This window comes from Lithobates pipiens, unplaced genomic scaffold, assembly GCF_037356315.1.
Source record: "Lithobates pipiens isolate NorthernLeopardFrog02 unplaced genomic scaffold, aLitPip1_a1.2 Scaffold_25, whole genome shotgun sequence".
Taxonomy (NCBI): Eukaryota; Metazoa; Chordata; class Amphibia; order Anura; family Ranidae; genus Lithobates; species Lithobates pipiens.
In genome coordinates, this window is record NW_027507787.1 from 197698833 (window position 1) to 197756152 (window position 57320).

General features: G+C 40.0%; 2 protein-coding genes across 4 annotated transcripts; both read left to right on the forward strand.

Moving 5' to 3' along the window:
- The first annotated feature begins 778 nt into the window (after window positions 1–778).
- LOC143930800 (uncharacterized) lies at window positions 779–30354 on the forward strand. 3 transcript variants are annotated; one of them, XM_077455402.1, is made up of 4 exons: window positions 779–930; window positions 4047–4235; window positions 7131–7276; window positions 30056–30354. In XM_077455402.1, exons 1-4 carry the CDS (start codon window positions 858–860, stop codon window positions 30125–30127), a joined length of 480 nt encoding a protein of 159 aa, XP_077311528.1. In that variant the 5' UTR covers window positions 779–857; the 3' UTR covers window positions 30128–30354. The 3 variants fall into 3 exon arrangements, with proteins under 3 accessions (XP_077311528.1, XP_077311530.1, XP_077311529.1); XM_077455404.1 differs by lacking the exon at window positions 30056–30354 and adding an exon at window positions 7373–7576 and having other exon boundaries at window positions 780–930; XM_077455403.1 differs by lacking the exon at window positions 30056–30354 and adding an exon at window positions 7358–7575 and having other exon boundaries at window positions 780–930.
- Window positions 30355–42398: 12044 nt separating this feature from the next.
- LOC143930801 (uncharacterized) lies at window positions 42399–51745 on the forward strand. Its single transcript, XM_077455405.1, has 4 exons — window positions 42399–42564; window positions 48384–48572; window positions 51106–51251; window positions 51352–51745. The coding sequence occupies exons 1-4, from the start codon at window positions 42492–42494 to the stop codon at window positions 51364–51366; spliced, it is 423 nt and encodes a 140-aa protein (XP_077311531.1). The 5' UTR covers window positions 42399–42491; the 3' UTR covers window positions 51367–51745.
- The last annotated feature ends 5575 nt before the right edge of the window (window positions 51746–57320 follow it).

Consider the following 57320-nt stretch of genomic DNA (forward strand, 5'->3'; position numbering starts at 1 on the left):
CTGGAGTGAGTTTGCTGCACTAAAAGTAAAGGGGCCGAATAATTTTGCACGCACCACTTTTCAGTTTTTTATTTGCTAAAAAAGTTTAAAATATCCAATAGATTTCGTTCCACTTCACAATTGTGTCCCACTTGTTGGTGATTCTTCACAAAAAAATGTAAATTTTATATCTTTATGTTTGAAGCCTGAAATGTGGCAAAAGGTTGAAAAGTTCAAGGGGACTGAATACTTTCGCAAGGCACTGTATAGCTATATATATATATTTAGAAACGCAATTAAAGGGATTTTAAAATTGCATCATCCATCTTCTCTTTTTCACACCAGAAATACAAAGGTCAAGGAAACAAGCAATTTGACACGGCTGATGTGTAATTCTGTATATATTTACATGGATGACTTTTGGAATCTATCAGGTGAACAATATTTTCTATTGGAAATGTAGTGTTTTCCCCTGGGCAGGGCCTGCACTGAGTGGTTTTGCATTATTGTCTGCATAAAAGAACACAGAGGACACAAAGGATACAAGTAGGTTTTAAACAACAGTGTGATATTTCCTGCATCACCTGTGACCGGCCATATCAAATAGCCTAACAAATGATCTGTACCAAAAATAGACGATCTACAATATATTTTGTTTTTAATGTCATCAATATCAGGTTTTCTGTTTCTAAATATATTGTATTTTAAAAGACAAATGAGTAACTAAATATAGATATTATAATGGGCAATGTGTACTGCACTTTCTTTGTGTATAGCTTAGTAACAGTATATAAACTGTTGGGATCTCAATGTAAGTTGTTCTTCCACTGTAGTAGCTGCAGTATTGCAATAAAATTGAACACTTGAAGTTTGATTCCATGATGCTGAAGGTTCTCCTTTTTTCCATATTATTGGCTGTTGTGCTAGCCCATGAAAGCAGCGAGTCCAATGGTAAGAAATTTATATTTTTTGTTTATTGTTCAATGTCATTCATATTATTTCTGCATTATTTTAGTTGAATTTACACAACTATGGGGCTTATCATGTTTTCTGTAGATGTTTTATTTTTCCTTCTTGAAAATTTAAAAATATATATAAACATCCCGCAGAGTGCATAACACAGGTAATGATATGATTTTGGATTGTATTATTTAACTTGAACTGATATATTTTATGTACTTTGACCAGTAGATAGTTCAAAGAGAGCAAAGTGTCTTTATTTTTTGTTCTCTAGAGCAGTGATCTCCAAACTGTGGCCCGGGGGCCAGATGTGGCCCTCTGCATGCTTTTATCTGGCCCTTGGGTTTTATTCACTGACACCAATGAAGGACACAATTCCTCCCAATAACACCAATGATGGTGTACAAATCCTACCAATGACATCAACGATGGGAGCAGTTCCTCCTAATGACACCGACAATGGGGCACAATTTCTACCAATGACATCGACAATGGGTCACATTTCCTCAAAATAAGATTAACAATGGGGATCAATGACACCAATGATGGAGCACAATTTCTCCAAATGACACCAATGATGGGGGATTGTTTACTCCCACTGATACTGAGACATTTTGTACTCCCGATGGTCACAGTTTGGCCCCCTAAAGTCTGAAGGTCAGTAAACTGGTCCTTTGTTTAGAAGGTGTGGAGACCCCTGCTCTAGAGTATAGTAGAGAAAAACCTTATTGATCATGCTGTTACTTCTCATAATTTGTAACGCTTATGACAAGGGGTAAATGTGGTCATAATCAATAGCAAGCAGGTCCCTGATATGTAAAAATGCATCTTACATCTCCTTAGATAATTTTTTTCAACAAAAAATACATTATGAAATGAAAGTTTTTAATATATGTTGTTTATAACAAAAAAATGTAATTACTGCGCTATCTATGTGAAAATATATTCCTGTGAAATATAAAATAAACCCGCTGCAACCTCTTGTGAGACACACACAACAACATAAAATTCAAAAAATTAGGTTGCGCTGATTAAAAATGATCAAAGTGAAAATGTCATATAAGTGAAAAAAAACAAGAATGAACCATCCTGTGGACAAGAGGTGATACAAAAATGGTGTGCTTGAAAAACACTTTTGAGTCCTTTAGAACATGAAAGAGCCAAGAAAGTTTATATGTTGGAACTGGTGCATCAATATGTCCTTCCCCGATGGTACGCAAGCATAACACCACTAAAAGTGCTCAATATGGAATAGGAGAGTGCCTCCACTTCTGTACACACTGCCACTTACCGGAAATAAATGATCTCCTATTATGGGAGATCAAATGTGCATATGCCTTATTCCCCCGCTTCGGGTCTCTATGCAATGTGCCAATGCTCCCAATGTCATCACTATGTAACCAATCTCAAATATAGATTTATTCTGTGGGTTCTGCTTCTGTGCTGGAAACGTGGACACTGGTATATGGATTCCACTTCCTGTAGTTAATCCTGATATTTATTGTGGCACCTTGGAGGGTCTACTTGCTAAAATCTCATTATTAATACAAGTCCTGTAATTTGAGGTAGGCTTCGGGGCAATTGACACAGAGGACATGACTTCCAACCAGAAGACCAACTCCAACAATAGACCTCAATGGGATAGATAATGGACAGAGAGCCACACAGATAGTTGCCCCAATAGAACAGATTTATGAAAAGGAAGAAGAAGTAGGCACATAGTGTAATCCTATTTAAATAAGAAGTCATTTATTCAATAAAAAAGGAGGAAATACACTCACATTTTAGTAGATAAAAAAGCACTTTGAAATAAAACAATGACTTCAGCAGAGCATTCAAATGCGTTTCATCTTAAGAGACATCATTGTATGTTGTTTATAAACTACTTGGTATAAACTAGTTTTGCCTTTATAAATGTATTTAAATGTATAAAGTTAGTTTTGAAGCCAACATCACCAAGTGGCAATTGCAATGCTCTTAATCTCCACTTTTAAAACCCTTCTAAGCCCTTGTACACACGGTCGGAGAATCCGTCGGAATGTGTCCTATCGGACCGTTTTGTCGGATAATCCGACTGTGTGTGGTATGCATCGGACTGTTTTCCGTCGGAATATCCGTCGGACCAAATTTTCCAACTTGGTGGAAATATTTTCCGACAAACTGGTCCGATCGGACTTTGTCCGATTGTGTGTAGAGAATTCCGATCGGACAAAGTGCCACGCATGCTCAGATCAAATTCCTACACCAAAGCTATTGGCTACTAGCCTGAACGTAGTCTCGTTGTAACGAAATAACGTCATCCCGTTCTGAACGATTGGATTTTCCGACAACTTTGTCCGACTGTGTGTATGCAACAGTTTCGGACAAGATCCGTTGGACAAAATCTGACAGAGTCCGTCGGATTTGGTTGTCGGAATCTCCGGCCGTGTGTACAAGGGCTAATAACCCTTCTAATAATGTAGTCCTATCTCTTAGTGAATATTTGATTTTTTTTTACATTTCACTTCTAATTTTTTCTCGTTCAGAATAAAAACCATAATTTACATCAGCCTGAAAACATCACCAACACATAGTGGGGTTGAATTTCAAAAACTGGAGAGTGCAAAATCAGGTACTGCTGTGCATAGCAGCCAATCAGCTTCTAACTTCAGATTGTTCAATTAAGCTTTGACAATAAAAAAAATGGAAGCTGATTTGTTTCTATGAGGAGCGGCACCAGATTTTGCACTCTATAGTTTTAGTAGATCAACGCTACTGGGTGTTAATGGTAATGGAGGCTTTACAACCTGACACTGAGCTGAAAATGTAGGATTAACGAGGAAATACCAATGAATAACATGTAGGGCTGCTATATTAAAATAGGCTAGGAGTGAAGACTCAGATTCAAATGCCCATTCCCAAATGTCTTTTTTAAACAGAAGTAAAATCAGCAAATTGCAAAATCAGATTGTATAATTTTTTTTCTCAAATCTGCTCTCAAAAATGATACAGCTGTAATTTCAATGGTTATTTTAATTATCACAGATATGTTTCATTTCCTGCAGCAATATAGAGTATCCTCCAGGTGACATTAAAGCAGCTAATTTATGAATATATTTTCCCTGCAGAACATTTTCATGAAAAGCACGCTCACTGCCCAACTGTTACCACTAACTCCTCTGTCATTGCCTGTGCAATGCCTTGCTTAAATGGCACTAACTGCACAACTATGAACTGCTCATCAGATGCCAACTGCATCGGAATTCAGAAGTGTTGCCAGACGAACTGTGGAATGGAATGTGTTGATCCGGAGTACCGTAAGTAACAGATAATCAGACACAGTGTTTGTAAACACTGTTTGGATGTAATATAAGAAGATACAACGTGATACTGTTACTTTTGTATTAACTCTTTCAATCCTCTACAGAGTTAAGAGATTAACCCTTTATTTCCCATAGTTTACCCTAATCCATACTAATAAACTCCTCCTTCCCTTCCTACTTAAACAATTATTTTCCTGAATTTTTTTAGTTTTTTTATTTCTATTTTTCTAATCAATACTGTTTAAGCAGTTTTCGTTTTTACCTGTTTTGTAATTTAAAAAAAAATGTAACCTGCAAATAACTTTGCAAGGATTTGTATCAGAATCATAGGAGTGTGCACAGGGTGTGTCAGGTGTGTCAGGGCACACCCTAATCGCACTGTGCTGCAGATTCCCCCTGCTGCTTGGCTGCAGAGAAAGGGACTGGGGAATCTGTGTCCTCAGTATTTTTCTCTGTCTCAAAAGTGAGGCATCAGGAGTCCTCTAATATTTCACCAAAACTCCCCAATGGGGCTCCTAAAAAATTGTAAAAAAAATAAAATAAAATAAATGATTGCAAAAAAATTATTAAAATACAAAAATTGTAAAAAAGTTATATTAAAACAATTATAAAAATAAACGATTGACATCAATCTCTGCCCTACTAACACAGTCCACTGCTCTACTGCCTTATACTGTACAGTGGATATAAAAATGGTTTACACACCCCTGTTAAAATGTCAGGTTTTTGTGATGTAAAAAAATGAGACAAAGATTAATCATTTCAAAACTTCTTCCACCTTTAATGTGACCTATAAACTGTAAAACTCAGTTAAACAACAAACTGAAATATTTTATTTGGAGGGAAGTAAAAAAGGAAAACTAAAATAATATGGTTGCATAAGTGTGCACATCCTTAAACTAATGCTTTGTTGAAGCACTTTTTGATTTTATTACAGCACTCAGTCTTTTTGGGTATGAGTCTATCAGCATGGCACATCTTGACTTGGCAATATTTCCCCTTTGCAAAAACACTCCAAATCTGTCAGATTGCAAGGGCATCTCCTGTCTACAGCCCCCTTCAGATCACCCCACAGATTTTCAATTGGATTCAGGTCTGGGCTCTGGCTGGGCCTTTCCAAAACATTAATCTTCTTCTGGTGAAGCCATTCCTTTGTTTATTTGGATGTATGCTTTGGGTCATTGTCATGCTGAAAGATGAAGTTCCTCTTTATGTTCAGCTTTCTAGCAGAAGCCTGAAGGTTTTGTGCCAATATTGACTGGTATTTGGAACAGGTTATAATTCCCTCTACCCTTACTAAAGTCCTTGTTTTAGGTGAAGAAAAATAGCCCCAAAGCATGATGCTACCACCACCATGCTTCACGTTGGTATGGTGTTCTTTTGGTGATGTGCAGTGTTGTTTTTGCGCCAAATATATCTTTTGGAATTATTGCCAAAAAGTTCAACCTTGGTTTCATCAAACCATAACACATTTTCCCACATGCTTTTGGGAGACTTCAGATATGTTTTTGCTAAATTTTGCGGGGCTTGGATGTTTTCTTCATAAGAAAAGGCTTCCGTCTTGCCACTCTACCCCATAGCCCAGTCTTGTGAAAAATACAGGAGATTGTTGTCACATGTACCACACAGCCAGTACTTGTCAGATATTTCTGCAGCTCCTTTAATGTTGCTGTAGGCCTCTTGGAAGCTTTCCTGACCAGTTTTCTTCTCGTCTTTTCATCAATTTTGGAGGGACGTCCAGTTCTTGATAATGTCACTGTTGTGCCATATTTTCTCCACTTGATGATGACTGATTTCACTGTTTTCCTTGGTATATCTAATACTTTAGAAATTCTTTTGTACCCTTCTCCTGACTGATGCCTTTTAACAATGAGATATCTCTGATGCTTTGGAAGCCCTCTGAGGACCATTGCTTTTGCTGTAGGATTTGACTAAGAAAATGTCAGGAAGACCTACTAGAACAGCTGAACTTTATTTGGGTTTAATCAGAGGCACTTTAAATGATGACAGGTATATACTGACTCCTATTTAACATGAGTTGAAATGTGATTGCTTAATTCTGAACACCGCTACATCCCCAGTTATAAGAGGGTGTGCAAACTTATGCAGCCACATTATTTTGTTTTTTTACTTTTACTTCTCCCCTAAAAGATTTCAGTTTTTTTTCAATGGAGTTGTACAGTTTATAGGTCACATTAAAGATGCAAAAAGTTCAGAAATTATTTATAGTTTTGTCGTCTACAAAAACAATACTTCTTTTTAAACTAAAAGTGAAAGTAGAAAAAAGTGTATATTCTTTTTTTTTGTTTTGTTACCCTTTTGTCATAGATTGCAGAAAAATGCAATACAACCATTTGCCCTAAAAAAAATAAAATAAAAAAAAGTCTATTGTCTATTACTTTGTTATTTTAAGGGCCAATGTTTGTCACTTCAGGGACACACAGAAAACAATTGTTTCCTATGTGTCCCATTCACACTGCAACACATCCTAGGGCTGAGATAAAATGCAGACATGCTGCATTTTATCACAGCACATCGACCCGAATCGCACTGCAATATAGGGCATCCCAACATTGCAGTGAATGAAGTGTATATTTTGTACACTTCAAATAAAGCTAGTAAATAACAAAAAAAAAAAAAATGGAAGCAGTGTGATGCGATGAATCGTGCATCACACTGCCCCCTAGTGCAGCTGAGACGCTCTAGCTGGTCTGTGATTTCAAGGAGGTATAATGTGAATTGTCTCTGAGTAATGACATAGTTATTGCTGAATCAACTGACCCATAGCAGGAATGTACACATTGCTCTAGTCTATAGGGAGTGTATAGGTGTAAGTGTATTGGTGTGATAGCGGAATCAGTACTATTTGTATTTTTTTGTTTATGCCAGAGATAATGTGTGATGACAATGATGGCTGTCCAGGGAGCCTGACCTGCTGTGAGAAAAGTTGTGTGGCAGTGTGTGCGGCTTCCAAGCCTGCCATTCCAGAGAAAACAAAAACGAAGGAACCGGAAATGAGAAAAGAAAGAAATGAAGTAAGTCTGCATTTATTCACATATATTCCGTTGTATACATTTTTCATTGCTTCTTATTTGATAGCTAATTTAAATATTTAGTTTTTTTCTTTTCAGGACATGGACGATTAAAAAAATAAAATAAAATCAGTGATGGATTAAGGAGGATCATTTCAGTTTTTTAGTTCATGAAGTTAATTCCTACTATAAAGTTCTTTTATAATAGATAACAATGTAAGTAATAACTGATGTGAATGTACAATATACACTATATTACCAAAAGTATTGGGACTCCTGCCTTAACACGCACGTGCACTTTAATGGCCTTCCAGTCTTAGTCAGTAGGGTTCAATATTGAGTTGGTCCTCCCTTTCATGCTATAACAGCTTCAACTCTTCTGGGAAGGCTGTCCACAAGGTTTAGGAGTCTGCCTATGGGAATGTTTGACTATTCGTCCAGAAGAGCATTTGTGAGGTCAGGCACTGACGTGGATGAGAAGACCTGGCTCGCAGTCTCTGCTCTGTGCAGGCCAGTCAAGTTCCACTCAAGTTCCTCCACTCCAAACTTGCTCATCCATGTCTTTATGGACTGTGTTTGTGTACTGGTGTGCAGTCATGTTGGAACAGGAAGGGCTATCTCCAAACTGTTCCCACAAAGTTGGGAGCATGCTTTAAGTGTCCCCTTCACTGGAACTAAAGGACCAAGTCCAACCCCTGAAAAACAACCCCACACCATAATCCCCCTCCACCAAATGATTTGGACCAGTGCACAAAGCAAGGTCCATAAAGACATGGATGAGCGAGTTTGGGGTGGAGGAATTTGACTGGCCTGCACAGAGTCCTGACCGCAACCCGATTGAACACCTTTGGGATGAATTAGAGTGGAAACTGCGAGCCAGACTTTCTCATCCACACCAGTGCTTTACCTCACAAATGTGCTTCTGGAAGAATGGTCAAACATTCCCATAGACACCTAAACCTCGTGGACAGCCTTCCCAGAAGAGTTGAAGCTGTTATAGCTGCAAAGGGTGGACCAACTCTATATTGAACCCTGTGGACTAAGACTGGGATGCTATTAAAGTTCATGTGCGTGTAAAGGCAGGTGTCCCAATACTTTTGGTAATATAGTGTATATGTGTAAAGTGCCACGTAAATTGACAGTGCTATATAAGTACCTGTAATAAATAAATAAAATAATAAAGTAGCTGCTATCCATGCTGCCGTATCAAAGAATGTTCAAAGCTGTTTGAAAAAAATTAACAGTACATTATTATTAAAATCAGTTGATTATAGGTGATATTATTATCATGTCAAATGTGTACACCTCCCTCCTGTGTCTTAATGAATAAATAATTCTATTACCTACCAAGAGCAAAAAAACAACGACTGAGTTTCCTTTATATTTCAATCTTTTTATTCAAGTTTTAGAATAAAAAAACTAGCAGTTCCTCCAATGGGAGGAAAAGTATCATCTTAAAGGTGACTTGAATAGATAAAAGTAGCGGTGAGTATAGATATATAAAAAAAACAAAGGCATAGTGCATGCTCACTTGCCATCAGAACCATTAGAATACAATGAACAAGTGTCCAAATGTGGTAGTTGTAAACTTTTCACAAACCCCATGTGTGCAGTAGTTAAGAGAGTTTTGCTCTAGACTAAAGCTGGCCATACACCTATAGATTATCTGCAGATTTTCTATGGTTAGATGGAAAAAGTGGGAGATTCCTCCATCCACCCAGTTTAGTGAACATGGAGAAATCTGTTGCACTTTTTCCATCTAACCATAGAAAATCTGCAGATAATCTATAGGCGTATGGCCAGTTTTATAGCCTAACCATCAAAGGAAAGAATGTTTGAGCCCTATGATAAGCTAATGGCTCGTATATATTGTTAAAGTGTCATTAAATGCAAATCATTATAAACTGTCAGTACATGCTATATTGCAGGGATATGCAGTTTGCGGACCTCCAGCTATTGCAGAACTACAAGTCCCATGAGGCATAGCTCTGACAGCCACAAGCATGACACCCAGAGGCAGAGGCATGATGGGACTTGTAGTTTTTCAACAGCTGGAGGTCCGCTAATTGCATATCCCTGCTATATTGCATTGTGTTCATACTCTGCCACTAGAGCATCTGTTTTCTGTAGATTGCAAAATACCTGATTAATTCTTCTGTTCACTGTCCCTCCCTATTTGTCTGCGCCCAAACTGCAGCCTGAGATTGTGTAGGCCAGCCATTGTAACATCTACTGAGCATGCTCCAGTTCAGTTCCCTTATAAGATGTTCATTTTATCCTTTTTCCTATCTGTGCAGCCCATGTGACTATAGAGTTACACATATACAAAGTAGCAAATGACAGTCCCCTCCCTACCACCTCCATGACTTCATATTGCTTAACACTATGGGGGGGGGGTGAGATATAAGATGTTGATTGATGAAAGCTACACCTCCCTCTAATAGTCTCAGAACAAGCACACCATAGACACAGGCTGGAGGGGCGTGACAGCCTGGGATGGTCAGAAACTCCTCCAGATATCATTATAGTGTGAACACAGTGAAAGCTATTGTCAGTCAACAAAAAAATATTAAAAGTCAGCAGCTACAAATACTGCAGCTGCTGACTTTTAATAAATGGACACTCACCTGTCCCAGGGTCCAGCAATGTCAGCAGCAGATGATGAGCAATCGCTCGTCTCTCAGCTGCCCCCGCCGCCATCCTCTGTCAGGGAATCGGGAAGTGAAGCATTGCGGCTTCATTGCCCGCTTTCCCACTGCGCATGCGCGAGTAGCGCTGTGCGTCTCCACTGGTCCCCGCTGTGGCCTGGGAACTGTGTGTTTCCCTGAACACAATGGGGGGGGGAAGAGGGACATCTGCGGCTAGCTGCGGCTAGCTTGTCCCGGAAGTAGGTGCAGATACCTGGATTATACAGGTATCTGCACCCCCCTCCCCCCTGAAAGGTACCAATTCTGGCACCGAAGGGGGGGAGGGTTCCGATGAGCGGACCTTCCACTTTAGGGTGGAGGTCCGCTTTAAACTCCGTCTACACCATGTTATTGCAAAAAGGAAAAAAAAAATGCTTTGAAATATAGATTGATAAAAAGCTTTGGAAATCTTTTTTGCTATTAATTATTTATTTTAATTCGCTATTCTGAAAGCTGATGTCATGTGAATGGCACAGCACCAATCTTCCTTCTTCAGGAGGAGTTACACATAATTCATCTACAACGATACAATTTACAATCACTACAATGCAAATAATGTATACCAAAGCATAATAAATGAGGAAGGGGGTATCCTGGTTTCTTACCCAGAAAGAAGAGGGAAATAGGGACAGCGAGGATAAGGAGTGCCCGGAGGTACTCCCCAACGGGCGGGCACTAAGCAGAAGCTCGTAACCAGGTACTAGAAATTAATATAATAAAGTGGTATACAGAGATAATTAAGGTATTAAGCCTCCACTGCACCAGAGAAAGAAGGGAAAGAGGGACTAGAAAGGGAAAAGATGGGGAGGGAAGGGGAATGGGAGAAGGGGGGAGGGAAGGGAGAGGCGAGGAAAGAAGTAAGGGGGGGAATGGGGAGGTCAAGGGGAAAAAGGGGGGTTAAGGGGGGGCAGGGGGAACGAGGGGGAAAGGGAAAGAGAGGAAAGGGGAGGAAAAAAAGGAGAAGGGGAGATAGAAAGGGGGGGGGGAGAAACTTTCACAAACAGATATTAAACTAACCTGAAACTAATCTTGGTAAAGAAAAACTCTGACCTGGGAGGAATAATGGAGGAAGTTGTTGTAATCAGCCCACCTCACTAAACTTAATGATGAATGGCGGGGGGGGGGGGGGGGGGTAATAGCTTGCTGAGATGATGGTGCAGAGATCAGCACTGAATGGTGGAATAAGCTGTCAAGGCAATAGTGGCCAGAAAAAAAAATCCTAAGGGGGTAAAAATCCATAGAAACAATCAGAAAAAAGAGAAAGCCACTAGAGCCACAGAATCATGGGTCAAAAAAGGCAGACATGCAAACAAATACACAGTGTTAAGGGCTAGTAAACCATCACAGCCACACTGACACACAAGTGTGACAATCAGTCTGGCATGAACAGAATTGAAAACAGGTAAAATTGCATGTATACAGTGCTAGGTCAACCTAGTAGGCTGAGTGTTCCTGCACAGGGAAAAGGGGCCGTCGCAGGAGAGGCCACCCAGTGTGTCCTTAAAGTGACTGTAAAGTCTTGTAAAGTTTTAAAATAAATAAGAAACATGTTATACTTACCTCCTCTGTGCAGTTGGTTTTGCACAGAGCAACCTGGATCCTCCTCTTCTTGGGTCCCTCTTTGCTGTTCCTGGCCTCTCCCTCCTATTGAGTGCCCCCACAGTCAGACACTTCCTATGGGGGCACTGGAGCCGAGTCACAGATCTGTGTGTCCATTCAGGCATGGAGCCCTGACCCAGCCCTGTCCCCTCTCTCCCCTGATTGGCTGACTGACTTTGATTGACAGCCACAGGAGCCAATGGCACCGGTGCTGTGTCTCAGCCAATCAGGAGGAGTGTCCCGGAGGGCTTAGACATTCGTGGACATCGCTAGAGATAGATGTGGCTCAGGTAATGCATATTAAGATAAAAAAAAAACTTCTACCTTTACATCTCCTTTAAGTACCCACAACCTGGTGAGTACAGCACCGGCCAGCGCCAGCATGTGACGTCATCACAAGTTCCCCTACACTGCACATGCATGAGCCATCGCCCATGCATGTGGCCATACAAGAAAGTGGCTGAAGACTTTGGACACCATCAAAGCAGGGAGGGGGTGGATGTGACCAAGCAACAGTAAGACAACCCATCAACCTTAGGGGAACACATGACCGTCATAGGGGAGTACAAACCCCTCCTCTCTGATACCCAATCGCCTGTCAATCACAGTATAAACAACCAAAAAGCATATGAGAAAAACAATATAGAATATAGAACAATCCTGGTGGCATAAACAATAGTTTATATATGGTATTGAAGCTACTCAAACAGGCAATGAGACCATATTCATAGTATACAAACAACCCAAATGATTTTTGGTTAAGGACAGTAGTTACAGCTGATTAAGGAGTGGGGAGGAAAGAAAGCGGAGGGGAGAAGAAGGGGAGTGGGGAGGGATGGAAGGGAAAATAGAGGAAAGGGAGGGAAGGGCGATAGGGGAAAGGGAAGAGAGGCGAAAAGGAGAGGGGGAAAAGTTGGGAAAATGGAGGGGAGAGAAAAAAATGGAAGTGTTGGAAGGATAGGGAGTCGGGACCAATGGAACTACACAGGTAACTGGCGTCAAGGCTAGTCGATGTTACTTCATTAATCCCATTGTGTCATATCACAAGAAAGACTTGTATGTCAGGACCTCATTGAGACCAGGGGGAATATTGGCATTGAGTCATTCAATCCACATGGTTTCCCATTGAAGGATCAAACGATTCTAATCATCGCCACATGGATCCTCTGGGACAACCTCCAGCACCATAAATTTGACAACATCAGCCTGGAATCTATGGTATAGACCGATATAATGACCCACTGATGTAAGTTTGCCATTAGAAGAATAGTAAATATGGTCTCCAATTCATTGCCAGAGTTATCTGATAGTTTTGCCAATATGAAATGCATTGCAAATGCAGGTCATAAGGTAAATGTGGGAGATACAAAATGTTCACCATTTGGGAGCAGAAAGGCCGTCCTGAATCCACAGACAATGAGAGTATTGTCCACATTTAAAGGTATCCCGGGGGCCAGAAGGTCTCCGTCAATCCACTCTGTAGTGACTACTAGTCAGACGGTCTCTCAGTGATGCTGCTTGACAGAACATGTTCAAGTTCAGGGGTGCTTCTAACATGTTTCCTTAAAATATTATGGTCTGTAAGTAACTTCCAATGATCGGCTAGTATTGACCGTACCCGTAGAAAATGTTGTATTGATTATCACTGTGTCATTAGATTTAGGTTTAGGTAAGTCGTAAATTAGGGAGGTTCTTGAGCGAAGTATAGCTTTGTTTTAAGCTTTTCTCTGGTCTGTGAATATCCTCTGACCAAAAGCCCTCGCGGAGAGTATTGGCCTTTAACCAGAAATCTTCCTCCTGCGTGCAGTTCCGGTGTAACTGGGCGTAGGGGATACTGCGTTTATGCAGTTGAGGATGTGCACTAGATGCATGCAACAACGTATTGCCTGCTGAAGGTTTGCAGTATGGGTCTGTCTTGATATGACCCTCAGAATCAATTATGATAGATAAATCCAAAAACTGAATACTGTGTCGATCAAAATTGAATGTAAAGGATTCCCTATCGCTGCCATTTCAAATCACTAATGGTACAAGACAGGGATGCCCCTTATCCCCTCTAATTTTCAACCTTATTATGGAACCCCTGGCTGAAAGCATTAGGACAAATCAGAAAATCCTTGGAATTTCCATTGCTGACCAAGAACATAAAATCAGCCTTTTTGTGGATTACGTCATTCTCATGGTTACAGACCCCTTAATCTCTTTACCAGAAATTCAGAAAACTTTAAATTGGTTTAGTAATGTTTCATATTATAAAATAAACAATAATAAGTCATATATTCTTAATTTGGGTATAGACAAGCATACCAGCGAACATCTAAAAACACAATTTCCTTATTCTTGGGCCAAAAATACAATATAATATTTAGGGTCTAACTCTTCTAAATAATTATTTCAACACAACTATATACCACTCCGCACTAAATTACAGGGAAACCTCGCCAAATTAGCATCATATGAATTCTCCTGGGTGGGTAAATTGGCAGCCTTTAAAATGCTTCACCCTCAAATTTTATATTTCTTTCGGACTCTCCAGATTCCAATACCGTCTTCATACTTCAAATCACTCCAAACTATCCTTTCTAAATTTATTTGGCAGGGTAAAAAATACAAATGTGGTCATGGGAACCTAATAAAACGTCGACAAGCAGGTGGTACAGGTTATGTAGATTTTCAAGATTATTATTTGGCCTCGGTACTCACTCAATCCAAAGAATGGTTTATGTCTTCTCAATCTACAATATGGGGGAAGATGGAATCTGCAAAAATCCCAGGGGGTAATTTATCTTTATGGATACCTTCCATAGCACAAACCACAGCCCAAATTCCTTTGGAAACATTACATAATCTTGGATACAGAAAGGTATAAAATATCTGAGTGACCTAATTGATAATGGGGAAATTAAACATTTCCCCCGCTTCAAAAAGAATTTCACTTGCCAAATTCAGACATATTCCTTTACATTTGAACTAAGAATTACCAAACTTCCTTCATGGTAATACAATGTTCCAACAGAGGCTTGGTCCTTCCTCAAAATTCCCACTCATCCTCAAAAAGGGATTTCACTCTTTTATACTCTTCTTCAACAAAAAAACATATTTGTTAAATCCGCTCCAATGCTTAGATGGGAAGAAGATTTAGGACACACCTATACGGTGGATCAATGGGAAAAAGCTTGTAATACCACGTATAAAGCCACATATTGTTCCACACTTTGGGAACCATCCATTAAAATATCACAACGCTGGTACCTTACTCCTGAAAAAAATTCTAAATTTAGTGAAAACTCAGATAATAAATGTTGGAGATTATGTGGACAGAAAGACGATATGTTTCATATATTGTGGACTGGGAACAAATTTTTTAGTTACTCTCTGTATTCGACAACGAAAACATACCTTTAAATCCTTCTCTAGCTTTACCGTCCCTTGATATTGATTGTAATCCTACTCCTGTTAGAAATGTCTTAACACATGTCCTATTATCAGCTAGAATTAGTATTACAAGGAAATGGAAAAAATCTGATCCTCCTACACTATTGGAAGTAGTAGAATCGACCCAAACACATTTTACCTATGAATTAACATTAGCCCTCCGACAAACTAGTAAAGAACATATCTATAAAATATGGAAACCTTGGTTAAAATGGACTAACTCCCAAGATATTGTCCAGGTTTTCTGTTCCTAACTTATGTTGAATATATCTTTTTTCTTTGAAGTTTCAGAGAGATACATTCCTCTCGGACACAGTATAGCTCCCATAGGGGTGTCCGGGACAATAATTTCCTTTATTACCTCCAATACCTCCAATTCACTTGAATTACCATTATTTGTATCAATGAAAAGATACTTCTTGTATTGTTACTCTTCTGTTATCTTTTAAATAGATATTTCATTAGTTTAAAGGCAAATTCATTTCATATCTCCTTTAATAGTTAATAGCATTTAATAGTTCCTTGTTAGAATAAACTATAATTATGACAGGATGAAAGTGTTCAGGGGCCAGGTGGTTTTATCCTGTTTCATCAGGAATGATCCAACCGTCCTGCTCATGGGCGATACTAGAGTACAAGGCCTCTATATCTATAGCCAACAGTAGGCGCGTCTGGAGGGACTTGGATACCCTCTATATGTTTGAGAAGGTCAGTGGTGTCACGTATATATGTCGGGAGCCTCAGGGCATGATGCATCAGAAATGCATCCATGCACCTGCCAGTATTCTCCATCAGTGAACCCATACCCAATATAATCGGTTTGCCTGGTGGTGTATGCATATTCTTATGTGTCTTGGTGAGAGTAGAAAATGTAGATGTGTGAAGGTTTTTGACATTCAAAAAAGCCAGGATAGCTTTATCAATTAAACCCTCCCAAAAGGCATGGGTATATAAAGCACGACATTCTAGAGTACACTCTTGCACTAATTTCAGGGTTATTGGTCTGTACCATGTATGGTTCTCCAGTACTTTCAGACATATTTGTTGGTACTGTTGACGTGCCATCAAAACAATATTACCCCCCTTATCAGAGGGTTTGGTGACAAGGTCTGGATGCTGTTGTAGATTAGTAAGGGCACAAATCTGGCCATGGGATAGACTGGAAGATAATTTTGGCCAGTCTAGTAGTTTTGAAGCCTTAATAGAGTGGTAAAAAAAGGCCCAAATAGCTGGACATGTCATCAAATCAGGAAACATGCGTGACTTCAATTTGAAAGGTTTAATGTGATCCATTGTTGCTGTTGGGGGGGGAGGAGGAGGAGAAAGATGAAAGATGGTCCAGTGGATTTCCAATGTCAGAGGAAAGAGTATCCTCTGTAGCCCCCTCCTCTTAGAGCAACATTAGGTCCCGTAGTGTTCTAAACTTCTGCATAGTAAAGTGTTTGGTGCGTTCCATTAACTCTTTTTCCAAATTGATTTGTTGTCGTACTTTGTCATAGATAAATCTAAAAGTCAGGTTAGGGGCAAAGAGATACAAAGCTTTAAAAGGGTTCCTTTGAGCGAAAGCCCAGATCCAAGTGTAGTACAAATTCCTTGTCCTGAGAAAGTGTAGTAGGAGTGAGATGCAAAATATTAAGTGGGAGTGTTAGGAGGAAATGGTTTCACAACAAATGTGGCCAGGTTGCTCTGTTTTTTGGGGTCGGAGGTGGTTGGTTCTAAAAAACTGGTGTTGCCAGTGACAGTTTTAGGCATAAGTACAGTGGACTCTATAATCTTAGGAATAACACTTAGGGATGAGCCAAACACTTCCGGTTCGGTTCGCAGCAGAACATGCGAAAAGGCAAAAAATTTGAAGTCCATTCATCTTCTTCTCCTCCTGTGGGTGTCTAAAGGTTTTTTGGTGTATGTCCACCGGGGGGGTTCTCATCGCCAGTCAGTGATCGTTTACATGAAACATTGGACGGGTGTGGGGTGAGTGCCCATTATGGTACCTGTATGGAGGAAGTAGAAGATAAGGATGAGTCAGATTCAATCAAGTCATTATTGATATTGGATTGTCCATGAGGTGTTTGTTCATGGGGAGGACCCCTTCTGGAGACATTTCTATTGGTCCATTTATAAGCATAGCCCTTAGAGAATGCCATTTTATTATAGTAATAATATCTCTATTGAGTAACTCCAGCCGTTCTTTAAGATCCTTCCACTTAGTAATAAACACAGGTTAATCTGTGAGATGTTTGTACTGCTAGTCAAGGTGATTAATTTCACCATCCAGAACACCATATCTAAATGATATAGATTAGTAAGTTGTGTCATGAGTTTAGCCAGGACAAGGTCATCTGGTGCCCAGGGCAAAGTTGGAAAACTTTGCCCCCCCCCCGGTGTAAAGACAGAGTCTGTGTCATTGCAAAACAAGAAAATGCTTAGAACAATACAAATATTAACTTAGGTCTAATTCGATCATTTATTATGCAACAACCCACAGCATTTGCATCAATTTCTGCAACAATCATCCCCAGCAATGTTGTTAGCTTATGTAATAACCCCCAGCATTGATGGGATTGTCTGCGATCCCCATTATGAACTGCCTGGAGTGGTTAACTCTCTGGGGGGAGGTTAATTAACCACTTGAGCTCCATTCATGGGCAATCAATTTTTTGCTATACAGAAATGCGCTACTTTTACTGGTAATTGTACGCTCATGCAACACTGCACCCAAAATAAATTTATATTTTTTTTTCACAAAATTACGTATACCTGTAAAGCTTTCATTTAGGGGTATTTGCACACCACTGTTTTTTTTTTTTTTCGTTTTTATTATATAAATGAAAAAAGACCGAAAATTTTGAAAAAATATTTTTTTTTACTTTCTGCTATATAACATAATACAAAATACAATACAATACAAAATTAAATATATGTCAATGGTTATGGACAGGTTCTAGAGACAGAACATTGCGTCCAAATCCCTGGTGTATAATAGAACAAATAATAAAGAGAGGGAACGATTCTAGCCCTCAATGAATAATGGGATTTTCACGGATGCAAATTTCTGTCATGAGGTAAGCACACCCACAAAGGGATAATCAAAAAATATGATTTATTACAAAATGTACATGATTAAAATAGTAACAGTATTTAGTCATATCAACAATGACAGAAATTGATACTTGGTTACAAAAAGCTTGAACAGATGCTTGTGTACATCAGATAGCCGACACATTTCGCAGACTAGATTGCTGCTTCTTTGGGGCTTGTTCCCCATGCATTTGCATTGTCCAACTTATAGAAAGGTATATCATTAGTATCACATATAACAATTTTAACAATCATTTCCAGTGACAAACAGGTCATGTCAGAGCCACCAAAATGATCTTGTGGACATCGGACCACATATGTAATGTAAGAATTTATATATATATATATATATATATATATATATATATATATATACCCCATGAGTTCAACTTCGGCTCAGTTATGAATCAAAAGGCGTCATATGTTTGTAAAGCTCTAGGTGAGGCAGTATGCCCCATCAGATTAACAATAGACCTCACTAAATAACATGCGCTCAAGGGGATCTTCAAACAGACAGTCCACCCAAGGCCCTATAGGGTCACTATTAATATATGTGATCTAAATGTAAAAGCAAAACAAAAGGAGTAGATATAAAACTGATTCTCAAACAATTATAAAGTGATATCAACAGAGTAGAATACCATCTGACAGGGAGGTGAAGGGCAGGGCTGATCTCAGGCTTGTGCAGGAGCGCACTCAGCACATGTTGCAGCCAGTAGCTCTGTAGTGTGGGTAATGTGTACAAACAGGTAGTATACAGGTCCAGCCTGCTTTTAGCAGCACAATGCCAGAACTTTTCATGTACCACCCTTCCTCCAGTAAATGGTGCTGCCCAGGGCATCATCCCCTTCTGCCCCCCGCCCCCCTTGTACCAGCCTTGTGCCTATGTAAGCAAGGCAGATTCCCATTCTCACAGGAAAGTACATAGAGAAGCAGGAACATGGATCTCTGTGTTCTTCCTGTCAGTCTATTGCCCAAACAGTTAGAAAACACTCTCAGGGACAACACTTAAACCTTTGATCGACCCTAATGTCAACCCCTTTCCTGTCAGTGTCATTTATACAGGCCTGCCATTTGGCTGTGCCAGGTCACACCCTTTTCAATTGTTCTACTAATTGGGTGGAAGACACCCACTTTAGTGACCTGTCACGCCTAATATTTTCTAATAGTATCTTTATATACTTATACACTTTAGTTTTTTTGCCTTAGCTTTTATGTCCAGTAGTTTAACCACTTGAGATCCGCGCTATTGCCAAATGACTGCATTAGCGCGGACCTACATTTCCAGGACTACGTCTATTGACGTCGTCCCGGTTACGAGCGGCCTGCGCGCCCCCTGAGGGGCGCGCGCGGCGCGCTCTGTGATCGGCGAGTCCATGAGACTCGCCTGATCACCGATCCGTGTAAGGGGTCGATCCCGACCCCTTATCACGTGATCAGCTGTCAGCCAATGACAGCTGATCATGTGACAGAACGGAGCCGGTAATCGGCTATTATTCCTCCTCGCGCTGACAGCGCGAGGAGAGAAAAAAAAAGCCGATCACCGGCGGCCGTGATCGGGACATCAGTCCCGATCACGGCCAGCAATACAGCTGACCACCTGCCCCCTGCCAGTGCCCACCTGCCCACCGCAGTGCCATCCTGAATGAAAGTAAGTGCCCCCCATCAGTGCCACCCAGCAGTGCCCATAGTGCCCCCAGCGCCACCCACAGTGCCACCCACAATGCCACCCACAGTGCCATCCAGCAGTGCCACCAACAGTGCCACCCACAGTGCCCACAATCTGCCGCAAAGGTGCTGCACCCCAGTGCCGCCCATCAGTGCCCAGCAGTGCCGCCCATCAGTGCCCAGCAGTGCCACCTATCAGAGCCACCTATCAGTGCCACCTATCAGTGCCCATCAGTCCCATCTATCAGTGGTACCTATCAGTGCCCATCCGTGCCACTTATCCGTGCCACCCATCCATGCCATCTTATCTGTGCCCATCTTTGCCCATCAGTGCCGCCTTATCTGTGCCGATCGGTGCCGCCTTATCTGTGCCTATTAGTGCCGCCTTAACTATGCCTATCAGTGCCCACCAGTGCAGCCTATCAGTGCCCACCAATGCAGCCTATCAGTGCCCACCAATGCAGCCCATCAGTGCCCACCAATGCAGCCCATCAGTGCCCACCAATGCAGCCATCAGTGCCGCCTAATCAGCGCACTTCAATGAAGGAGAAAAATGACCCGTTTGCAAAATTGTATAACAAACTATTAAAACATGATTTTTTATTTTTATTTTTTTGCATCTTTTTTTGTTTGTTTAGCAAAAAATAAAACTCCGAGCTGTAACTAAATACCACCAAAAGAAAGCTCTATTTGTGGGAAAAAAATGATAAAAATTTCATTTGGGTACAGTGTTGTATGACCGCGCAATTGTCATTCAAAGTGCATCAGCGCTGAAAGCTGAAAATTGGTCTGGGACTGAGGGGGGTTTAAGTGCCCAGTAAGCAAGTGGTTAATTGAGTTTGTTTCTGGTGCCTTCTTTCAATATACATCCTTATTTCTAGTTCAAGCCAGCCCAGGGTTGATGGGGAGCAGATTATATATTGCTTCCGGGGTTGCAATGTGCGACAGTTCTTTCCTCCTCCTCATGCGTTGGTGGGGGCGGGGATTGACCTCCTGCACATCAGCCTCATGCACGGACGCCCTACTCGCTTTACATTCTTTTCCATCTCATGCTGCAGATGAGGTGGGCATGGGTCCACTGCTGGCAGCTATGCCGCATGTAGATGGAATTCGCTTCCACATCTTCCTCGTGCTGCATTGGCTTGTTCAGCATGACGTTGTCAGGACTTGAACTGGGAGTATATATATCAGCCTGAGCTAGCCAGTGGTTCACTCTGCATGATCCTACCACTCGGAAGGATACTTAGACATGAGTTTGTCTATGCACCATATATAACAGGTAATTAATGGGGTTAATTCATGACCACCTTCACACTTATTTTGGGCGGGTTGCACCATTTGTAGGAAAGTTTCCAATTTGTTTAGCTACCACCCCATATGTAGTCCCTTCGAGGGAACATTTAGATGACCTTTCACATTCACACACTACCATTCATTTGTTTACTGTTTTCTTATACATTCCCTGTAGGACACCATGTACATTAAGTGCACACATATCATACTTGGACTGTGCTGTGGCCATCCGTCCTTCCTTTGGCTGCTTTCCTTGGAGGGTTTGCCCACCTCAACCCTGGGGGGGGGGGCACACCCTACCTGAGATCCCCACAAGTTCCCATGCAGAGGTTGGGCCCATCCTTGGGGCAGAGTTGTAAGTCACCTGTCATAATTTTTTGGGAAAATAACCTTTCTCCCCCTTTTAGAGAGCAACTATTCATTATTTATATTTCTTTACAGTATACTGTCCTACTGCACTCCTGATGAGTAGGCCATAGGTATAGCACTGTCAGGTACGCTTGAGGAACTGGTCACGGCGGTTTTGTCTGATCCCCCACAGGAGATCGTAATTTAGGTGGCGATATTATCGTTGGGATATTTGATCAATGTGTCAACCCTATGCCACTACTTCTACCATTTAGTGATGTTTTTGGAATTCTACTCTTGGTTAAGAGGGGTCTAATGGCAGTGTGCACATGCGACTTACCCTCCGGCACTAACACTTCTACAGTACTTTTTGCTCGCTTACCAGCAAGCTGACAAATATTTACAGACCGCTATTTTTAAACCTGCTCCTGAAAAAGCGCTATTTGAGCGCAGAACATGTCGAGCTACCTTGCTAGATAAAAATCTGGACCCTCACGCCTGATACCACTCCTGGGATTTGACCCAATTTACTCTGAATACATTTCCTATACAGAACACCAAAATCAATGGCTTTGTATTATTTATTGTAGTACTATATGGTTTATTATAAGCCTTATTGGAGAATGTTAGTTATCAGGCAGTACGGGCCATATTAACCACTTCCCAGCCGGCCAATGCATATATACGGCCAGGTGGGAGCCGTCTACTCCTGATAGGACGTTCAGGAACGTCCTTCAGAAGTAGCGGGATCGCGCACGCGCGTGCCCGCGCAGCGGTGCGATCCCGATGTGCTCGTGTCACCCGGACGTGCTCGTGTCACCCAGACACGGCACATCTCAGATCGGCAGGGGGGCTCTGTGATTGGCCCTCCTGATCACATGACAGCCGTATCCAATCACGGCCGTCATGTGATGTAAACAAACAGCCGGTTGCTAGGCAATTGGCTCTCCTCTCCTCACACGGAAGTCATCGCTGAGGAGAGGAGAGCAGAACGCTGCAGTCGGCTGATGATCAGTGAGTATGAGCTGTTTTTTACAGCTTTTTACTCACTGATCATCAGTCTAGTGTCAACACACAACACACCACACAGTACAAACACAGTCCCCACATATGTCCCCAAAACACACATGTCCCCAAAACATACATGTCCCCAAAACATACATGTCCCCAAATAATAAAAACACATGTCCCTAATAATAAAAACATGTCCCCCACATATGTCCCACTAAAATCACATGTCCCAATGATTATCTGCACACATATGTACGTGATCACCTGCACACATATGTACATGATCATTTGCGTACATATGTCCCTGATCACACAAACCAATTATTATACACTTAACGGAATTTTTTTTACCAAAAACATGTAGCAGAATACATGTTGGCTTAAATTTATGACAAAATTTGATTTTATTGGATTTCTTTTCAAATAGAAAAAAGAAAATATTGTTTTTTTCCAAATTTCCGCTTTTTTTGCGCTTATATCGCAAAAAATAAAAATCTGAGTCGTGAATAAATAACACCAAAATAAAGCTCTACTTGAAATAAAAATCTGAGTCGTGAATAAATAACACCAAAATAAAGCTCTACTTGTGCGAACAAAATGATAACAATTTCATTTGGGTACAGCGTAGCATGACCGCGCAATTGTCATTGAAAGCGCTAGAGCGATGAAAGCTGAAAATTGGGCTGGGAAGGAAGGGGGTGAAAGTGCCCTGTATTGTAGTGGTTAATATTATTATTTTTTATGAAAACGATCTTTGTACTATATACACGTTATTGTCTAATCTTTGTCAATTTGTGGAAATCAAATAAAAAGTTCTTATTATCTTTTAGACCGAGTACTCATGTGCCTTGTAAAGTCCATACAATATCAGTTCCTTTTTTCTGATGAGTGGCTGTAACGCCATGAAATGCGCTGAGTGCTATATGATACCAAGATATATCTGGTTCCATTATGTATATATTTTTTATGTGTCCATTTTATTGTATATGTCTATCATATCAACTCATTACTTGCATTTCATTCTAAGCAGTATAATTTAAGTGTAAGTTATGTGACTACCAATTTATTTGATACAATACCTATTTAAGAGGTTGGTATGAATTTTAGATTATAATAAATAAATAAACTCATTTATATATACATATATGTACTTATTCCATATTTCTTTGATATGGCAGGCCTCATTTAAAGTCCCAATTTCTCTAATTTCCTGTAACCTATAGCAGGGATGGAGGCCTGCCATTTGGCTGTGCCAGGTCAAACCCTTTTCAATTGTCATTTATACAGTAACAGTGCATTTTATTTACCACTGATCACTGTGTATTTGTGTCACCGGTCCCCAAAAAGTGTGACTTGGTGTCACATTTGTCTGCTGCAATGTCGCAGTCCAGCTAAAATTCACTAATCGCTGCCATTACCAGTAAAAACAAAAAAAAATAAAAAAATTAAAATCTATCCTATAGTTTGTAGACGCTATAACTTTTGCACAAACCAATCAATTTATGCTTATTGGGATTTTTTTACCAAAAATATGTAGAATACACATTGGCCTAAATTGATGAAGAAATTGGATTTTTAAATTTTTTTTGGGATATGTATTATAGCAGAATGTATAAAATATTGTTATTTTTTTCACAATTGTCGTGAAAGGAAATAGTAGGTATTTTGGATGGCTACCCTTCTTGTAGTTACACCAACAGGGCCCTCAGATATCTGGAGACACCAAATGAAAGAGAAGCAGGTTGTGCATTTGTAAATTGTCTGCCATTTTTTAGGTACGCTACAGATTAAATATGGTTCAACATACTGAAATGAATATTTTGATGATAGGCAACTCCTATCCTCATATTGATTAGTGGTTCCAAATTAATAACTACTGCAGTAGGGAACAGACACAAAAGATACGCTCAGCATCTTTCCAAATAACCGTTCTCCTTTATTATGACGCATTTGAAGGTTTTTATACACATGATTATAGGTATCACATTAATATTACAATTGTACGTTTATGGTAACAAGGGGCGTTACATAGGCCGGCTAATTCTAATCAGGACTTGAAAGAATGCAAAACATGTACTGAAAACATTGTTAGTGCCGTGTGCACAGTGAGGGCATTGTGCAATACATATAAAATAGAATACAATTATATACAGAACCTACAAATTTCCATTACAGTCTCCTCTCTTTTGATCAATATTTTGATCACTAACCATACCTGCTATCACCTTTAACCTGGAATCTCCACACGCTTAGGTGGAGGTAGTCCTGGCCAAAGAGGCAAAAACTCCATTGTGGAGAAAATAATAGCTGAGCAGCTTTTTTCATTACAAAATGACTTTTCACTGTGAAAAACAAATGATTGATAAGACATATTTACAGAGTACTGGCTGTACACTCCTGTGGCCAGAATGGCCTTCTAGCTTAATTGTTGGTATGCTGACCTATCAGCACATGTAAACACAGACAATTCTACATAAAATGGAAGAGGTACAAAAGACAAATATGACTTCAACATGGCTAAACTACTTTTCAAATATATATATCCCTTACAATTAAAGTAATTAAATCAAAAAGTACCCTAGACTGTGATCGCAAGAGGGAAACAAATCAAACACAGAGATTTCTTTCCTTTAGTCATTTTTGCAGTGTTTGGTGTGGATCCAGGTGACTTTTCTTTCAAGTTTTGCAAAACTGTACATGAAATAGATGCTGTATTAAGTCTCCAAACATTTCCTTATATATAAATGTCTCTTAACAATCCACAAGTCAACTGGCTTTAGTTTTAGATCCTTCCAAACTTTTAGGATCTGGAATTGGGGAGAAAACACATAAATGAGTTTGTCAAAAATCTTAAAAAAATCAGCAACATTCTCTGTGAGATCCGAATGGAGGACTTCAGCTGCTGAGAAAAAATATAAGCAAGCGCGTAACACACTCCCAAACCAAATCCCATAGGGAGAGAGTCCAACATCCACTTAGGGGCTTGATAAAATATAATAAAACATTCAGGCAAAAGTTTACTAGTTTCTTACTCTACTTTGTCCGCTACATTGTAGACAGTAGGGGGTGTAAAAATAAAACCTCAAAACTTCTAATAAGGACTCTCCTATAAAAATGATTTCCTCTGTTACTCTCTGTAGATTCTGCACTCTGTACTTACAAACTACTTCTGATAACACTTTTTTTTACTGTGGCCTTTGCAGTAGCACTTGCCACTGGACATCCATAAAACATGTCCATACAAACAAAATACATACTCGTAAGATCCTGACTTGGGCATCTGGATATATCTTTTTGCTATCTCTGGAAGGGATGTTCAGCTTTTGGTAACACCTTTGGTAACAGGTAAAACAAGAAGTGGTATGTTATAAAAACAACTGTGGAGAACCCTGGCTCTATCCCACGCTCATTTACTAAGGCAGCCATAACTACTTGTGACTGATGACACGGTCCATGTGTCAAGCTGAAGGGAAAAGAGTGTCTGGCAGACATAAATTATCACCTTTTCCAAAGTCTTGTTTCGTAAGAAGTTGCCCTCTGTGGACCACTTGTGCTTCTCGTTCTGGAGTCCTTAAAGTTGAATTATTAATCCCAGCTATACTGGGCCAGAACTAGGGTGGAATCTGTGAGTTGCACAGACCCAGCAAGTGTCCGGGGCTGTAAATGCAGCATCCTTAGAGTCGCCTGGTCTGCTTCCATATGTGAGTCTTACTGTTAGTATGGCTACCTCAGCAAGAACCTGGAAGGCTGAAAACAGCCGATCAAATTAACTTGGCATGCTTGATTGGTTTACCCGCCGAAGTAAAAACAAATTTCTGGCCCTTCAAATGGAACCAAAAGCTCTCTATATCTCGACTATCTATATAAATATATAAAGCTCACAGGCTTTTCTAAAACATGGAGCTCTGCTTCTTGAGCTGGTGAAAAGGGATCCAATGACTCTGAATACAGGGAATCCTTCTGGGTGATAAACGTCATCCTCGGTATAAAACCAGGAATAACACTACAAAAAAGTAAATACTCGGGTCTCCAGGGAGTGTGTCCTGCACTGGGCTCACAGCAGCTGATTCACACGCCATCAATTTAACACATATGCTTTTTCTTTGTCTCCAGCCTCCTCCAATAGAGGCAATAAGGTGGCTGGATTCAAATGTACACATTTTTCATTGTTAAATTTATACATAAACAAACAAAACAAATTCATATTATGAACCTTTCATTAGACAAACATTTAGTTAGATATATATTTGCTGTGCAGAATGTCGGACCATTAAAAATTAAATATTTGACCAAAATAATGTCTATAACTTTGTCTAATAGCAACTTTCCATAAAGCTACAGCTCTGATATATCAGAGTGAACCCTTGATTACTGGGTCCAGCTTGCATAAATATAACAATGGCTTTTTCCTATCATGCTGTTTGTGTAAGAACTCCAGTTTCATGTTTCAAAAAGACAACTTTTTCCTGGCAATATTATTATAAATGATAAGAATACCCTGCAGTCATGCAGAGATGTCCATAAATCCAAAATATTCTTCTACTTATACCTATTGCACTCACAAGGAAAAGGGGCACACTATTTCACAATCCCCACATTCTGCTTTGGATTTCAAAAATAAAAATACATAAAAACAAAAGGACCAACAATATGTAAGACGGACCAGAAAGCACTCGGCCATCAAAAACGATAAACCAACTGGCTGCAGGCAGCAGCTATCCTAACAGGGTGTGTGGACTTGATGTGATGGGTCTGTTATATTTACATGTTATTATTACTCTCACATCATGGACCGCACATTAAGTTATTATCAGACTTTAAGATTTCATTTCTGTAGAAAAACGTCCTTATGTATCCCACCCTTTGCTTTGTTAAACATTATTGCAGCTGTATTTAAATTAACAACCTCATCTTAATCTTTTTTTTCTTTCCACTCAATAAATGTAAAATTACAAAATTGTTATCTTAATCTAAACTAATTCAATTTTTACCAATTTCCCCATTAACCTTGATTTCATTTCCAACCAAAGGTTGTCTAAACCAGTTTCAATATATCTATATTTAGTAATAAAATTGTTAAACTCATATTAGAAATGAATACTCATATGATAATTTCAATATCATACACTAATATATATGCACAGATAAATGTCCTTAAAGGGGGACATATTACTTAATTTTACTCAATTTCTCTCTTTTTTTTTTTAAATGCATAATGCATTAATGTTTCCACTATCACAGGATATTAAATTTGTGTAAGACACGGTTAATTTGTAACCTTCATTTTACCATGTTTGGAAAACAGATTCAAAAATAATTGTGATCACGTTGTTTATCATTAGATTCGTTAACCGGGCACATTTTGTTATAAATGTTTTGTCTAAAAAACTGAAATTGGCATGGTGTCCTTCCTTATCACCAACCTCTCATGCCAGCTACATTCTTCCAGGAGAGCACAAAAGAGGGGGGTCACATCTGCGTACATGACACAAGCGATAGAACTAAAGGTTCCAGCATTCACAAACATACTCAAATATATCTCTAAAATCGCTTACATTATTCCCATTTGTACACAACACATGCCTATCATTCTCTCTCTTTCTTTTAACGCTTTTTAATACTTTCTTACTTAAATTTCTGCTCTCTTTATTTTGTTCTGATATCCTTTGCATCCAATGTATTGTAATTCCATACTTCACATACTGTACCTTCTATGATCAGACGGGCAGCTATAGTGCTCATCCCATCTTCCTTCTCTGACAACATATAAAGGATTCTGTTTTAACTCTCATTATTGTTTCTTGACTTTACTAGTTGTAGTGCCTGACCCCAAATTCATCCCACAACTTAACATAAAAAAGTCCCTTTCTGTCTCGTGTTAATGTCACTCTTGATCCATCCTGCTCACATAGATAGCTGTTTCTCTAGCTGTATACTCTGCATGATTCTTCGTCCCTGTGGACTTTGGTGGTAACCCAGTTACCCTTTGTGGATCCCTGTCCACTTTAACCATCAATCTAGGGGCTCAGTATAGGCGGAACCGCACCTTCGGTTCATATATAGCGCTCCTCTTGCGCTGGGCATTTTTGAGGGTCTCTTACTCATCATTCCCTTACTTAATTTAATGCCCATAATGACTGGCCAGTCTTCTCTACGTGTGCCTATACCCTTTTGCCTCTAAACTACTTTATCTAGCAAATGTACTACATATACCTGTGAACAGCACTATTCTTCCCTTTCTCTATAACACTCCGATGGACAGTAGACAGTGACAACATAACATATAACCACCAATCAATACAGTTCGATTAAGGGAAGTAAAATAGGTACCCTTTGTCCCGAAAATGCCTTACCGATCAAGGAAGTCTGATAACTCAAATGTAAGCAAAAGGCTTACCTCAGCCGGCTGATTATCAGAAATTCCCGGATCGTCTCAAGCTTCTCGTTTCAGATACTCAGGGTCATCTGATAACCCCTGCTGGGCTGGCTCACCACCTGAAATGGATATTTTGATGATAGGCAACTCCTATCCTCATATTGATTAGTGGTTCCAAATTAATAACTACTGCAGTAGGGAACAGACACAAAAGATACGCTCAGCATCTTTCCAAATAACCGCTCTCCTGTATTATGACGCATTTGAAGGTTTTTATACACATGATTACGTAGGTATCACATTAATATTACAATTGTACGTTTATGGTAACAAGGGGCGTTACATAGGCAGGCTAATTCTAATCAGGACTTGAAAGAATGCAAAACATGTACTGAAAACATTGTTAGTGCCGTGTGCACAGTGAGGGCATTGTGCAATACATATAAAATAGAATACAATTATATACAGAACCTACAAATTTCCATTACAATACCAATCAAAAGAGGGAAGATGGGAGTGGTTAGTAAATTATGTATTTGTATAGAATATATGGTTATACAAGTCAGTGACCCCTAAGATACATATATCATGGGTTCACAAAAGTCAACAGACCATCTCGTTATGAGTCATGTCATACATCCTGTCCCATGGCCTACAGAACAGGGAACAGAAAAGGACAAACCAACCCACAATGATTGCTATATATATATATATATATATATATATATATATATATATATATATATATATATATACACACACATATATATATATATATATATATATATATATATATATATATATATATATATATATATATATATATATATATATATAAAATGACAAAGCATATCAAAATGGAGTTACATATTATTACAATCCTCTCTTTTGTCACGAACATGACAATCACTAACCCTGTTGTCCCCAATATCCCCCCAGAATTCACCTGGACTCATTTCCCACAAATTTACCACTGTCCTAAGCATGTAAAAATATAGAAAAAAATATATAATCTCAGCTGCATAGCAATTGCCCATGAAATACAAAGGGGGAAAGGGCGTGACAGTCCATAAAAGCAAGTGGGAGGGGCATGACAGCATTTAGGCCACATAAAAAATAGTCCCAAAGAAAAGCACAAAAGTAAAGTATATTTTTCTTTTATGGCTTCTGAATGTCCATTAAATTCATAAAAAGGAAGAAAAAGGAAATGTCCACATTATCATTCTCATTCTTCTAAATGTTTCCCAAAATGCTTGGTTCAATTCTGTGCTCATTCATATTTTACAGAGATTCTCCACCCCAAAAACCCTGCCTCTTTTTAAGGATAGAACTCGATATCCACAGACAGACTGGAACTGATGAATTGGGCTAGACTTGGGTCTTCAGGCTGCCACATCTGGATCTTGCTCTCGTAAAGGTCACTGGAATTTTGTAGACCTTGGGCATGCATTATTTGGCTAACCCTCAAGGTGTCATTCCCAGGAACGTTTTCAAGCAGGAGTCCACCTTTACTCATCTCAGCACCTTCCATGGCATTTGAACAACAAAGATGAACAATCAAGATTTCCATGTAAAAGCTGTAGTCATCTCTTCATCCGGATAGGGTATAGGGTAGGGTATGAATGGGGTGGGCATTTCATCATGTGCATGGGGCTAGGGGTGAATGCTGGCTGGCTGGGGCAGATACTCTTCATCCAACATGAATAATCACAGAATCTACTTGATCAATTCAAGCCTTAACCATTTGCGGTATTAAAAATAATATCCCTCATTGACTCAAACATAAGTACAGGCTTTTAAGTACATAATGGGGTTTATTTACTAAATCTGGAAAGTGCAAAATCAGGCTCCTTTCTGCATAGAAGCCAATGAGCTTCTAACTCCAGCTTGTTCAATTAAGCTTTGGTAATAAAACCTGGAAGCTCATTGGTTTCTATGCAGAAGTGAGCCTGATTTTGCACTTTCCAGATTTAGTAAATAAACCCCATTGTGTAATTAAAAGCGGGGTATGCCTGTAATGTAAGGATAGGCAATTACAACTAAAACAGTCCGACTAAAGTCAGACTCTAACTGAAATAATCAAAATACCCTATATTTAAATTGAAATATTTGTATCTGATCTCAAAAAACAAACAAAAAACATTTGGTGCCAGCGCATACATGTAATTTATCAGTGACATTTTACATTCCTCTTTTAATGTTCCCAATTAACTATGCATTGGGCATGGGCTTAATATGTGCCCAACACATTTCATATATTGACTGACAATATTTGCAACATTTTAACAATAAACATGTATTTTTAATCTATATAGATAACTTTTCTGAATTAAATCCTTCTTTAACCACTTAAGGACCGCCGCATGCCAATGTACGTCATCAGAATGGCATGTACAGGCACAAACACGTACATGTACATGCTTGCCTTCCAGCAGGTGGGGGGTCCGATCGGTCCGATCGCTTCAGGAGCGAACCGGGATGAGGGGATGGCCGTTGGTTTCTGGCCACCCCCTCTCGAACGCTCCTGGCGAATGAGAAGCTTCCTCCCGCTGTGTATAGTAAACAAGGGCAGGGAGGAAGTGATGTAATTCTCCTTGGGGCGGTCTTTTTGACCGGACTACGAGGAGAACACTGAAAGTAAGTGCACCAAACACTACACTAACATGTAGGCACACATAGGAGCACAAATCCCCCCCCCGATCACCCCCCCCGATCGCCCCCCGATCCCCGGCCGCCCTCCCCCTCCCAGTCACAGTGTCACTGATTGCAGTGATCATTTATTTACTGATCACTGCATTCAGTGTCAGTTGTGACAGTAAAAAGTGTCAGGGCAGGTAGTGTTAGGTCCAGGGTAGCCCCCTACCACCCCCCAATAAAGGTTTAACCCCCTGATTGCCCCTAGAGTTAACCCTTTCACCCCCTTTTGCCAGTGTCACTAAGCAATCGTTTTTCTGATCGCTGCATTAGTGTCGCTGGTGCCGCTAAGTAGCTAGTTATTTTTTTAGGTTCACCGCAAGGTTTTTATAGCGCTAGGTACCCCGATATACTACCCAATAATGGTTTTAACCCCCTGATTGCCCCTAGTTAACCCTTTCACCCCCTTTTGCCAGTGTCACTAAGCGATCATTTTTCTGATCGCTGCATTAGTGTCACTAGTGTCGCTATGTTGTGAATTCATTAAGAAAAAAAAATAATAATAATACATTTAATATTTACTGTCAGAGAGGTGAGATTTGTTTAGGCCTCAAGAACAGATGAACCACGATTTTGCTATCATTGAACTGTTACCCTCTTGGAGAAGGCAAAATACATGTTTACTACATCAACTATTGAAAACTTTTAGAAGCATGCATTGAGACAGAAACTCGCTGGAACAATGGTGTATCTCGTCACAAAACAAGGAGATATTTACCTGGTGTTAATGGATAAACAGAAGCGACAAATAACAGCCATGAAGACAAAAGGTTAAACTATCGTGTTAGAGCTAACACAACTCATTGTGTGAATTCTTAAAAACTGTTTGGACAAACTAAGTCATCTTTAAACATCCATGGGACTGCTCAAAGTCCATCTCTACACATGGTGTTAGAGAGATGTGAGAGGAAGATACAAATCAGACATATTTCAAAAATACTTCAAGTGATTAAAACTGTATGTGATATTTGTGGGTCAACAAGGAGATATTGTGGTTTGGTATCTAGTGATCTGGGGAACTTTGTCATGGAGAGATTATATATGAACGTGTGATCATAAGTAGAAGTGTTTTAGCAACAAATTAGTATTATGAAAAAACATATAATCATGATTATAACTGTATAAGAATTTAACCTATGTTTAGATAAACAAATATTGATTGGATACCCAAATTATACATGTATCCATATAGATAATAATTGTATGTGATATTGTTTGATATATATCTAACCTGGGTCCTTTCTAAATGGACTAAAGATTAACAGATATACATTGATATACATATATATCACCATTTTATGCAAGTGATTATTCAAAATTATGTTAAGCGTATTTTATATTATGCCATCATTCCTGAACACTCGAGATATGTTCGTTAGAACATATATAAACAACGAACGCATATTATAGAAATAAAAATATTAACTTAAAGAGATACAACACCAAACACATGTGAGACACCTGGTGGTTGAAGGTGCTATTACCTTAAAATCACGAGACTACTGGGAAAGGTGATCATTAAGTTTGCCTGCCAATAGGAAAGGGACACATACCCTCTGGGCAGAACTTTTTTGTTTAAGAGGATATTTAAGAAACTAAAAAGATGGAAAAAAAGGGAAAAGAAGGAAAAAGCTCGGAGGAGAGCTGGGGGCATAGAGTCAGGGGGAAGCTTGGGGACCCCCCCTGAGAAGGGACACTGAAAGACTCCCAGACAGACTGACCCTCATGCACCATGCATGAATACACATTTTTACACTCATGAAGATCCCTGCTCCTTGGAACTCGGAGGTCACACAAAGTAATTCCTCTGTAAAAGGATCCATGTTGAAGCCACGGCAGCCATCTTAAAATTCCTGGTAACCAACACTCCACACTAATAGCCATATTGGAAATGGGTAAATATATGTTTATCATCTATTCTATGTTCTCTTAAATATTGAATTTTTTGAATATTCTATTATTGAAAATATTTGTCCCGAATCAATAACCGCCTTTTAGATTTTTCTCTAAATTAAAATTTTCATTATAAATTTCTTTTTGCATAGATGCCAATTTTATTGACAAACAAATGTCTAATTTATTTCACATTGTTAACCACTTACTTACCTGCAGTATAGTAACGGTTGGATGTGTGAAATACAGACATTCTGTTTAATTGTCAATTATCAAAAGGTTATTGATTCTACCGAGAAGTGATAATGGTGATAATTGTGTCCAAGATACTACTACACCCAGTTTGAGGGTGTTTCCATTAATTGTCAAAATGATTAAGTAATGCAATCTGTATTTTAATATTTCATGTAAATATTTGTCTTTTGTCAACCAATAAATGTAACTATTTTGTATGATCACTCGTCTTCGTGAATACGTTTCACATGTATAGACTGTGTCATATAGATTGATTCTGTATCTTAAAAATATCTTCCTTAAAAATTACTTACCGTATATACTCGAGTATAGGCCGACCCGAATATAAGCCGAGGCCCCCAATTTACCCCCAAAAAAACTGGCAAACTTATTGACTCGTGTATAAGCCGAGGGTGAGACATGCCTGTCCATCCCTGTGTGTGTGTCCGTCCATCCCTGTGTGTCCGTCCATCCCTGTGTGTCCGTCCATCCCTGTGTGTCCGTCCATCCATCCCTGTGTGTGTGTGTGTCCATCCATCCATCCATCCCTGTGTGTGTGTGTCTCCATCCATCCATCCATCCATCCCTGTGTGTGTGTGTCTCCATCCATCCATCCATCCATCCATCCCTGTGTGTGTGTGTCTCCATCCATCCATCCATCCATCCATCCCTGTGTGTGTGTGTCTCCATCCATCCATCCATCCATCCATCCCTGTGTGTGTGTGTCTCCATCCATCCATCCATCCATCCATCCCTGTGTGTGTGTGTCTCCATCCATCCATCCATCCATCCCTGTGTGTGTGTGTCTCCATCCGTGTGTGTGTGTGTGTGTGTGTGTGTGTGTGTGTGTGTGTGTGTGTGTGTGTGTGTGTCCAGCCTACCTGTGTCCCGAGCCTTTGTCCCGAGCCTCCGTCCCGTGTCGTGCCTTGCCTTCGTCCCGTCCCGTCCCGTCCCGTCCCGTCCTGTCCCGTGCCGTGCCTTGCCTTGCCTCCGTCCCGTGCCCTCTTCGTCGGCGGCCATTGTAAAATTCAAAAGCCGCGCCTCCTCCTTCGCCTGTGATAGGCGGAACACTGAATTTCCCAGCAGCCTGTGTTCCGCCTATCACGGACGTCGTATCATCCTCGTCCGTAGTACGAGGATGAGAAGATGCCCGTGATAGGCGGAACACAGGCTGCTGGGAAATTCAGTGTTCCGCCTATCACAGGCGAAGGCGGAGCCGGAGGCGCGGCTTTTGAATCATAGAATGGCCGCTGTCTGTCTGCTCGACACGCTGATCGAGCGGGCAGACAGCGATGACTCGAGTATAAGCCGAGGGGGGCACTTTCAGCCTCAAAAAAGAGGCTGAAAATCTCGGCTTATACTCGAGTATATACGGTAATAAATATTGTGCGGGAAAATGTCCTTAAAAAGCACAACAGCTAGGTAGCTAGTTATTTTTTTTAGGTTCACCGCCAGGTTTTTATAGCGCTAGGTACCCCCATATACTACCCAATAATGGTTTTAACCCCCTGATTGCCCCTAGTTAACCCTTTCACCAGCGATCACAGTATAAGTGTCACTGGTGACGCTGGTTAGCCAGTTAGTTATTTAGGTTCCCCGTCAGGTTTTTATATAGCGCCAGGGACCCCCATATACTACCTAATAAAAATTTGAACCCCCTGATTGCCCCTAGTTAACCCTTTCACCAGTGATCACCGTATAAGTGTTACGGGTGACTCTGGTTAGTTTGCTTTTTATAGCATCAGGGCACCCACCATTTATTACCCAATAAAGGTTTAACCCCCTGATCACCCGGCGGGTGATATCAATTAGGTTTTAGGGTCAGGGTCTGCGTCGCCCCAGGCAGCGCTAGGTTAGTGCCAGTACCGCTAACACCCACGCGCAAAGCATAAACCTCCCATAGTGGTATAGAATCTGAACAGATCAATATCTGATCTGATCAGATCTATACTAGCGTCCCCAGCAGTTTAGGGTTCCAAAAAAATGCATTGTTAGCAGGATCAGCCCAGATACCTGCTAGAACCTGCGTTTTTCCCCTCCGCTCAGCCCACCCAAGTGCAGTATCGATCAATCACTGTCACTTACAAAACAAGGGTAGTGTTTTATATTTAAATCTGGAAGGCAGTGCTTGGTTTTCGGGGTCTCGTATGTGGCTAGGCTCTCAAAAAGTCCCCCACATGTGGTATCCCCGTACTCGGGAGAAGCAGCAGAATTTATTTTGGGGTGTAATTTCACTTATGCCCATAGCATGTGTGAGCAATATATCATTTAGTGACAACTTTGTGCAAAAAAAAAAAAAAAATTTAATATTTCTGTAACTTGTTGCAAAATATAAAATATTTCATGGACTCAACATGCCTCTCAGTAAATAGCTTGGGGTGTCTACTTTCCAAAATGGGGTCATTTGGGGGGGGGGGGGTTTGCTATTTTGGCATTTTATGGCCTTCGAAACTGTGATAGGTAGTGAGGAGTGAAATCAAAAATTTGCACCCTTAGAAACCCTGAAGGCAGTGATTGGTTTTCAGGGTGCTGTACACGGCTAGACTCCCAAAAAGTCCCACATATGTGGTATCCCAGTACTCAGGAGAAGCAGCAGAATATATTTTGGGGTGCAATTCCACATATAACTATGGTATGTGTGAGCAATATATCATTTAGTGACAACTTTTTTTAAACTTTTTTTTTTTGTGTCATTATTCAATCACTTGGGACAAAAAAAAATATTCAATGGGCTCAACATGCCCCTCAGCAATTTCCTTGGGGTGTCTACTTTCCAAAATGGGGTCATTTGGGGGGGTTTGTACTGCCCTGCCATTTTAGCACCTCAAGAAATGAGATAGGCAGTCATAAATTAAAAGCTGTGTAAATTCCAGAAAATGTACTCTAGTTTGTAGATGCTATAACTTTTACGCAAACCAATAAATATACGCTTATTGACATTTTTTTTACTAAAGACTTGTGGCTGAATAAATTTTGCCCTAAATGTATGACTAAAATTGAGTTTATTCGATTTTTCTTATAACAAAAAGTAGAAAATATATTTTTTTCTCAAAATTTTCGGTCTTTTTCCATTTATATCGCAAAAAATAAAAATCGCAGAGCCAATCAAATACCATCAAAAGAAAGCTCTATTTGTGAGAAGAAAACGACGCAAATTTTGTTTGGGTACAACATTGCATGACCGCGCAATTACCAGTTAAAGCAATGCAGTGCGAAATTGTAAAAAGACCTCTGGTCCTTAGGCTGAAAATTGGTCCGGGGCTGAAGTGGTTAACATTCACTCAACACTTCAGCAAGTTTCTCAGACTTGTTGAATATGAAATGCATATATATCAGTATGCTTTGCGCAAAAGCGGTAGCGAAGGAATGGTCGGCGGTTTGATCACCCTTTTTCACTTGAAGCAACATAGCAGATCTAAGCAAGCGGGTATGTACCTCTGTGTATTGTGCTAAACAATACTTTGGATCGGAGGAATCACTCAAATAGTAACTTGTCCTTGACCAAATCCGCGATTCAATCCTCTTAAAGCACCACACACAGAGGAGTACCCTACACTGTCCCTCTCACCTGCCCACTTTAGCAACGCTCTCCGTCTTGGCCTGATCATAGGACATATATCAACTACCTAACAATCCATTTGCATTCAGAAGAAAAAACAACTTATATTCTCAATTGGAATTCCAAGACAAGGCAAAAATTCACACGCACATAAAATTAAGCATTTCTCTCTGAGCAGGTGGAAGAGAATTCCCTATACTAACAACAACTTTCCCTTACCTAATAACCAGTCATTCACCAGTAGTTCACAAGCTTAAAAAAATGCTATCAGTAATACCACTTGTGTGCCCTGTAAAAATATACACTCCAAAGCTCTGCTATACAATATTTCTTACATTTAAGCTATGTTCGCGTTAACCTCTTAACTCTTACCTTTCTGTTCCAACCTTTAATATTGAATTATCAGAAAAAAGATGGCAATGTTATATGAGTTAAACACCTGTGTTAACATGGTCTACATTTGGCTACTCATTTAAAATAAGTAAGAATATTATGCTGAATGGCAATTTCCCCCGTTTCTTAGTTTTAATACTAATATATATATATATATGCACACATAGGCCTACACATATCATAAAACTTCTCAATATCTACTATTGGATTAAAACTGGCTGAAAAAATGTAACTTCCTAATTTTAAACAGAAAACAATAATTTTTTTCCTTAACTGCTTAAAACCTTGGATCTTGACTGTCCTTGAAGATTATCCCTTAAATATACTTCATAATCCATAAATACATAAAAATAAATATTCCTGCGTTGCTACGGCAAACATGAACACACGCCAGGCTTGGTATGCATCGCCATTGATGTGGTCCAACATTCAACATCACCTTTAAATCTCAAACAGTGCCGAATGTCACTTCCCGTTTTTAAAACTATTTTATTTCTGCGTGTCATTTATCTCTAAACTGCATTGAATCGACTTGTACAATGTAAACCTTCATAAGATATATCAGTAGCTACCTTTGATAATGGACCATAACTGGGGATCTTAACTTACACAGTGTTCAAAAGCTTCTAGATGTGAGCTCCACCAGGCCCTAGGAGTGGTAAGTTCTATTAACGTTTCCACTGCAATCCCTAGACCTTAATACTCTGAGTTTTTTTTTTTTGCTGCTCTCTTTTTTTCCTAATTTAATTTAACTTTCATTCATAAATAACTCCTCTCTTCCTCTTCACCTTCAAAACTTAACTTGCTTTACCCTCTACAACAGTGGTCATCAACCCTGTCCTTAGGGCCTACTAACAGGCCAGGTTTTATGTATTAAATTGGGGAGATGCAGACTAAAATACTGCAATCACTGAGCAGCAAATTATATCACCTGTGATGTATTTCCATTATCTTGCAAACCTGGCCTGTTAGTGGGTCCTAAGGACAGGGTTGATGACCACTGCTCTAAAATAGGATGTTTTCATTAAAAACACCTTTAAACTCATTTACTTTATCCTCATCACAAAGTAGGGTGTTCTCAGAACATTCTTTTTTTTTACACAACCCCCAGCACACCTAAGGCCCCTTTCACACGGGACGGATCAGTAATGATCCGCCCCGTGATGATTCGCTTGCTCAGCGGGGATCGCTCCGTTGTCCCCGCTGAGCCGGTGGCGGACAGGGCGGTCTTTGCACACTGTGCAGGGACCGCCCTGTCAGCTCTCCGCTCTCCTCTATGGGGGATCAGATGAGCACGGACTGTGCAGACGGATACAAAAATAGGATTTTCCTCCGTCTGCAGAATCGGACAGTAGCGGAGGCGGACAATATCGAGTGTCTGCGGATGTTCATCCGCAGACACCCGCTATCCCATAGGGATGCATGTATGTCCGTATTTCATCCGCAAACGGATGGATGAAATACGGACATATGGTCCGCATGTGTGAAAGGTGCCTTACACATTATTTTGCAACCTTCAAAATACTATTCTTTTTTCTTTCAAAGAGTCATCAAAACATGTATTTAACATGTACTTCAAACAATTACAATTCTATAAACAAATATTAGTAAAGACCTACTGTAGTGTTACTGCACTGACTGGTCCTTTGATATTCATTGTCTTTATATGCTGTATGTCTGTATTGTTCCCTTAAGATATTTGTTGACACTCAGCAAAAATATAAATATCCATTCTAAATTTACATCACATAGCCAAAACCCCTTTTCCCATATGCACCACAGCAACAAGATTTCTTAATTTCTTTAGTCTTTTTAACACATTAAGTAATCACAAAAACACATTTGAAAATGTCCCCATACCTTCTTTCATTCTTCAAAGAAAACCTAGCAGAATATATGAACATACATACACCCATAATGCAAAATACTGTAGACCAATTTGACTGTCCTACCTTACAGTCAGTGTATCCACACAAAAAATTATCTTATTACTTCTATGCAACAGAAAGAGAAGCAAAGATTTAGTGGGCACTGTTGGTTACCTAAATAGCCTTCCCAAAAGGATACCGAACTGCAGTTTCTAATATATGGAGTCTTAAATAAAGACTCGGTCTCCCACAGACTCTACAATGTTACACTCCCATGAGTGTGTCTATTAAGGCGTGGTCCGTCCTTCCTTTCTCTTTAAATTTAAAAGACTAAGACTTTATCAGAGCCAGGGTAGGGTAAGGAAGAATTTGTCAAAATAGACAAAGTCCTACCCACCATGGATGATTGTCTTATCCCAGACAAGCCCCCATTTGAAAGGAAATAGTAGGTATTGTGGATGGCCACCCTTCTTGTAGGTACACCACCAGGGCCCTCAGATATCTGGAGACACCGAATGAAATGAGACGCAGTTGTGCATTCGTAAAATGTCTGCCTTTATTAGGTGCATTACAGCTTATACATGGTTCAACATACCAATCATAAGAGGGAAGAGGGGAGTTGTTAGTAAATTATGTATTTGTATAAAATATATGGTTATATAAGTCAGCGACCCCTAAGATACATATATCATGGGTTCCCAAGAGTCATGTCATACATCCTGTCCCATGGCCTACAGAACAGGGAACAGAAAAGGACAAACCAACCCACAATGATATATATAGAGTACCGTGCTTGTGCAAGCATTTTTCTAAGCATTCTTTCATAGTTACAGATTTAAGCTAAAATGACAAAGCATATCAAAATGGATTTGGTTTGGACATATTATTACAGTCAGTCTTTTTTTGTTTATAGTACAAAAAATATCAAATATCACCAGAAGAACGCTCTATATGTGGGGGAAAAAAGGACATCAATTTTATTTGAGTAAAACATTGCATGACCACCCAATTGTCAGTTAGAGAAACACAGTGCAAAAAATGGCCTGGTCATTAAGGGGGTAAAATCTTCTGGGGTGAAGTGGTTAATGCTGCATTTTGTAAGTGTATTCTCCCATGATTTTTTAAAATCTGGAAGTGGATCCTTGATGATTGGAAAGATCTGTATCCTCAAACCAAGTGGACAATTTCTTATTGCAGAGAGCATCATGAAGACCAAGTAACACACCAGGCAGGTCCGTAATACTGTTGTGGAGAAGTTTAAAGCCGGATTTGGATACAAAAAGATTTCCCAAGCTTTAAACATCCCAAGGAGCACTGTGCAAGCGATCATTTTGAAATGGAAGGAGTATCAGACCACTGCAAATCTACCAAGACCTGGCCGTCCCTCTAAACTTTCAGCTCAGACAAGGAGAAGACTGATCAGAGATGCAGCCAAGAGGCCCATGATCACTCTGGATGAACTGCAGAGAACTACAGCTAAGGTGGGAGAGTCTGTCCATAGGACAACAATCAGTCGTACACTGCACAAATCTGGCCTTTACGGAAGAGTGGCAAGAAGAAAGCCATTTCTCAAAGATATCCATAAAAAGTCTTGTCTAAAGTTTGCCACAAGCCACCTGGGAGACACACCAAACATGTGGAAGAAGGTGCTCTGGTCAGATGAAACCAAAATCGAACTTTTTGCCCACAATGCAAAACGATATGTTTGGCGTAAAAGCAACACAGCTCATCACCCTCAACACACCATCCCCACTATCAAACATGGTGGTGGCAGCATCATGGTTTGGGCCTGCTTTTATTCAGCAGGGACAGGGAAGATGGTTAAAATTGAGGGGAAGATGGATGCAGCCAAATACAGGACCATTCTGGATGAAAACCAGTTGGAGTCTGCAAAAGACCTGAAACCGGGACAGAGATTTATCTTCCAACAAGACAATGATCCCAAACATACAGCAAAATCTACAAAGGAATGGTTCACAAATAAACGTATCCAGGTGTTAGAATGGCCAAGTCAAAGTCCAGACCTGAATCCAATTGAGAATCTGTGGAAAGAGCTGAAAACTGCTGTTCACAAACGCTCTCCATCCAACCTCACTGAGCTCGAGCTGTTTTGCAAGGAAGAATGGGCAAGAATTTCAGTCTCTCGATGTGCAAAACTGATAGAGACATACCCCAAGCGACTTGCAGCTGTAATCGCAGCAAAAGGTGGCTCTACAAAGTATTAACGCAAGGGGGCCGAATAATTTTGCATGCCCCACTTTTCATTTTTTTTATTAGTTAAAAAAGTTTCAAAAATCCAATAGATTTCGTTCCACTTCACAATTGTGTCCCACTTGTTGGTGATTCTTCACAAAAAATAAAAATGTTATATCTTTACGTTTGAAGCCTGAAATGTGGCAAAAGGTTGAAAAGTTCAAGGGGGCCGAATACTTTCGCAAGGCACTGTATATATATATATATATATATATATATATATATATATATATATATATATGTATATATAAAATGAAAATATAAATTTAGAAACACAATTAAAGGGATTTTAAAATTGCATTATCCATGTTCTCTATCACACACATAGAAATACAAAGGTAATTAAAACAAGCAATTTGACACTGGTGATGTGTAATTCTATTTACATGGATGATTTTTTGAGTCTATCAGGTGAACAATATTTTCCTATGGGAAATTTTGTGTGGTTTTGCATTATTGTCTGCAAAAAAGTTCACAGAGAACACAAAGGATAAAAGTAGGTTTCAAACAATAGTGTGGGATTTCCTGCATCACCCATGACCAGCCATATCAAATAGCCTAACACAATGATCTGTACCAAAAATAGACAATCTACAATATATTTGGATTTTAATGTCATCAATATCAGGTTTTCTCTTTGTAAATATATTGTGTTTTAAAAGACAAATGAGTAACTAAATATAGATATTATAATGGACAGTGTGTACTGCACTTTCTTTGTGTATAGCTTAGTAACAGTATATAAACTGTTGGGATCTCAATGTAAGTTGTTCTTCCCCTGTAGTAGCTGCAGTATTGCACTAAAATTGAACACTTGAAGTTTGATTCCATGATGCTGAAGGTTCTCCTTTTCTCCATATTATTGGCTGTTGTGCTAGCCCATGAAAGCAGCGAGTCCAATGGTAAGAAATGTACTGTATATTTTTTGATTATTGTTCATTGTCATACATATTATTTTTGCAATATTTGAGTTTAATTAACAAAACTGTGTTCTGTAGATGTTTAATTTTTCCTTCCTGAACTTCTTGAAAATTAACAGAAAAAATAATAATTTTATTTGACAACTAATTACAGTATATGATTTTGTAATGTATGATTCCACTTTTGTATTGATATATTGTATGTACTTTAACTGGTAGGCTGTTCAAACAGAGCAGAGTGACTTTTTTGTTTGTTCTGTAGAGAGTATAGTGGAGAAAAACTTTATTGATCATGCCGTTACTTCTCACAATTTGTAATGCTTATGCCAAGAGGTAAATGTGGTCATAATCAATAACAAGCAAGTCCTTGATATGTGAGAATCCATCTTACATCTCTTTAAATCATTTTTTCCAACAAATACATTATGGAATGAAAGTTTTTAATACACAGTATCTCATAAAAGTGAGTACATCCCTCACATTTTTGTAAATATTTTATTATATCTTTTCATGTGACAACACTGAAGCAATTACACTTTGCTACAATGTAAAGTAGTTAGTGTACAGCTTGTGTAACAGTGTAAATTTGCTGTCCCCTAAAAATAACTCAACACACAGCCATTAATGTCTAAACTGCTGGCAACAAAAGTGAGTACACCCCTAAGTGAAAATGTCCAAATTGGGCTGAATGTGTCAATATTTTGTGTGGCCACCATTATTTTCCAGCACTGCCATAAAGCGGTGTTCCAGCCGCAAAAAAAAAAAAAATTTTTAATTGTCAGCAGCTACAAACACTGTAGCTGCTGACTTTTAATAAGGACACTTACCTGTCCAGGGAGGGCCGCAATGTCTCCCCCCCCCCTTCTCCCGAGGCCGATCCGTCAATCCGATCGGGAGCAGGCACCACCATTCTAACTAAGGGAAATCGGCAGTGGAGCCTTGCAGCTTCACTGCCCTTTTCCTATTGCGCATGCACAAGTCGCGTGGCACTTTGTGAATGGTCAGCTTGTCTTTTGGGACTCACATAGGTCCCAAAAGACAGCAGGGCTCTAGCCGCACAAAAGGATATGACATCCTCCGCCACGGCCTGGATGGATCGGGAGTACACTATGTACTTCATAAAAAGGTAGGAAGGAAAAAAAAATGTAATATCCAAAAACGAGGGGTGGTCTTTTCATTTAAGACCACTTCTCAAAAGTGAGTGGAACTCCGTTTTAACCCTCTTTGGCATGCATTTCACCAAAGCCTCACATGTTGCCACTGGAGTCTTATTTCACTCCTCCATGATGACATCAAGGAGCTGGTTGATGTTAGAGACCTTGTGCTCCTCCACCTTCCATTTGAGGATGCCCCACAGATGCTCAATAGGGCTTTGGTCTAGAGACATGCTTAGCCAGTCAATCACCTTTAGCTCCAGCTTCTTTAGCAAGGCAGTTGTCCTTGTGGAGGTAGGTTTGGGGTCATTATCATGTTGGGATACTGCCCTGCAGCTCAGTCTCTGAAGGGAGAGAATCGTGCTCTGCTTCAGTATGTCACAGTACATGTTGGCATTCATGGTTCCCTCAATAAACTGTAGCTCCCCAGTGCCAGCAGCACTCATGCAGCCCCAGACCATGACACTCCCACCACCATGCTTGACTGTAGGCAAGACACACTTTTCTTTGTACTCCTCACCTGGTTGCTGCCACACATGCTTGACATCATCTGAACCAAATATACGTTTATTTTGGTCTCATCAGACCACAGGACATGGTTCCAGTAATCCAATCCATGTCCTTACCAAGTTTTTACCATGTTTTTGCTGCAATTTTGTACAGGTTAGCAATGTAAAAGGCAGAAAAATGCCTGTAATCTGCCCCAAAGAAGCTCATGTTATTTTCTGAGTTTAAGGCGTTTTTCAGGCCTTCTGCTTCAGGTGACAAAAGGCTCAGATGTGAACAGGTGCCATTGAAATGAATGGAATTTTGATTGTTGGGTGTTTTTCAGGCATTTTATGAGCTGAAAAAGCTCAGGTGTGAATGTTCTTAATCTCCACTTTTAAAATCCTTCTAATAGTACAGTCTACCTCTTATGCCCTGTACACACGGTCAGACTTTCCGACAGAAAATGTGTGATCGGACTGTGTTGTCGGAAATTCCGATCATGTGTGGGCTCCATCTGACTTTTTCCATCGGAATTTCCGACACACAAAGATTGAGATCTGGATCTAAAATTTTCCGACAACAAAAACCGATCGTTTAAATTCCGATCGTGTGTGGACAATTCCAACGCACAAAGTGCCACGCATGCTCAGAATAAATTATGAGACGAAAGCTATTGGCCACTGGCCTCTTTATAGTCCCGGCGTACGTGTTATACGTCACCTCGTTCTGAACGATTGGATTTTCCGACAACTTTGTGTGACAGTGTGTATGTGAGACAAGTTTGGGCCAAAATCCGTCGGAAAAAAGCAGACGGATTTTGTCGTTGGAATGTCCGACCGTGTGTACAGGGCATTAGTGAATATTAGATTTTTTACATTTTACTTGTATTTTATCCCTTTCAGAATAAAAGACATAATTTACATCTGACTGATCCTCCTCCCATAGCACAGTGCTTATACCACACACAAAAAAAAATCAATTTCGTCATCGCGTTAAATCGATGAACTACCTCTACGTTTTCACACAGAAACCACTCATGTACTAATAGCTGCAAGAACAATGATTGCCAGACACTGGAAAGCATCTCAGGCCCCCAATAAATTGTAGATCATTTGCCATGTTCATCTGAACTACTGCTATGAAAAATCTATTTCCATTAGGACAGGCAAAAGCCAACTCTTTGATAAACTGTGGAAGCCATGAACAGATTGGTGTCCACATTGACTAGGCTTTTACCATACTCTTATCTTAGTGTGTGCACTTTGAACACAATGGTACCCCTATTTGTTGTTTGTTGTTTAACCACTTCGCATCCAGGCCAATTCTGACATTTCTCTCCTACATGTAAAATTCATAAATTTTTTGCTAGAAAATTACATAGAACCCCCAAACATTATATATGTTTTTTTTTGCAAAGACCCTAGAGAATACAATGGTGGTTGTTGCAACTTTTTGTCTCGCACAGTATTGGCACAGCAATGTTTCTAATGCGTTTTTTTAGAAAAAAAAACAGTTTCATGCTTAAAAAAAAAAAAAACAGTAAAGTTAGCCCAATTTTTATGCATAATGTAATAGATGAAGATACACTGAGTTAATAGCCAGCATGTCACGCTTCAAAATTGCACGCGCTCGTGGAATAGCACCAAACTTTGGTATTTAAAATCCCCATAGGGGACGCTTTAAATTTTTTTACTGGTTACATGTTTTGCGTTACAGAGGAGGTCTAGGGCTAGAATTATTGCTCTCGCTCTAACGTTTGCGGCGATACCTCACATGTGTGGTTTGCACACCGTTTTATTATTTGGGTGGGACTTACGTATGCGTTCACTTCTGTGTACGAGCTCACGGGGACAGGGGCACTTTAATTTATTTTTTTTATTGTTAATTTTACTTTTATTTTTTTAGTTTGACACTTAAAAGAAAAAAAAATTGATTACTTGTATTCCTATTACAAGGAATGTAACTATCGCTTGTAATAGGAATATGGCACGATCTGACCTATTTACAGTGAGATATGGGGTCAATAAGACCCCATATCTCACCTCTAGGCTGGGAAGCCTAAAATATATTTAAAAAAAAACGATCCTGGCTTCCCAGCCAAGGTGGCGCTGTTATTTTGAATGCAGAGGCCAGGCGTGATGTCATAACATCGCGCCCGGCCTCCGAACGATCATAGAGACTCCAGGGACCATCTGGTGCGCCGGAAATCTCAATGGTATCATCCGGGGGCCGGCGGATCCTGTGACCGACTCACCGATGGAAGCGGTGAGTCGGTAGAAGCACCAGAGGGCGGCCGGAGGGGGGGATGTCCCCTCCCGCCTCCCGTAAGAACGATCAAGCAGTGGAACAGCCGCTATGACCATTCTTATGGAGCAGGGAATCGCTGGCTGAAAATGCCGATATCTGAATGATGTCCGTGGCCTCAGGCATCACTCAGATATAACCACCGAAAGTCGAGGCTGTCCCTGGATGTCCACCCGGCGCGAAGTGGTTAATGTTTAAAACTATAACTTGTATAGATGCCCTGATATGTTGTTATGTTTGAATATCTTACATCTTTGAAATCTTCTACATTTATTTATCAATAAAAATGGTTGATACAAAAAAAAAAAATTTAAATAACCAAGATGAAAATTGTTAGCCCTGGCCTGGCTAGGGGATTTATATCAGTAATCTATCCAGATATATGTGTAGGAAGTATTGAGAGCCCAAAATCCCTTAAAAGCAGGGGGAAGTGGGAGGAGGATCTAGGGACAATATCAGACATGCAATGGAAGAAGATATTAGAGAGAGAACACCTAGTGTCGGTCTCACCCACACAGAAGGTCTCATTTCTGATGTTGGTACACAGGACATACTACACACCAAAGAGGATGTTCGAGTTCGGGTGGAGAGCAGATGCTGGATGCCCTAGATGTCAGGGCACAGGGGACTTGTTGCATATGATATGGAGGTGCCCTAAGTTGTTCCGATATTGGTCAGAGATCCTTGAAACCATAAATACTGTATGCAATACTAAGCTGGAGATGGATCCCCGACTTTGTATCTTGGGGCTGGGGGAGGGAATAGATGGAATAGCCGGTGTAACTAAAGTAGTGATGAGGTGTCTCTTCCAAGCAAGAAAATTAATAGCACAATAATGGCAAGCAGAGAAGCCCCCATCGGTAAGAGACTGGGTTAGGATAGTGACAGAAACAATATGGAGGGAGAAAACAGTATATACAAGGAGAAGAAACATTAAGGAATTAAAAAAAAAATGTGGAAACCCTCATTGGAGAAGATGGGATATCCTACGTAAAGCATAAAAAGAAGTGGTATGGAAGGCTCTGTAGAAATAAATAAACGAGGGAAAGAGAAAGTAAGACCTAAAATATATGTAAGGGGGGGAGGGAAAGAATAAAAGGGTGATGTAAGTAAAATGGGGGATAAAAGAGATAAAAACTGCAAAATGTCCTTTTAACTATTTAATGCTGATATTTTTATACATATGTAATACTTTTTGTAAATACAACAAAAAACAAATAAAGATTATATAAACATAAAAAAATTTTTTTTGAAATTCGAAAAATAAAAATAACCAAGATGTCAGGAAAAAACAAGCAGCACATACTGGGGTTGATTTCCTAAAACTGAAGAGTGCAAAATCTGGTGCAGCTGTGCATGGAAACCAATCAGCTTCTAACTTCAGATTGTTCAATTAAGCAATCAATTAAGCAAAAAAAAAAAAAAAGCTGGAAGCTGATTGGTTTCTATGCAGAGCTGCACCAGATTTTGCACTCAAAATTAGTAAATCAACCCCACAGAGTGTTACTTGTAATGGAGGCTTTACAGCCTGACACTAAGCTGATGATGTACTAGGACTTACAAGGAAATACCAATGAATAACATGTAGGGCTGTTATAGTAAGACAGGCTAGGAGTGAAAAATCAGATTCAAATGCCCATTCCCAAATGTCCTTTTTTTAAACAGAAGTAAAATCAGCAACTTGCAAAATCAGATTGTATTTTTTTTTTCCTCAAATGTGCTTTCAAAAATGATACAGCTGTAATTTAAATGGTTATTTTAATTATCACAGATATGTTTCCCTTCCTGCAGCAATATAGAGTATCCTCCAGGTGACATAAAAGCAGCTAATCTACGAATATATTTTCCCTGTAGAGCATTTTTATGAAAAGCACGCTCACTGCCCAACTGTTACCACTAACTCCTCTGTCATTGCCTGTGCAATGCCTTGCTTAAATGGCACTAACTGCACAACTATGAACTGCTCATCAGATGCCAACTGCACCGGAATTCAGAAGTGTTGCCAGACACACTGTGGAATGGAATGTGTTGATCCGGAGTACCGTAAGTAACAGTAACATAAAAAAAAAAACTCCACCCAAACTTGATATGGGTTAGGTTCAATTGTAGAAGAAGTCTATGGGGCTAAACTACCAACTGGCTTCTTATATATCCTGCAGAATTGTTGTAACATTTGGGGTATTGCCAGAAGGACTGTGACATTACCCTCACCTAGGAGCTGTGGACAAAAGTCATAATTTTCCGCAGGGCTACAGGTTCTCTTTAACTAGTTGCGGACACTGGGAGTACCACACTAACCCAAAAGAATGCAAACAAAGAATAGAAGGCATGTGTAATATGCACTGTCCTTCTTCTCCTTCCTTCTTGCACTTTCTAGCAATTCCTGGCTGTCAAAATATGTTCCACAAGTTGGTATGCAGCTGTAGTTGTCGAAGCTGCTACTGCCAAAAACAGATAATCTGACACAGTGTTTGTAAACACTGTTTGGATGTAAGATAAGAAGATACAAAATAACACTCTGTTTCAGCCTAGGCTCACTTTGGTATGATTTGGTATGCGATTTGACATGTCAAATCGCATGCCAAATCGGCGGCTATTGCCAGCAATGGCACCATCCGTATCGGTGCAGCGCCGACTTTGCGGTACAGCACCGATTCTCAAAAGTAGTTTGTGTTGACTTTGGGGGGTGATTAGTATAGACATCTGTGCAGGAACCCGCACAGATGTCTGTCAAATCACCGCTGAAGTCCGACTGCTTTGTCGGGTTGAAATCGTGCAAATTCAGCTGAACACTCAACCTTCTGCATATATGCATAAACGTCTCCTTCCATTCCTACTTAAACTATTATTTCCTTTTCTTTTTTTTTGTATTTCTATTTTTCTAATCAATATTGTTTAAGCAGTTTTCATTTTTATTTTTAGCTGTTTTTTAATAATAAAAAAAAAAAACAATCTGCCGGATGTGCTAATCACGCTTTGCTGCACAGATTCACCCTGTTGCTTGGCTGAGAAAGGGACTGGGGAATCAGTGTCCCCTTGTCTCAAAAGTAAGACATCAGGAGTCCCCTGATATTTCATCAAACCCCCCAACGGGGCTCCTAAAAAAAAATGTGTAAAAAATAAAAATAAATTAAATTATTGAAAAAAATAATAATAAAATTGTAAAAAAAAAAAAAAAGTAATAATAAAAAATAATTTAAAAAATGATTTATTATAATAATAATAATAAAATAAAAATAAACTACTGTCATCAATATATTCCCTACTGACACTACAATATATATATATATATATATATATATATATATATATACACACACTTGTGTGTGAGCTTTGGGGTGCACACCCTAATGCAATATGCTGAGCACACCTATGATCAGAATCATGTGTTTAGAAAGAAAATGTATAGTTTTGTCTGCAAAAACAATACTTCTTTTTAAACTAGCATAATTAGACCTTATGCACACTGGCTGTTTTTGGTGTCAGACATTGTTTTCTACAGTCAATAGTCTCCCCATCGTATTATCCTATGTGTCCATGCACACATAGGCTGTTATCAACTGTTTTTGGCAGGGCCGTTTTTTGGGCTGTAAAAAACAAAACTAGTGCGGTCTGAGAAGAGCTTTTATCTGTAAAAACGCTGATAAACGCAGATAAACGTTCAAAAACACAGCTGCGCTGCAGCATGCTGTGCTAGCATGCTGACGTTGCATTTTATCACAGCACACCGGCCTGAATCGCACTGCAATATAGGACAGCCCCAGTGCATTGGGCCACCCAACATTGCAGTGAATGAAGTGTACATTTTATACACTTCAATTAAAGCTGGTAGTAAACAAAATAAATAAATAAATGGCAGCAGTGCTATGTAATGAATCGTACGTCACACTGCCCCCTAGTGCAGCAGCGACGCTCCGGCTGGTCTCTGATTTGAAGGAGGTATAATGTGAATTGTCTTTGAGCAGGGGCAGACTGACAACTCATGGGGCCCCCGGGCAATAGGAGATTATGATGCCCCCAGGCAATAGATTATGGGGCCACACAGTATACACACACATACAGTGTACAAACACAGACACACAATATACACACACAGAATACACATACACACACTGAAAAGGTACTGGAGAGGCAGGGCAGCTATAATCTTGGGATTTTTTAAAAAAATACATATTTTTACATACTGTCCCTGGTTTTATTGAGGCTGGCAACACTGATGGGGCCCCTTGGTGGCATGGGGCCCTCGGGCACTGCCCGAGTGCCCAAATGGTCAGTCCGCCCCTGTCTGAATAATGACATAGTTATTGCTGAATCAACTGACCCATAGCATGAATGTACACATTGCTCTAGTCCAGGCATATGCAATTAGCGGACCTCCAGCTGTTGCAGAACTACAATTCCCATGAGGAATAGCAAGGCTCTTAGAGCCACAAGCAGGACACCCAGAGGCATGATGGGACTTGTAGTTTAGCAACAGCTGGAGGTCCACTAATTGCATATCCCTGCTCTAGTCTATAGGGAGTGTATAGGTGTGATAGCTGACTCAGTACTATTTGTATTTTTTTGTTTATGCCAGAGATAATGTGTGATGACAATGATGACTGTCCAGGGAGCCTGACCTGCTGTTTGAAAAGGTGTGTGGCAGTGTGTGCGGCTTCCAAGCCTGCCATTCCAAAAAAGAAGAAAACAAAGGAACCGGAAAGGAGAAAAGGAAGAAATGCAGTAAGTCTGCATCTATTCACATATATTCCCTGTTGTACACATTTTTCATTGCTTCTTATTTGACAGCTAATTTAATATTTTTTTTTTTTTTTCTTTTCAGTACATGGACGAGTAAAAAAGAAATCAATGTTGGATTAAGGAGGATAATTTCAGTTAATGAAGTGAATTCCTACTATAAAGTTCTATAATATATAACAATGTTTGTGTGCTGTGTTTTATTTTATATTCCCATATAATAAGAACTGAATGAACAATACATATGTGTAAAGTGCTGCGTAAATTGATAGTGCTATATAAGTACCTATAATAAATAAAGTAGCTGCTATCAATGCTGCTGTATCAAAGAATGCTCAAAGTTGTTTGAAAAAGATTGACGGTACATTATTACTAAAATCAGTTGATTATTGGTGACATTATTAATCCTGTCAAATGTATACCCTTCCCTCCTGTGTTAGCAAATAAATAATTTAATCACCTACCAAGAGAAAGAAAAACGACTGCATGTCCTTTATATTTCAATCTTTTTATTCAAGTTTTAGAATAAAAAACTAGCAGTTTTCCCAATGGGAGGAAATGTATTATCTTAAAGTGGTAGTAAACTGCTGGGGAAAAAAAACCCTGCAAGACAATGGCATAATGTGCTAGTATACACCGCATCCTGCATGGTGTTCACAGGCGCAACCCCAGATCAGTAGTAAACGGCTATCTGTCACCAGCGCCATATTCCGAGACATATCTTTCATTCTGTTACACTCTCCTTTCGGTTAATTTCAGCCTGGCAGCCATCTACCCGGCTTTCTACGTCTTCATACGCCCCAGTGAACTCAGTCACTGTCCCAGTTGTAAACTGTTACATAGTCGCCACCTCACACGCCATCAGACTTACTTCATTTTGCACCTCAGGGTGTCCAAAACACAACAGTCTGGTCCGGGGTTGATATCAAACTTTCCGCATTCTCAATGCCCGGTGCCCCGCATCCATTCTAGAACAGTTATTAGCTCATCCGTCCGATCCCTCGCAGGACAGCCCATTACTACTGTTCCCGATTAGCCCCCTAAGCAGCAACCAGTTCATTAGTCACGTCAGGATCCTTTTGAGCTACTTAGGCCTTAACCCCGGCTGTTTTCCTGGACAATCTTTAGCGTAGGAGCAACCTCATGAAAGGCGGTCCCAGATCACGTGATCAAAAAGGTGGGCAGGTGGAAATCCACCTGCTTCGCTCGATACATCCCCAATCCACAAGTGGAGATGTCACGAGCCTTCAGCAACCTTGCCCTGTAGTGTCTTATTGTACATAAAATAATAATTACCTCCCTAACCAAGTCTTTTGCGCCCTTCTCTTGGCATATCGCCCAGCAGACCAGGGCCCACCGCCCAGTTCACCAAGGCTTACCTTACAGCAGGCCAGGGCACGTTTCAGGTCTGTTTTATGTTGTTAGTCTTGTGACGTGTTTATGTGTTCTTTCATATCTCTTAGGGCGGAGGGCTCCAACCATAACTATATATATATATTTCACACAAACGCTAACTAATTAAGTAACAATATCAAATAACTAACTATATTATGGATAGTCTATGATTTAATTTATAAAAGATCTATTCAAGCATTCCTGCTCAAATCTATGACACATTACTCTATGTGTATTCTTATCTGTGAAACCACTGACCTACTGACCTTATGTCATAAACTCTGGACATGGAGAACAACTGGTACAAAAATGATGTTCACACACCTAACTATTTCAAGATCTGTCTTATGCTGAGCTAAGTGAGCTGAAAAGCGGACACAAACGGCATAAATACAGATCTTGGTTATAAAGCCAAATTAATACAATTATTCTACATATACAAAGTGGTAAATGACAGTACACTCCCTACCGCCTCCATGCCTTTGTATTGCTTAACACTATGGGGGGGGGGTGAGATATAAGATGTTGATTGATGAAAGCTTCACCTCCCTGTTAGTCCCAGAACAAACACACCATAGACACAGGCTGGAGGGGCTTGACACAGCCTGTGATTTTTCAGAACCACTCTAGATTAGGCATGGGCCAAATGACCCCCTGTTACATTTGCACCAGAACTTTCGAACATCGGGAAAGTTTGGAACTGATTGACTAACCCAATTGAAGTCTATAGGACCCAAACGGGAGAAAATAAAAAAGTGCTCATTTTGAAGGCTTATATGCAAGTAATTGGGCACACAATAATTATGGGGTCTGGGTACTGCCCAGGGAGGACAATGTATCAATGAAAAAAAAGTTTGTAAAAAAAAAGTAATTTTTAAATGAGCGGTGTTTTATTGATGCTTAAAGTGAAAGCATAAAAATGAAAAATTCCTTTCAATATAGTGACTGGGGGTCCCCTTAGTCCACCTGTAAAGTGGCACATCTGTACTATGTATTGAAGCTGCTGAAGCAATAATTGCATTTATAAAGACATAAATATACATTTTCCCTGCAAGCTTTCTTTATTTTGTATGTGATGGCTTGGGGAGCCAGTCTGTATGATGAGGCCACAATGTAAAGCACAGGAAACAAGATTAAAGATGTTTTGAATAAATTCTGGTGTCTCTACTACAGACTTTCTATTTCTGTAACAGGGTGCGGAAAAATTGTTCTTTGGGTGTTGGTGGAGCCTTCACACCATAACCCGATTGAGGTACTCTTGATGAAAGCAAGAATTGGCCTTGCTGTCAAAAATTGTAATAATATACACCCGTCAAACAGGTGCGGAAAAATAGTTCTTTGGGTGTCTATTGTGCCTTCACACCGTAACCCTATCTTGAGGGACATCAGTCAGGCAAGTCTTCAACAGGAACACAGCAGAAAGTTTCCAGATATGTTTGACCAAAGGCGAAGGCACCAAAGAAATGAACCAGGCAGTTTAAATAGCCAGAAGGGGCTGGCTGACGAGCAGGAAATCATCACCAGATGAGCTAATGTGGAACGATTGGTGCTGGCAACCCTGAGACCTAAGAAGGGAGGGCTGAGCCCAGCCCTGACAGCAGCTTCCAGTGTGGCAATGATGCTTCATGGCTTCTGAATTCAGAGCTGAGTTTCCACTCTCATGTAGGCTGTAAATGCTTGCACTACAGTGGAATAAAAACATGTTGCAGGGGCATGGCTATCAGCATTGTCTTTGTCACTACTGATTCACAAGCCTGTAGTTTATCAGTCAGCTACTGACTACCCAGTCCTGTCCACTGCTACCTCTATAGGCTGCAGCTCCTGAGAGGGGGAGCAAGTGATAAACAAATGAAGGAGGATTTGCCTCAGTCTGGAAAGGTAAAGGGAATTGTGTTCTATTTTATGAGGCTTGTGCACCACGTAGTAATTGGATTTGGTACTTGTTTATACTGTAATACAAGGACCTTTAGGTGTAATTTAAATTGTGACAGATATTAATAATACAAAATATATTTCACTCTGATCTTCCCGGGTACAGTTAGCCATCACTGGTTGAGTTTATACCACAGTTACATATATTAGCACATTCACATATAACCACAGCTACATTATTTTTTATATATGTATGGATTTATGGTATAATTATAAGAAGTCACAAGCTGTAGAGCTGCAATGCAAACTGTTGCTGGATGAGCTAGTGCCGTGACCCCAGTTTCTCTTAGATTGTTAACGTATACAGTGCCTTGAAAAAGTATTTATAACCCTTGAAATTTTCCACATTTTCACATGTTACAACCAAAAACATAAATGTATTTTATTGGGATTTTATGTGGTAGACCAACACAAAGTGGCACATAATTGTGAAGTTGAAGGAAAATGATAAATGGTTTTCAAAATTTTTAACCAATAAATGTCGGAAAAGCATGCAATGCATTTGTATTCAGCCCCCTTTACTCTGGTACCCCTAACTAAAATCTAGTGGAACCAATTGCCTTCAAAAGTCACCTATTAGTAAATAGAGTTCACCTGTGTGTAATTTAATCTCAGTATAAATAAAGCTGTTCTGTGAACACCTCAGAGGTTTGTTAGAGAACCTTAGTGAACAAACAGAATCATGAAGGACAACAAACACACCAGACAGGTCTGGAAAAAAGTTGTGGAGAAATTTAAAGCAGGGTTAGGTTGTAAAAAAATATCCCAAGCTTTGAACATCTTATGGAGCACTGTCCATCATACGAAAATGGAAAGAGTATGGCACAGCTGCGAGGCTTCCAAGACATGGCAGTCCACCTAAACTGACAGGCCGGGCAAGGAGACCATTAATCAGAAAAGTAGCCAAGAGTTCCATGGTAACTCTGGAGGAGCTGCAGCGATTCACAGTTCAGGTGGGAGAATCTGTCCACAGGACAACTATTAGTTCTGCACGCCACAAACAGGGCCGTCTTTAAGGTGGGGCAAAAGGGTCAGCTGTCCTGGGCCCTGTCATTGTTGTGGGGCCCAAAGCAGCTGCCTCATACTTGCCAACTATCCCAGTTTACATTCCCTTGTCCCTTGAAGTTTTAGTCCTGTGCTGCTACTAATGCTGCCCAGCTCTGCCCTATTGTTGTGTACAGATGACTCACCTGCAGACCCTGTGTTTACATGTAAATAAGCGGCATTCATATGTAAATAGCAGTGACATGCATATGTAAATAGCTGAGGCCAACTGCATTGATATGTAAATAAAGGCAGCATTCATAGGTATATCATGCCCCCCTGCAGTGAGGAGAAGATGTGCTGTAACCTATAGCAACCAGTGAGCAGTATTACTGTACAGCAATCTCTAGCAGCCAATTAACAAGCAGAAATGTGCTGTAACCTCTAGCAACTAATCAGTGAGCCTTAAGGAGTGCTGTAACCTCTAGCAACTGGTCAGTAAGCAGCAATGATATGCTGTAACCTCTGGCAACCAATCGCAATTGCTGCCTGATCTGATACAGTAAACTGATTTTAAGTCGAGCTGCTTTTTATTGTATGTCTCAGAGAAGGTGGAGAGCAAAATTGCATGGAGGGAGGGGGGCCCTAAGAAAATTTTTGCCCAGGATCCACTCAATATTAAAGACGGCCCTGGCCACAAAGCTGGCCCTTATGGAAGAGTGGCAAGAAGAAACCATTGTTGAAAGAAAGTCATAAAAAGTCCTGTTGCAGTTTTCAAGAAGCCATGTGGGAAATGCAGTAAACATGTTGAAGAAGGTGCTCTGGTCAGATGAGACCAAAATTGAACTTTGTGGCCTAAAAGCAAACCGCTGTGTGGCGGAAAACTAACACTGCACATCACCATAAACACACCATTCCTAACGTGAAACATAGTGGTGGCAGCATCATGTTGTGGGGATGCTTTTCTTCAACAGGGACAGGGAAGCTGGTCAGAGTTGATGGGAAGATGGATGGAGCCAAACACAGGGCACTCTTAGAATAAAACCTGTTAGAGTCTGCAGAAGACTTTAAACTGGGGCAGAGGTTCACCTTCCAGCAGGACACCGACCCTAAACATACAGCCAGAGCTACAATGGAATGGTTTAGATCAAAGCATATTCAAGTGTTAGAATGGCCCAGTCAAAGTCCAGACCTAAATCAAATTGAGAATCTGTGGCAAGACTTAAAATATTGCTGTTCACAGACACTCTCCATCCAACCTGACAGAGCTTTAGCTGATTTGCCAAGGAAAATGGGCAAAAGTGTCACTCTCTAGAAGTGCAAAGCTGGTAGAGACATCCCCGAAAAGACTTCCAGCTGTAATTGGAGCGAAAGGTGGTTCTACAAAGTATTGACTCAGGGGGGCTGAATACAAATGCACATATTTATTTGTAAAACATTTTGAAAAACATTTATCATTTTCCTTCCACTTTACAATTATGTGCCACTATGCGTTGTTCTATCACATAGAATCCCAATAAAATTAATTTACGTCTTTGGTTGTAACATGACAAAATGTGGAAAATTTCGAGGGGGAAGGAATACTTTTTTTCAAGGCACTATATGTGTTGTCTCTTAACATCATCAGATGGTTCCCCATGCACCACAACAATTTGGGTTTGCTGAAACTATTAAGTATTGTCAGTACCAAGGTCATGGATCAATGGCAATGACCACTGCTACAGTAGCCTAATACAAAGCAAA

Bases quoted from the DNA above. Each gene is read 5' to 3' on its own strand.
- LOC143930801 (XM_077455405.1), top strand. From the start codon at position 42,492: ATGATGCTGAAGGTTCTCCTTTTCTCCATATTATTGGCTGTTGTGCTA. The intron at 42,565-48,383 runs GTAAGAAATGTA...TTTTCCCTGTAG, and splicing joins TGAAAGCAGCGAGTCCAATG to AGCATTTTTATGAAAAGCAC. The intron at 48,573-51,105 runs GTAAGTAACAGT...TGTTTATGCCAG, and splicing joins ATGTGTTGATCCGGAGTACC to AGATAATGTGTGATGACAAT.
- LOC143930800 (XM_077455402.1), top strand. From the start codon at position 858: ATGATGCTGAAGGTTCTCCTTTTTTCCATATTATTGGCTGTTGTGCTA. The intron at 931-4,046 runs GTAAGAAATTTA...TTTTCCCTGCAG, and splicing joins TGAAAGCAGCGAGTCCAATG to AACATTTTCATGAAAAGCAC. The intron at 4,236-7,130 runs GTAAGTAACAGA...TGTTTATGCCAG, and splicing joins ATGTGTTGATCCGGAGTACC to AGATAATGTGTGATGACAAT.